At 37.7% G+C, this 53574-nt stretch overlaps 2 protein-coding genes across 2 annotated transcripts; both read right to left on the reverse strand.

The window, feature by feature from the left end:
• Positions 1-1165: 1165 nt before the first annotated feature.
• LOC139745129 (glutamate receptor 2-like) lies at positions 1166-35633 on the reverse strand. Its single transcript, XM_071655549.1, has 18 exons — positions 35549-35633; positions 29152-29331; positions 23564-23818; positions 20909-21087; positions 20295-20348; positions 19414-19578; positions 18032-18220; positions 16574-16678; positions 15648-15764; positions 14764-14967; positions 13875-14090; positions 12012-12196; positions 11325-11523; positions 9729-9979; positions 5127-5238; positions 4519-4707; positions 2860-2985; positions 1166-1255 (listed from the first exon to the last, which is right to left on the reverse strand). The coding sequence occupies exons 1-18, from the start codon at positions 35631-35633 to the stop codon at positions 1166-1168; spliced, it is 2901 nt and encodes a 966-aa protein (XP_071511650.1).
• Positions 35634-39833: 4200 nt separating this feature from the next.
• LOC139745130 (gamma-aminobutyric acid receptor subunit beta-1-like) lies at positions 39834-47077 on the reverse strand. Its single transcript, XM_071655550.1, has 8 exons — positions 47020-47077; positions 46592-46659; positions 44768-44985; positions 43502-43584; positions 42676-42807; positions 41875-42126; positions 40936-41090; positions 39834-40238 (listed from the first exon to the last, which is right to left on the reverse strand). The coding sequence occupies exons 2-8, from the start codon at positions 46631-46633 to the stop codon at positions 39834-39836; spliced, it is 1287 nt and encodes a 428-aa protein (XP_071511651.1). The 5' UTR covers positions 46634-46659; positions 47020-47077.
• Positions 47078-53574: the final 6497 nt, after the last annotated feature.

Below are 53574 nucleotides of genomic sequence, written 5' to 3' on the forward strand. Positions count from 1 at the left end.
TTGGACATGTCATCGTTGTCGGCCGGCAAGTTTTGACTATTAAAATACACATTCAGTGGCTTTGAAATCAATGTCATTCAGTTCAATTCAGCTATCATTAAATCGTCGAGTGGTTCACAGTATTGTGTTGACATTTTAAAATAACTCGTTAAGAAACATGTCAATAAATCATAATGAAATTATGCAGTGCGACCTCTTTACACCAAAGATAGATGATAGTTTTATTGCACAGACTAACTGAAAAACCCTGGCTGATGTTAATACCGTGAATAAATGATATATGAATAAATGAATGAATTTTATGATACCAATCAGATACGAATTATTTGGTGACCTTGCCTCGATCAAAGTGACGGCCACCACTCAACCAGACTTCTTCCTCGAGACCACCTGTAGCCAACCTAATACATTCACATAGGTTGCCGATAATAGGACAGTATTGACGACCCATTTCGTAGTTCCACTTTGTCTATTGTGCGCATGAGCAGAAAAGGGTCTTTTATGATAACTGGCATATTGGTCTTTAAAGTTACTGAGATAAGTAGCCGTGATGTAACGACTGTTCATAAATTCCTTACATATTGAGTTTGCCTATACACATTCACCTGGCAGCAATAGAGTGCTTATCGTCAAAAGCCTAGTTCAGTTGTATTTGACAATAATAATAAAAAACACGCTAACGCATCCAATGCAAAACAATGTAATTCATGCAGCTGCTAAAAATGTTAACTGACGGACTATTCTGGTCACCTCGTCCATGCAAGTTTTTTTTTTTTTTTTTGTAGGAACATGAATCCTATAAATTGTCACGTAAGGCAAGCTAACGCATTCTTATAGCTTCGAAAACCAGTGAAGTGTCCAAGCAACTAAGAAAAAGGGAAAGGTCATCTGGGAAATGTGCACATGAGCTAATAACGAACTGGCTTATTGCACGCACGTGATCGTAATAATCTGATAATCAGACTCAGACATACAATCACAATTTGCTATGGAACTCACGGCAAACATTTGGATCTGAGGTGTACTCATAACATACATACATACATACATACATACATACATATGCATATGTATTTATTTATGTTTTGTTTTGCTTGTTTTCTTTTTTTCCGGAGCAGTCCTGGCTGCACTGCCGGTACGGTATACAGTGCAGTCATGTGGTCATTCACACGTCCGTGTGCGTCACCGCACTTGCCTGACTGCCCGATTTCTTCTTACAGAGGGCGGTATTCACATGCCCCTCGTCAGAGTCGATCTGAGAGTGGGGAGACCACAATGGAAGCAAGCATAGAAGTACATAATGAAAGGAATGAGAATGAGAACAACAACAACAACAACAACAACAACAACAACAACAACAACAACAACAACTGCAATGATGACAATTTTGATAGTAAAATCATAATCATGATAATGATTACAGTAGTTGTTGTATAACAACAGTAGCGATAGATAATGTAAGGCTTGCAAATAGTGGCTACCTTACGATGCATAACTTTACACATTATCAAAATCTTATCCTCTAGACTCAAATGTACAGAATTTTCATTCCACATGAAAATGTCTTTTCAAGTAACGAGAACTAAATCAAAGTAGATACATTGTTTAAATCCATTTTTTTGTTTTAGTTGACTTTGACACCGATGATAACAGTGAAAGTTTCATCACAATGGGACTAACGATAAGAAAATTCGGGAATTTTGACATTTCCATTGTTTTCCTACGTATCGGCCACATCCACAAGTGTAGTCAGATGAGATGATAACGTCATAGTCACAAAGGACTTTCATTTGTTTGCAAATTAATCACTTGCATACTTCACATCAAATGATGCAGATAGTGTAAGAGAGAATGATACAGCAGTGGCGACTTCAAAAGGAAATAAGAGTTACAGTCATAGTAAAGACAAGAATAGCTAATAACAGAATAATTAAAGACGAAAAGGCTGTTTTTAAGTCATTCTACGAAACCATCCAAAAGTTGTGAGTCCTGACGTCATCAACTTGTTCAATTTGCGAATATTATTGCGGGCAATATCGCTGTTTTGCCAAGACATGATAGATTGACAATTTTACTGTCATATTATCTTTGGTCCAATTAAACGCACTTATACACTGTTTTGTTGGTTCGATTTTACTATACTGTTAAATAATAAAAAATGATTTGCGTTAAATTTCATGGTGCATTTTTACAAATAGTGAATTTCCCTCTTAAAAACCAAGCTCAGAGTATTTGCAGATTTTTGTACTGTTTGACGATTGATACAGTGCGCACATGAGCTATGGTTTAAAGGGATGGTAAAGTTTTGATTAAGATGGGATTTAGATTTCCAACTTTTTTGTGAGATAATGAGAAGCCTCTTATGAATACTAAAGAGCATATCAATTCTTGTGAAGAATTATTTTTTTAACCATACGAAGCTCAGCAGTAACGAGCGAAACGTCGTTCACCTCACCTACGATTTTCTTCGCGAGACAAACGATTATCTGTACCCCTATCGTCATAGCATACCAATTGTAAGAGAAATTTAAAGTTTATTTGCTGAAAATTGGTTTTGAAATTGCTGAGATATCTAAAAAACAAAGAGGCCTTAATAAAAGATGGTGCCCACCTTTTATTTAGACCACTTTATGTAACTTTGTTTTTGGATATCTCAGCCATTTCAAATTCCGATTTTCATCAAATAAACTTTGAATGCCTTTTAGAATTGGTATGCTCAATAATATTTCAAAAGTGATTTATAATTATCTCGCAAAAAGTTACAATTTGAATCACCCATCTCAACCAAAACTATACCATCCCTTTAAAGGGGCATGCAAATGGTTTGATGAAGATAGACTACCGGTGCGCCAAGCTTACTGAAGGCAGGAGGGACTTCTGCGTGGTGGCGGGGGTTGACACTTCCTCCGTTGTCTCCGACGCGACGTCTGAGGCGGACTTCCGGCCCGGTGTACTGAGTCGACGAAGGGACGCCATCAGCCTTTCCTAGGCGACACCCCGATTCGATACAAAACAAGAAGATGAGGCGGTCATGGGGGCAGGAAGGGCATGTGAAAGGGCGGCGGGGGGGGGGGGGGGGGGGTGGGCAAGAGGGAAGTGAAATGCATAGAAAAGATGGGATATGGTGAGGTAATGACTTTATTTCTATCCTTTCTTCTTGTTCTTCTCGTCATTGTTGTCCCACGCTGACAAAGCTTTCTCAATGTATTTTCACGGGATTCAACACATTGAAAAAACATAAATATTGTGTTTTATGCTGCTTTTGTATCAAGTGAAAAGGACAGATGATTGTCAGAATGACAATATCCTAACATTCGAGAAATAAGAGGACCTAATATACTGATAAAAGTATAATAATCATATGAATTGACAAACCGTCAGCTGAAGAACTTTTCGTTTCTATGGATATCAACACAGTGTTCATACAGTCTGGTGATAGAGGGCGTTTGTCAAATTTGTATTTATCTGAGGGAAATGATTATGTGATGATTGATTCAATCAGTCTGTGTGACAATCACTGACAGTGACAACCCTATCTTTTTGGAACAAGTAATGTCAGGTTGGGGGATGCTTTTACAAACACAGTTTGATGGTACATATTTTGTTTACATACGATGATAGTAGCTCCTTGCCGTATAATATACGGGGACATATTTTATAATATAATGGGGACATTAAATGAAATATTATGTGTCATATTGTTTTCTTTTTACACTCTGTAACAAACTGCTCTACGAACAAAGAAAACTTGTGCTGTAGAGAGATTTCACTCCAGGGACATATGAGAGATGACAGGTGTTTGCCTAACTGCTAGAATTAGGGCGTAACGTGATTTTTCAAATGATAGTTTTATAAATGTTTGGAAGTCAGTATGAATCGGCGACCTTTATCCCATTGCATGCCTGACTGGTTTACATAGATTTGTCGCAAACTGATGTTTATGACCAATTTATCATTATAATTGTTATTAATATTAGTATCCTCATCATCATTACCAACAATTATTTTAAGTTGTTTTCAGCGCCCTAGAACATAGGAGTCTATTTCTCTTTATGAAAAAGGAATAGAATATTATTTGATAATTATTTCTTTGTTGCTACACAAATAATGCAGAATAGGAAGTGTCAGGATGAAGCTTTATTATTTGTACTTTTTCATCCATATTACAACGAGAATGAATAGGCCCTATCATTTTTTTTTTGCTGTAAAACATCAAAAGGAAGTCAGAAACCAGACCGATTTTCCATTTTTCTTTATATCTTAATGTTTTTACATACTAATTACATTTTTAGTTTGTACATACGGTTTAAGTCAATTCTTATCATTTCTTATATTCATACCTTTCAATGTGAATTTTCAATGTGAAATTCAATGTAATTTTGAATTATTGTGTAGTATTAACAGCAATCCAGCCTGTTGGCTGCTATGTTTTTACTGTGTATGGGGTTTTATTTATCAATAAGCCACTTCAATTCAGTTCAATTCAACAAAAAATGGAAGGAAGATGAAATGGCTTACATGAGCCAGTACGGCCCGCATGTTGCGGCACAATCTCCTGCAGCCGAACGTATGGAGGAACCCACAGGAAAGCGACTTTGAGCGATACATGAGCTCCACTATAGACACCAGTACAGCCACCGCCGTCCCACCGAGGAGGATGTAGAAGACGCCGGCCAGCTTCTCGAGATTTAGCGCCCTCGTGCGTTCCTACATGGTGTGACAAAACCAACGACATAATCATCTTAATCATTTGCATAGCATATACGAATCCAACGATTGTATTAAGTTCATGATTTCTTTTTTTTTCTGCTAGTTCTTTTGATGCCCATTTTATTTCCAGTAGCATTTAAACAGAAGAAAGTATGTATACGTAAGTATATCATGTCTGTCTGTGTCTATGTATTTATGTTCATCTGTGTGTATATATATATATATATATATATATATATATATATGCAGGTAAGTAGATAGATAGAGAGAGTTTGTGAAGCTTTTTGAAGCGAAGTACAAAGACAAGTCTCATCCCTAAAGGAAACTGTATGTCAAAATGTGTTAGGAGTTGTCATCCCGAACGCGATAAAGCCCTGTAGTTATTAAACCTAGACGGCTGGTTTGAGACTACTCACCGTGTCTAGGCTAATAATGGGACACTGGGTCCTGCCTTCCCAGTATTCATCTTCCAGGTCACTTAGAACTTCCTCTTCGCGTAGCTTCAAGATGGCGACAGTAAGCTGTTTTCTGTAGGTGGACAGGTGAGGGCGGTGTAAGAGTGTTACATCGGCAATATTGTTATTCAATACTCTTTGGATAACAGGAAGTCAAATTACTACAGTGTTAGTAATAAAAAATACACATCTTCACAAAAATACTCTTTCTTTGAAATGAACAAGTTATAACTGCATGTAAACACCATCAGACCGTGCTCCTTATAAACATTACTGTGAACGCCCTGAGCATCCTTTTTGAGTTAGTATGTGATTATCATTATCGTTGTTGTTATCATAATTATCATCATTATCATCATCATCTCCATCATCGTCCTCACCTCCTTCATCGTCATCACCGTCATCATTGTTATTAAAGGGCGGTGATTTAGCTAAGTCGGTAGCGTGTCTGCCTCCAGATCCAAAGGACCCGGGTTCAATTCCCGAGTCTAACTCAGGAATGTCGTGTTACAAACATACCATCCCCTCTAGCGAGAGGCCATAACACTCTGTCCCTCGGATAGGACATAAAAAATAACGGAGGTCCCGTGCGTGAGAGAGCCACATCTCATGCACGTAAAAAATCCCGCTTCATTTATTCATTTCAAAGAGCAGGGTGAATAACCCGGTGAAGTGATCCCGCCTTGCATCCACCTGGACCCCATGGAAAACCAGCTTAGTGTAGCTGAATATGGGCTATCCCCAGCAGCCATCTTCTCAGATGGAAAATAACACAAACACACACACACACACACACACACACACACACACACACATATCAACTGTATCTTTTTATTACAACAGCAAGTCACTTATTTGGTACTAAGACTGGGCACAAAGAAGAAAGATTTAACTCGACTAAGTTTGACAGTTTCTGGAGGAAAATGTGTGAACCTGTCATTTCCTTGCAACTGATGTCCTTGTCGATCATAATCGGGATCGGAAAAAAATGCAAAGTTTCAGAATGCCAATTTCATTCCACCTTGTGTAGAGAAGAGGTAACATTGGACCCCCTGAAATTGATTTACATTCCTTCGAGTTTCCACCAAACTAACAAGGTCAACACTTTGCGTACGGGACCCAGATCTGCCATGTATCAACTTTTATACGAATCTACAACTTAAAATGTCGCGGCACATGATGGGTCAGAAATATGACGAGGCAGGTATTCACAAAGAATCACGACTGACACGTTGGCATAGTGACTGACACGTTGCCATAGTTACAAACACCCCATACATATCTCTCATGCATCGTGTGTGTGTGTGTGTGTTTTTTTTTTTTTTGGGGGGGGGTGTTTGTTAGTGTGTGCGTTTGTGTATATTAAGTGTAATCAATTGAATTCGTGTAGGGGATGTACATGTCTGGTTGAGGTGAGGATTTAGCTTTTAACGTTTTGCGAGATATTCAGAAACCACTCTTTCTGGTGAAACAAAGAGATCCTAATAAACGGCGTGGCCTGTCGCCTTTAATTATCGTTAGTTTTCTTTTGGATATCTCAGCCATTTGAAAACCAATTTTCATCAAATAAACGTTGAATCCTTTCTAAAGTTACATGCTCTTTCATATTTCAAAAGAGGTTTTTCATTTTTCAAAATATTGAATCATTTAAAGCAGATTTGGCATCTGAATAGTGGCTTGATGTTTACAGTGAGTTTGATGTGAACACCTCTTATGATAATTTTAATAGAAAAATACAATATTATTATGATAAAAATTGTCCATTGGTAAAGTTTAAAAAGAATAATAAACATAGGAAGAGGCCTTGGATAACAAAATCGATATTACGTTCAATACATACAAGAAATAGGCTTTATAAGATTTATATGAATGATCCTACTGATTCTAATTTGAGAAAATATAAGATATACCGAAATAGATTAACAACTGTGATAAGAGATTCACGAAAAGTATATTATTCTGATAAGTTGAGCCAAGATAAATCAAATATGACGGCCACATGGAAAATTATAAATGATTTGGTTGGGAAGAAAGAACAACAATTACCAAAAACAGACTTTAAATTAAACGATTGTACTATTGATCAGGAAAATGTAACAGATGCATTTAATTCTTTTTTTGTTAATGTTGGTCCTAATCTGGCAAAAACATTTGATGATGTAAATGAAGATTTTTTGAAATTTTTGCCAGACCCTATTTCCTCATCGTTATTTTCAAACCCTACAAATCCCACAGAAATTATTACTATTACGATAAAGTTGAATTCTAGTAAGGCAAGTGGATGTGACAGAATAAGCACATTAGTACTCAAACAAATTATATATCAAATTGCTGATCCACTTACTCACATATTCAACCTTTCCATACTGTCTGGAAAATGTCCCAATTCTTTAAAAATTGCTAAGGTAAACCCAGTCTTTAAGAAAGACGATTCTTGTCAAATTAGTAATTATAGACCAATTTCTATTCTTCCTAGTATTTCCAAAATTCTTGAAAAAATGATATATGATAGGTTTTATAAATTTTTGCATGATCATGCAGTTTTTAATTTACATCAATATGGTTTCCGAAAGAATTATTCTACAGATTTGGCTTTGGTCCAGTTGTATGATCAAATTACAAACGCAAAGGCAAATAGAAAACATGTTATAGGAGTTTTTATGGATTTATCTAAGGCGTTTGATACGTTACAACATGATATTTTACTTTAAAAGTTACAGTTTTATGGTGTTCGCGATGTTGCACTCTCGTGGTTTAGGGATTATTTATCATGTAGACAGCAATATGTTATACATAATGACATGTCGTCAAATTTTTTACCGATAAAATGTGGTGTGCCCCAGGGCTCAATATTAGGTCCCCTTCTCTTTTTGTTATATATCAATGATATTGTTAATTTGTCGTCTATATTATCATTTATATTATATGCCGATGACACGAATATTTTTTTATTCCCACGATAATATAGAAACGTTGGTATCTACACTTAATGCAGAGTTACCAAATGTATCAAACTGGTTTAAGAATAATAAATTATCACTTAATATTGATAAAAACAAATTACATTTATTTTAAGCATATAAAAATTCACACAAATGATCTTGTAAATAATATTAGGATTGATAATGTATTTCATGAACGTAAAAGTTTTATTAAGTTTTTAGGAATTTTTATTGATGAAAACCTAACCTGTAATGATCATATCCGTTATGTTACAACCTGTATTTCTAGAAATATAGGTGTTCTTTCAAAGATGAAAAGTTATCTTCCTGAACATACTCTTTTTATGCTTTGCAATTCTTTAATCCTACCATATATTATGTATTGTAATCTAGTGTGGGCTACAAGTTCAAAAACTAAACTCAACCCTATTTATTTACTACAAAAGAAAGCCATTCGCATCTGTACTGGATCACAATACTTAGCCCACACCAGTTCACTTTTTTATCAGTTAAAAACACTGAATATATTTGACATAAATACATTACATTCTTTGCTTTTTATGTTTAAGTATTTGAACAACTTACTTCCAAACATTTTTCACGATTTTTTAAAACTGAATTATACCGTTCATTCATACCCCACTCGTAATTCGCAAAATTTTCATTTAGTAAATCCCAGATTATTAATTGCACAAAAATCTATAAGACACAATGGACCAAATTTTTGGAATACACTCCCATATTATGTTAAATCATGTAAAACTTTATATTCATTCAAGGCTAGATTGAAAACTACATTACTGTCAGATTACAATCTATGAATATAGCATTTGAATATATATTTTGTTTTGTTTGATCACATTTCTTTTCCTGTAAATTGGATTTAAAACTACAATAAATGTACGCAATGTTTCTGTGTCTATCATTTCATTTCATTCCCATTATCTTCAGCATCACCACTATCACTTTCATCTTCATTATCACATTTTTCTTCATCATTACCCTGTCAACATCATCATACATCATCATCATCATCATCATCATCATATTTCACGTTACTCTTATTCGTATCTATGCACTAGGAATATAAAAGACATAATGTATTTACAGTGTTTTATATTTTGTAGTATTTCTCCATTCCGCAAACAATAATTTTTTGTGTATTATGTAGATAGGTCCCTGGGCTGCCACGTGCTCAAGCTTCTGCTTATAGTGGCAGTCCTTCTTCCGCATAATTTCTCAGATAATTATTTGGAAAATTGGTAATACGATTTATAATTTGTTAATGAAATTAACTTACACATCGATTTTCCTTCTTTGAATCATGTACTTATTATCTGCTTACTGATATTGCATGTGATATTACTGAAAATAATTTTGATTTATGTATGAAATTGTGTTGGAAGAAAAATAAATCAAACAAATCAAACAAATTATCTCACTTAGGAATGTTATAAACCTGAATCCTCACCTCAACCAGTACTGTACAGTCCCTTTTAGTTATGCATACATGCACGTGTGTGCGTAGGTTGTGCTTACAAAATGCAGAGGTATGAGCCTCACCCGTCCCCTTTCCCCGACACGACACAAAACATGTATGCACACAAACAAGGACCATTACTTGAGGTCCACTAGGTGCTTGGACACCCCGATGCCGTAGCTGCTTGTTCCCAGCGGGTCGCCGACCGCCATGGTGTCACACGGCGCTCTGGTGCTCACATACTCGTTCATCTTGGACTCCAGGAGGTAGGCGTATTTCCCGTCGCTCTCGCGGACCCGCCGCACACCATCTTCCGTGTCCTTTGCTAGTGGCGACGGTTCAGTGTTCTTCATGAAATGCCACATCTTTCGGTACAGCGGCACGTTTGAGTTCTGCATGAGATTGAGATAAAAGTGCAGCTTAAAGTGACAAAGGACCCCGTTGTGGTTCTGTTCAGAAATCGAAGGACTCGCAGTATAGTGGTTCGAGTTCACTTACGGTAGCAGATGTGTCGACAGGCAAGGCAATTTTATCCTCAGTGTTTAGTTCTTCGGCGGGGATTTAAGACGTCAGTACCGTATTGGATGGTTATCAAATTATCATTTTCTGCCGACTTTATTCGATTCAATTCAATAAATTGAGCTTTTTATTTTCATCCAACAGGAAAGTAATAAAAATACAGAGTATTCTTTAAAAATCATAATATGTTGTTAACAATTTGTGAGCAATGCAGGTCATAAAGTCTCTATACAATAATATAGAATATTATTGTTATCATTATCATTATTGTTATTATCAGTATTATTGTCATCATTTTTACAATCGAGATTATTACCATCATCAGTAGTAGTAGTAGTAGTAGTAGAAGTACTATTGCCATCTATATGAACGAATGAATATAAGCAATGCATACTTTGCAGTGGTAACAAAAAGGTAAATAAATATTGATGGAAAAGAATAATCTACAGAAACGCAGAGCTTGTAAAAAACAAAATGCCAAACTTATGTTACGGTATATCCAAATTCATCTATGAACAGTAAGAGAATTTTACGACTTCCGTCATCCGATGTACAATGTACAGCTCCATCTATCTATTTCGTAAATGATGAGTAACGGGTATGTAGAGAAATATAATTAATCACAAATACACGTTAGTGGGTGTGGATATAGATAACTGCCCCATTTCTATTTTATGCAGCAAATCAGTGAATTTAACGTCGCTGTACACTGTTTAAACAGTTTTTCTTTTTCACGTATCCCTTCTTTTTTCTTCTCTTCCTTTCTGATTATTTCTGTTCTATTCTTCTTCTACCTGTTTGTCATTTCACCTTCTCATTTATCTCCTCTTTTCCCTTTTTCTTTTCTTCTGCAAATGTCAGCATCTCTTCTTCATCTGTATTCTTTCGTTTTTCCTGCAATCATGTGGATAACTTTCATTCTTTTTTACCACTTCCACTTCTTTTTTTTACATCTCTATCTGCCCACTACTTTGTGTCTACTCTCCCTTCTTGTTTCCTTTTAATTGTTGGTCTGAAAGATTCTCGTCTGCACATGTGCATTCTGGCAAGGATGACATGGGTATGACTTCCGTCAAAATAAAAGCAACAACAACAACAGCAACAACAACAACAACAAAACGCACACAAACAAACATGCACGCACGCACACACACGCACGCACACACATGCACACAAACACACACACACACACACACACACGATGAATATTGTGCTAACCTTGAAGAAATCCATGGTAGAGCCGCTGCCGTGGACGCCATACTGGATCTTGGTTTGGGCGGCCAAGTCTTCGGCGGACTTGATGACTGTTTTCATGCTTTGGGTGGTGAGGAAGGCGGCCAGGTTGGCCGTGTAGGAGGAGATGATGATGAGGGTAAAGAACCACCAGATGGCTCCCATGATGCGACCCGACACTGACCTTTAATAGCAAAACAAAAACAACAGCATCAACAACAGTAGTAGAGTGAGAACAATCTATTCTTAATGTGCTGGCGAGTCTTCGGTTCTATTAGCCAGCTCTGCACACCGTGATCATAGGAACTGGAACGGGAAAAGTGGATGGTGAATGGGATCAAAGTACATGTACTGCTTCATGCCCTGATTTCCTTCATATTTCTAACTTCATATTTCTTCTTCCTCAGAAACATCAAAGCATTCAGTGCACACACTCTGCCCAAAGTATACCTGACACTCAATGGAGTAACCGACACAAACGCTTATACTCTTAGAATCTAAGCAGGTAAATAATGTGCCCCGTACAAAATTAGCAATGTCACAAGCGGTTCATAAACCCCTACTGAAAATACAAGGCCACCAAATCAGAAAGAAATAAATCAAGAAAAATCATAAGATCATTCAGACATAATTCATAGCAAGTCATAAATTCGGACGTCATTAGTAACTTACCGCGGGAGAATGTCGCTTCCTTGCTGCATGAGGGCGCCAAGAGCAAACCAACAGCTGTTGACGATACCAAAGTCGTTCGTCCATTTGGCGCCTCTGCTCGCCCCGGGTATTTGGCTAGTTGTTGGCTTTTCTTCGGCGCCGTTGTCGGTGTCGATCCGCCACTCCGTCGTACTAAACCGACACACCTTGAGAGGAAATTTGAAATTGGCACACTCATAATACTCAGTAATCAGTCTTCAGATTTACTCTGTGCCATTCTTGTTGGATCTGTCACGGCTCTCTGTATAGTATCAACCAACAGCGCAGAACGTGGACCACGTGTGGAAGACATCAGTAATATCTTGCGTGCGAAATAAAGGATGTGTTGTTATCATACCACGCATCTACGCCATATTTACGTCTATCTAGTTTGAAGATACAATGCATTGGTCTTGAAAGCACCTCTTACTTTTTTTTTTTTCAGGAGCACAACTTGCACAAATTGTTTAAACTCACACAAAAACAAACACACCATCACAAATCTCTCTGCCGTGCAGACGTGTTGGTAATTTCCATTACTTTCGTATATATAGTAATCTTTATAAATGGTCATTACTAATAATGTTTACTAGCTTACCAATGAAAACCCTTCTGATACATTAAAAAAACTTCTTGCATTTGAAAGATGGAGTCTAACATTGGAAAAACCAATAGCAACGGCAGCCCGACAAGCTGTGTTATATTGAGGCGATATTATCCACTTGGGTAATTTACCTCAACAATATATCTAGCCACAGTATTCATTCGGTCACGATTTAATTCTGTTTACTGTACAATTTCCCTTCACTGGCTCCCCTGTATCAACGGCTTCGTTTATTACCGCTGAAGTTAATTTGGTAATTGTCTTTAGGGATACACGATGTTGGTCAACCCCCGTCTTTATATAAGCAAAACCACAAACGACAGTCGATTTTGCAATGAGAAAAGAAAATCATTCCTTGAAGTGTTAGAATGCCATGTATATCTCCCTGTTCGACGAGACACCATCAGATTAAATCGGTTGTAAAGTTGTTACTGTTGCACATGATATCATTTCATATCAATGCATTTATTATTTTCATTTTTAACTAACGATATAAGTGTACAAAAATGTCAAAAAATATTCATATTCTACATAATTATATCCAAATATAACATGAACACACAATAAATTCTAAAGCCTAGATGCATGATATTTACTGAATAATGTCGAAAATTTAGGGAAAGCTAAAAAGAAGACCTTGTGATAAGCATAGAGCAGCGTAATAGAGTTGGGAAAGCTCTCCAATTTTGCAGGTGAATATCAAACGGATTTCTCTCACCTTCTGTCTAGATACTTTCTCTCAAAATTTGAAGCCCTCAAATCTCCCTCGATCGCTTTTCCTCCCCCTCTCTCTCCAACCATCTATCTATCTATCCATCTACATATCTCTCTATCTATTTATCTGTCTATCCATCTATTTATTATGTTATTTAACTATCTATCCATCTATCTGTTTATCAATCTACATATCTATCTATCTGTCTATCCATCTATTCATTATGTTATTCAACTATTTATTTATCTATCTGTCTATCTATCTATCTATCTATCTATCTGTCTATCTATCTATCTATCTATCTATCTATTTATCTATCTATTTATCTATTTATTTATTTATCTATCTATCTATCTATCTATTTATCTATTTATCTATCTATCTATCTATTTATCAATCTATCTATCTATCTATCTACCTATCTATCTATCTATCTATCTATTTATCTATCTATCTATCTGTCTATCTATCTATCTATCTATCTACTATCTCTCTACCTATCTATCCATCTATCTATCTCTCCCACCTGGAACATGATGATGCTGACGCCACAGGTAGCCAGAGCAAGACATATCCATATCTCGTAAGATAGCGGATGGAAGAAGGAGAAACTCGACGGCTTCTCTTCCCGAGGCTTCTTCACCATGATGCTGATACCAAAGCTCATGTATGGCTTGGTGAAGGCTACCACGCGCTCCCGGTCCGTATTTATGGTGAGTGGAGCGACCGCGATATCTGCGCTCTTGGGGGAATAACAGAAAAACAAACACACACACAACAAAGGAGAGAAGAATTGGATGTAAAAGGGTATGTGTTTTTGGTTTTCGTGTCTTGATAAAGACCAAGAGTGCTGATTATCATGCGTTTGACTCGGTTCATCAATTAATAATTTTAATCATGACGCAAACGTCAAAATCGACTTCTTGACGTAAGTATGTCTTCCGCTAAGAAAGGGTAACATAATTAAATGAAGTTTGAAATAATGATTGCGCACACCTAGGATAGTTCCCTTCGACGTTTGCACTGTTCTACCAGAGGGCCCTGCAATCATCATTACCCCTTCATAGCTAGGGAAACTTTGGTCATGAGAAGTATTGTAAGTGCTTCTGTTGTACATGGCCGTATGCACCTAGCAGGATTCCAACCGATGCAGAGTTCAGAAACATATCCATTAATATGACACGACTTCTAAATCTGAGTTAGCTGCGGGTCTATGATAAATACGTATAGATTTGCCCTCAAGTGTAATCACGAATTCATTTTAGGGCATACAAATGAATAATGCACCCTGTATGTGTTTGTGTTTGTTTGTTTGTGTGTGTGTGTGTGTGTGTGTGTGTGTGTGTGTGTGTGTGTGTGTTGTGGGGGTTGTCAAGGAAGTAGTCGCAAGGGATGAGGCAAAACTATAGACCTACCCCGTACATGAGTTCGCCGATCATTCCGTTCCATTTGCCGTTCTTCTGGATGGTGCCGTATTGTTTGTCCTTCACCAATTCGATCCGGAACTTAAAAGGAAACTTTGTGACGATATGTTTCAAGAGATCGACGCAGTATCCTTCGTAACGGTCATTTCCCTTCAGCTCATCGGCGTTTTCCTTCAACATCAGAAACGGATCTTCCTGTATTTCAAAATATGTTAGGATGATTCCTTTGATTTAATTTTTGCTTTTCAACAAGTACATTAGTTGAAATGATTAAAAAAAAACAATACAAATCTGAGCATTTTAGGTGAATCAGTACAAATAAATATAGATATTTCACACCATTACAAAGCGTATAATCTAAAAATAAGACAGATTTTGAAAAAAAATCAGAGTTAAGAATCAGAATTAAAACTGATTAAAGTTGAAACAAGGCTGTCATCTTAGTCAATCTTTACTGCTTGATCCTAATGGTGCCCTCCTATGAGTGATTCCATGTGACACGATATTAAGTATCAATAAAAGGTGGTACTTGAGAAATCAATCTTTCGATTTTTGACAACATTTCTTCTCTATTTCTTTTTCAACCAAATCAATTTGTTTTCTTTTTCTAATAGTCAGATTTTCTCACTTTTTCTAGAAAGCTGTTCAAAGATATCATCTCATCGGGTAGACGGCTACGGCTGTCATTGTAACACATGACATTGTACATCCAAGCGTACATACGCGCGAGTGCGTGGAGTATGTGTTTGTGTTTGTGTGTGTGTGTGTGTGTGTGTGTGTGTGTGTGTGTGTGTGCAAAATGAAATGAAAGAGAGAAAAATAAGAGTAAGAGATAGGAGAAGGGAAGAAAAGAGAATTTAAGGAAGATTCATCACCAGAATTGATGTAACGACGAAAGTCCGGTTGGTAAAGTCAGCACTCTTCAGACGACCGTGGGTGCCGCTATCGAAAAAAGATATCTTGGGTGTTTCCTTCTGAGACCAGGTACCAACCTGAAGAGGGCGGAAATAATCAAAGACAAACATACCTACACAGCTTTCTTGATTACAGTATAAGTTGATTATTAAAGGCACACGTACCCGGGTTCCATGAGGGCGCTGTTGGATATTAACATGTTTCGCCGCTTGGTGCATTTGGTATCATACGAACGTCCCAATATTCCCAAAACCGATTTGTAAGGTGATTATGTCTAAAAATGTCACAATGATGCCATTCCCAGTCCGTCTCTTGATTCGGCCGCTGTTCTCTGCTGGTATACAGCTGTACAGGGAGTCGACTTCGACAATTGCACCTCTAGAAAAGAGAGCCCATTAGATTGTCCATCATCACAATATTCGACAGTGCGCTCTTGAAACCTGAGTCATTGTGCCTTTAAGTCATTAATGTGGCATAATTATAGTATAGTATAATATAATATAATATAATATAATATAATATAATATAATATAATACAATATAATATAATATAACATAATATAATATAATATGATATGATATAATATAATATAATATAATATAATATAATATAATATAATATAATATAATATAATATAATATAATATAATATAATATCATATAACATAATGTAATAATACATTGTAATTACCGGTGGTCCGGTGAGCCAGGGACCACCAGGAATGATGTCGGAACACCAAACAAAAATGATCGTGTCGAGCCTTAATGATCTAGGTATACATAAAACATCATATAGTTATATGAATATAATAACTGTGATCATAAACAAACATATTTTCGTTTGATTTTCTATGTTTCATTGTTTCCTTATCTTTTTCATTTTTACCTGCTCGATTCGCCCACCCTGTAGTCCCAGGATCTGAAGTGAGTAATTCGTTCTCGCTCCCTTCTCGTCAAACTGAATCCGGCCACTCAGGATGTTCACCGCGGTCTAACAAAAAATGTGATTTGAAAATAAGATTTAAGAGGAGACATTATGAAATTTAGTTTGCTATCGCTTTACACGTGATCAGCGTGGAAACAAGCTTCTTACATCACGTTCACAGTGACATCGAGTTCATTATCAATCTTGAAATGGCTAAAATATCCAACATTAAGCACTTATGAATACATGGATGTTAGTGTTTGTTTGTGTGTGTGTATGTGTGTGTGTGTGTGTCTGTTTGTTTGCACTTACCCATGGTGTAAAACGAGGACACACATTCGAACTTTACATTTAAACTGAGGACACACAGAGAACCGAGGACGTCCTCGGTACGCATGCAGACCATTCCAAACAGTCTGCTTTTGTATGCTTTTGCATGAAGGGGTACATGTTTGTAGGTCCTCGATTAGCATTATTGTAATAAGTCCTCGGTTGGATGGTAATATACGAATGAGTCCTCGGTTGACAAGAGTCCTACTGACACACAGGTCCTCGGTTATGTGGTAAAATTCTTATGGGATAGAACAGGTCCTCGTTTTCCACCATAGACGCGTATGTGTGTGTGTGCGAATGGGAGAGAAAAAGAGCGAGTGTGAAAGAGAAGGAGAAGAAGAAGGTAGGAGTGACGGAGGGAGAGAGGGAGAGCAGCTGCCAAAAATCCAGACACCACATAGACAACCTTAGAGCTAATCGTTGAGAACGTCAGTAAACATATGTTCTAGCATACACGACGTTACACAAAACACCCCAAGTGTGTGGTAATTCGAATTGCACACGCACAAACACCCACTCACTTTCGCTTGAGTAACAACAACAAATACAATCATGCTCTTCAAGAACATTAGTGTGCATGACTATCGTGTGAGCATGACGTCAAAAAGGCAGAAAGGAGTCAAGAAATATAGAACAAAACGTGTTTTAGCTGAAAGAAAAAAAAAATGGTCCGTGGGCTACAAATCTGTTGCTGAATTTGATAATTTGTTAATATCTGCAAACTGAGCTGTAAAATGATATGAAATGATGACTAAGAAACTGCCAAGGATGAACAGGTGTAATCATGAAGGCATTCGTGGACGATACTACTGTTAACAGAATTCGAAGTGCTTTAGTTTTAACGCTATTTACGTTCTGGGATAATCTAAACTTTTATTTCAAATTATTGATGAAATTCATTTTTCACATCAATGTAGGGTAGTTTGTCAATCAATTGCAACCTTTAGTTGTTTCTTTCAGTTCACGCAATTTCAAATGCACTGGTAGCATGAACAACAAAGCAGCTCAGATTTTCAACCTGGAAAAAAAATGCCTTAAACACTTGTCAATATACGACAAGGAACCAACGTGACCAGGATACCGTACCGACTTGATGTAGGTCAAAAACTTCGGGCCAATGGCAGACGAGTAAAAACGACTCTGGTCACTAGGGAAACACGTCCTCCTCCGGGCCTGAGAACCCTGCTGCTGCCACACCATCTCACCATTCTCGCGCATGCGCCGTGCCGCCTGGATGACCACATTGCAGAGATCGTAGGCAAGTATCGCCTCATACTGTCGAAAGAAAATATTGAATAGGCAACACATATCATTATTTCTATAATTATATTAGATAGACAGATCGATTGATTGATAGATAGATAGATAGATAGATAGATAGATAGATAGCAGAGATCGTAAGCAAGTATCGCCTCACACTGTCTAAAGAAAATAATATTAATAGGCAACATTTGCATAATACTATTAGAAAGATAGATAGATAGATAGATAGATCTATAGATAGATAGATCTATAGATAGATAGATAGATAGATAGATAGATAGATAGATAGATAGATATGATAGATAGATGGCTCGTACTGGGCGACTGTTCGAAACTTCTTAATGATTAAAATTGTTTTATGGACAACGTACGTAGATACCTATGAGCTTCATATCATATAATTATTTTCTTCATCTGTCAACTTCTTCTCTTGTCTTCATTAATTCGTTATTTTATCCCCTTGACCCTCTAGTTTAACTCACTAGCACAAGATGAAACTGCAAACCCTTTTAAGCAAAACAAAGTGCGTTTAATGATGAGGAACACGGCATGTTCAAATATGATTGAATCTAATCATAGTGCGTATAGGCCCTCTGATAGATCCATTTCTCTCCTTTCTTTTTTTTTTGATTTTTGTATTTTTTCCAAGGGGCTCCTTCCCAAAGTTTTGTCTTTTCTAAATGTCCCAAGCACTTAGACTCAACTTATCGAAGAAATGCACTTGTCCATTGGTGTGTATGTGTGTAAAATTCTGTGTTTTTTAGTGTCAGCAAGTTCATGCTGTGTCTGTAGAGTTGTCGATTTGTGCGTACTTGTTATGGTTGTGTGGCCGTGCAGTGGGTATACGGGTGCATTTGTCTTCATCAGTTGAGTGGCATCCGTTGCAATTATTACGAGGCTGATAATATTCAGCAGTTTAGAGTTATTTATAAATCACATTTTCAGTACAGATAGTCTTATTTCAACCATACAGTCGTAAGTTTAAAATGTAATTCGCAGTCATCTTACTTCTTTCGAAGAGTACAATTAACACCTTGTTTGTTGTTTGTTGAATGTACTTATTAAATCACGGGTATTTTTCTGCTTGCTTGTTTGCATATTCCTGTGTTTGGTTATTGCTTCGTCACTTATCAAAAGAAGAAGAACTGCAAGGAGGAGGAAGAGGCGAAGTAGGAAGAAAGAACATAAAGACAGATTCTCCTTACCCCGACTTCTGCCTCGGCCAGGAGGGAGTGGGAATCGCGGAACTTGTTGGACCAATCGCCGAACAGGTCCCGGTAGGCGTCGCTGCTCTTGTTGGTGATGAGCGCAAAGCCGGTGATATTCATGCCGCCAAATGACATATCAGCGGTATCGATGGTATCTAAGTCCTTTATGTTAGGTACAATGACAGGCACAAGAAGAATTTATTGATCTTGGGATGCACACACAAACGCATACGCCTTCGAAATGACGTTCAAGTTTTAAAGTTGAATAATGAAAGCTGAGCCAGGCGGTTTAAATCAGTAGACTTTACATTACCCTCTAATTATAATCTAATGATATCATAATGATGATACTGCGCTCATGTGAAAGTTGCTGAAAATTCTTGAGTCCGACCAGATCGTTTATCACAATTATCATTTTCTTTTTTAATAGAAGACGCATTGATTGAAATCAGACAATTGAGATATTAAATTTGTTTTGTTGAATCATCAAAAAATGATATCCTCTTCGAGGTGTCTCTGATCCCCCACCCCCCAGACAAACACACAAACAAAGAAACATTCATGAAAGCTCCGGAATTTATCATACAAAGTTTGACTTTAATTGATATAAATTTGATAACGAGTGGAAAAAACATGGCTTCCAAGAACTAACAAGAATCTAAAAACAATAATTGTCAACATAACAATCAAATTGTGATTTTTTTTTTAGTCTGTATCGCATTTTAATGTTGTAACAGGACATTGTTCTCCTATTATTAAAAAAACCCGCACTTCTGACTTAATTGCATTTACGTATCTCAACCCAAATGGCATGTTTCTTGTAATCGTGCCCAGATTGATAAAAAATAATACTCGCTTGTAGGTATCAATGTTCTTACCAAGTTGAGAAATATCATGTGATACGATGCGGTGACCATTTCCAGTTCTAGAGCCTTTGGTATCAAAAAACAGAGAAGGGAGTGAATCAAATCAAATTATCGAGTATGACATTTGAAAATAAAGAAAAGAAATGGAAAAGAAATTAATAAAAGAGAGAGAGACGGTGGGAGAGAGAGAACAGTTTGACAAATTTCATCTAAAGAATCCAAGGAGAGATCAGTTTCATGAGATAATCATGCTGTATAGTAGTAACGTTTTACCTTACAAACACAAAAGAAATATATGAAATGGAACAAAATAATTTTAAGTATTATATCAGTAGCGTTAGATTCTCACGAATATGATAGCGAGATGAGTTATATACGCGTAAAGGGATTTGAATGTGGTAAATTCGAAAATATCATGAATATCATTCAGAACGAAATCTATGCCTTACCAAAATTTCGTGATGATGGGTGATATTTACGCTTTCAGTCTTATTCCACTTAATTTCATTTATTCATGATTATGAAATACTGACTTCATAAAGTTGAAAGCTCAGTATTTAAAAGGTTGTAATAATAACCAGCAAAGACAATATTATGATGAGGATATGTCAGGAAAAAAACCCTACCAGTTTCAGAACAGTCCTAGTAATCTGAAGGCCAGCGTCACAGACGAGCCTATGGTAGCCAACCGTCTTCATCTCATTCAAGGTCTCGTTGACGGACTGGACGGTGTCAATGCGTCGGTGGATGATCTTAGCTCCTAGTGGGCGGATCATGTCTCGGAAGGTGGTCAAGCGGAGAAACCCTGGGCAGGATTAGACATTCTCTGTCATAACTCATGATTCATAATAATAATAATAATAATAATAATAACAAGGTCTAATTTACCAAGGGTAGCCTCTTCAGTGTTGCCACTGCTCCACCAGAGGGCCCTGCCATCATTATTACCCTAGCGTTGCCAGGTACCCATTTATACACCTGGGTCGAGAGGGACATTATGGATAAAAACATCTTGTCCAAGGATGTAAGCACTGGGCAGGATTCGAACCCGGGTCCTCGGATCAGGAGTCGGGAGTCTTATCCACTATGCCACAGCGCCCCCACACTATCTACTGACAATTATTTTTCTTATCTTAACATGACAGTACCAGTATGATTGATGCAACGTAAGTAGATAAATCGCATCATGGTAATGGTTAGCCTAGCTTTAGTAATAAGATGCCGTTTCCTATTCACTTTGACCAAGCTGCAACATACACAGTATTCGAATGTTCGTTATATTTCAAAGGTTTAATAGTACGGAAATGGAATGGGGTTCTTTATTCCGAAGGTTCGTTTATCCGAAAATGAAATTAAGGTGCGTTTTAGCAGTGAACGAGCAGTCAGAACTACGAACTTTATTTCGTTTTTCAGCACTAACATTGATTAACACGACTTCGGAATAACAAACTCTATCTCATTTTTGGAATTACGAACTTTCGGACTAACGCACTGTTATCTAGTATTCAATGATATGGATTTAAGGGCATCACTAACAAACATGACATAAAGGAATCAACTGATAAATGGCATATGTCTCCGGTATGATAGGTATCGGTATATCATGTATTATGTGTAAAGTATATTAATATGTGTATAATTAACACATCAATGAAATGAACGTGTATTTTGTGTGTCTGTATGTGTGCGAAATCAACAGCGCGGAGTTGGAAGTGTGATGCATGCATATGAATATATATATATATATATATATATATATATATATATATATATATATTTGCATGTGTGTGTGTATGTATGTATGTGTGTGTGTGTGTGCCCGTGTGCCTGTACTTGCCTCACGAATTTGATTGCTTCGTAATTTGTAGGGGATGTACAGTATTATGGTTCCGTTTTAGCGTCATGCTTTGTTTATTTTTCCCTTTAATTTCATTTTCAATTCAAGTTACTTGCATTACATTATTATGACTTTGTATATATGATTGTAAGATGTATTTTCTTTTTGCATTTACTCTCCTTTATTGATATATTTTTTATTTTGATTATATTTTGATTCGCTTTATTCATTTATAATTTTGAATTGTAATTTTTTTGCACGGAACCATTGTAAAACAGCTCATACAGAATGAACCTTCCCGTGTTGAATCAAATAAATAATTTTATCATTATACAAGTTTATTATGCTTTCACTTAATACACCTATTTGGAGGAGGCGATGTATACATAATCATTACATCCCAACTCTCAACCTTTTTTTTTTTTTGGTATAAAAAAAATATCAAAATCATATTTTTGTGTCCCTGAATTTGATAGTAACTGCAACCTCTTTTTCAAGAGTGTAATTGGGAAGATACAGCTTATTCCGATTAATTTTATGACAGAAATGGGGGAAGTTTTTTTTTTACTGGTTCAATTAGAGTCTTGCAAATTATAGTATGTAAGTGCGATAAACGTAAAAATATAGGGATCATTAAAATTCCATAACTTTCATAAATACTTGAGATCCCTATGAAGCCTCTGCCATTCTGTACGTGTGGATTGACTTTATTCTTCAAAACCACGTGGGACATAGTGATTCATAACGTTTTCATAATCCATTTTGATTGTTTCAGCTACACTAAGCTGGTCTTCCATGGGGTTCACCTGGATGCAAGGCTGGACCTACCGGGTTATGCACCCTGCTCTTTGCAATGAATGAAAAAAGCGGGATCTTTTACGTGCATGAGTTGTGACTCTCTCACATAAAATATGGGACCTTCATTTTATGTCCTATCCGAGGGACAGAATATTTTGCCTGTTACTATAGAGGGGACGGTATGATGACACATACAGGCTGTAGCATTGATCAGTTAGACTCGGGAATCTAACCCCGGTACTTTGGATCTGGAGGCAAACGCGCTATACCGACTGAGCCAAATCACAGCCCTTTTACAACACGAGTTTCCAGAAATCACTATATTGTTGTTGTCGTTGTTGTTGTTGCTACTGTTGTTGTTGTTATTCTTATTTTTGTTGTTGTTGTTATTATTTTTGTTGTTGTTGTTGTTTTTTTTTGTTGTTGTTGTTGCTTTGTGCTTAATGGCATTATTAATTCTTCCCAAGTGTTTCATCCAGGAGGGTAGTCTTGGTACAAGTCTTGGTGAAGTGGTCCCACCTCACATCCAACTGGAACCCATGGAAGACCAGCTATAGTGTAGCCGAACATGGGATATCCAGCCATCTTCTCAGATAGAAAATGAAACAAACAAACAAAACAAGTCGTACAGGGAATAAACACTCACCTTCTTCTCCCTCATAGAGGAAGGCAAGCTCGTCCCACCGGAAGTAGGTGATGTAATCCACAAGCGGCTCCAGGATCTGAGGCTGCAGGGACAGCAGGTAGGACGAAGAGAAGTCTGGATAGAGGTCGTGCGGGGCCAGACCCGTGACGAAATAGGGGATTTGAACCGCTGTGCTGGCGTAGGCGGCATTGTGGATGGTGCTTGGGTGACCGTCGCCTGTGATCAACATCTGGCCGTCCTCGAAGGCCTCACAAACTGATCAAAATTGAGTCAAATTAACGAGATGGGGATAAAGGAGGCGATAGATATTTTTGCTTCAATGCACGCAGAGTATCTTTTCTCTCAGCAGAACCAATCAATTAATATGAATGTCATGAACTACTGTATCAAAATCGAGTCATTTCTCTTATATTGGAAGGAGCATAAACGTATTAGTGTTCTTCGTTGTACTGCAAAAAAAAAATAGTTGGAATGAACGAACCAAATCTGTCAGGCACGTTACATTACACACACACACACACACACACACACACGCACACACACACACACACACACACACACACACACAAGTTTAATCTGCATAGACAGTAACAGTTTTTTGTGTTTGTGTGTATGTGTGTGTGTATATATATATATATGCATGTGTTCATAATCTATACAAAGGACAACTATGACATTTTCTTGTGATGTGGTCAACAGAGGTGACATGAATATGTGATTATTATTTCAGCAGCCTTGATTTCATTCTATTTCCGTTGCGCGATTTGATTTGATTTGATTTGATTTGATTTGATAATGATTTTGCTTTGTTGGCTTCTGTTTTATTATCGTACATGAAGCAGAGTACATACGTTAATCTGAGCGCAAGGAATACAACACTACGAGAAATGATGAAATGAGGTGATAAATTGACATTCACACGGACGGGCTTCGGCGTAGGTGATTGGAGTAGTTCAGACAATTTAATTTTACAAGTCTGACAGGCCCGAGAGAAGATGGGAAGGAAAGATAGGTGAGAGAAATCCTTAATGTGTGATGCTTTTCTTAAAAGAAGGTTATGGTGAAGGGAAACATGTTTTTTTTTTTTTTTAATCGTCCCTGGATTACGTGTTGTCTGTTTACAAATTTGCACACCTTACGTAACTGGATAAAATGAACCGACTGACTTTGGAGGCTGGATCTTTATGTTTGATAGAATTTTTTTCTATAACATAATAATTGGTGTAAACATAATTATGCAATAATTGCACAAAGCAACATAAGTTTCAAAGCGATCTCTGATACGCACAATGACCTCAACTTCTCTTTTGAACAGATGGAGAATTCACAAACGTCCGAATTAATTAGTCTAGTAGACACGTAGCTTTTAGAATAATTCATTGTTGAACACAATAAGTGAAATGTATTGGTCTGTATAGTGAAGTAAGTTGAACTTCTTCATACAACTGAAAAAAAAGAACACGTCAAAAATATATCACTCTGCAATAACAAAATTGTAACACATCGTAGAATCATGCCGTAGACAGTTCATTTATTTATTTATTTATTCATTCATTCATTCATTCATTCATTCATTCATTCATTCATTCATCTTTTTAATCCATTTTCTCAGTTGTGCATCACAAACCCCCGAGGGAAAACGCGTTTTAACTGACTGTTAAAAAGCATTTTCTCAGAATAGTAGATACTTGGCATGACATCGTATACCTAATTAACTTTGCTTACCTAATGTTATGGGTACAGGATATTACCTTTGAAGGTTACCAGTCTGCTTCACAGATGTGAATCTCAAATGTGTCATGAACGTGCGATTAATTCAAGATGGCCGCTCTATGATTACTCGAACTACTCAAGCATACGCCAGTTGAATTAGAGTTGATCACAGCGATCGTAATCAAACATTTACCGCTAACGTAGCCTAGCGTAAAATTTGTTGGCACTGATCATAATTGCTTTGAAATGTTATCATTAAAAAGAACTACCCTATGCATGTACGCAGTCATCGAAAAATACAATTTTCACAAAAATGTTTAAATTATCTTAAAATCGTACACTGGATAATATCCAATCTGTGTACTTGGAAGTTTCCCCTCCAAAATACTCCTGGTGGAGTTTTAATTGGAGGTGCGTAATTGTGTAATTTGAAGAAAAAAAAAAGAATAAGCGCTTTTTCTTTTGCCTACTGATAATTTAGGAGGAGAGTTGTTGTGTTGCCTGAGCGTCCGGAAAAGATAGATGATATTACCCTGTCTGAATGCGTGGGATGGCAGATCTATCAATAATTCATCAAAGTTCCTGTTATTTTCAGAAGGCCGATTCGCATCGCAAATTTCGCGCATACAGCGCTGGGTCTTTTGGCTCCGACATATACTCCTACTCGGATAATATGTCGCGCTCTCTTCTCTGAGCATACTGCAGCGATCTAACAGGAAGGTTCACGTTTGCATCCATAAATGATGCAGAACATGATCATGAATTTTCTACATTTGAAACCCATCTAGTGGACGGCATGCTTGTAACACACGAGTGCACAAATGCTCGTGTGTACATGAAAACAATATACGGTGCCAAGATACCAATGTGAATTGATTTCAGTGTTAGGTGAATTAATCTTCGATTGTTTGTTTTTCTCTTTTTATTATTCCTTGCTAATGTATTGCCCGAAAAAAAAAAATAGCAGCTTGTATAAAATCATGAGTAAACAATGGTCTATAATGATTTTCACGATAATAGCAGCTTGTTATCAGTGACGAGCTGTGGTCATCGTATTGACAAGAGCTTAAAAGTAGCTTTCTGTATTCCATGCCATTTACAACGGAGTGTAATCTTTAATCACTGGCAATGATAAACCTGTATTTATCCAGTCATTGCTATATGATACAAATGTAAAGTATAGGCTCTCTGTAATTAACTCTTCATCCCATATGGCCTTCTCTTGGTTCTAACTAACAAAAGTTCAGTGGCGGATCTACGGGGGGGGGGGGGGTTTAGGGGGTTTAACCCCCCCCCCCCCTTGGGCTGCCAAGTAAAAAATATAATGTGCATAGGAAAACGCCACCATAATGTCCAGACGCATACAATTTAATTTCCAAAGCGAAAGATATAGCTACAAACGGGAGTTTTTGGACTGTAACATGTCAAAATTTTTAAGCTCGCTCGCTTCGCTCGCTCGCATTGAATCGTTATGCCACTCTCCTAACGTTACTGCCAGTAATTGCCAGCAGTTGCGCCCGATGCCCCCCCCCCCCTTAATTTCCAAAGCGAAAGATATAGCTACAAACGGGAGTTTTGGGACTGTAAAATGTCAAAATTCTCATGTCCAGACGCATACAATTTAATTTCCAAAGCGAAAGATATAGCTACAAAAGGGAGTTTTTGGACTGTAACATGTCAACATTTTCAAGCTCGCTCGCTTTGCTCGCTCGCATTGAATCGTTATGCCATTCTCCTAATGTTGCTGCCAGTAATTGCCAGCAGTTGCACCCGATGCGCCGCCCCATTAATTTCCAAAGTGAAAGATATACTGTAGCTACAAACCCCTTTTTGAGACTGTAGAATGTCAAAATTTTCAAGCTTGCTCGCTTCGCTCGCTCGCATTGAATCGTTATGCCATTCTCCTAATGTTGCTGCCAATAATTGCCAGCAGTTGCGCCCGATGCGCTCCCATTTATTTCCAAGACGAAATATATAGCTACCAAACTCCAGTTTTGGAACTGCAGAATATCAAAATTTTCAAGCTCGCTCGCTTCGCTCGCTCGCATTTTATTGTTATGCCATTCACCTTATGTTGCTGACAGTATATAATTTGTCGATCGTTTCACACCGTCATTCCATAATCCATGTAAGGAAAACGTACAATGTTCCTCAATGACTGCGTTGTTGAATGTATCACATTCCGTAATGTATTGTAGTCCCATTATTGCTCACGCACACACGCACAAGCATACAGACCGTCAAAATTACTTTATGGTCCCCCCCATGTTTCGATCCACCGTACGCCACTTTACATACATATATATATATATATATATATATATATATATAATATATATATATATATATAATAGATATGTGTGCGTGTGCGTGTGTGTGTGTGTGTGTATGTGTATATTGTGTAACATATGCATGGTCTAATCTTGAGCCCCCTCCAATGTTTGCCCCCCCCCCCCATCCAAAACTGCTTCCGGCGCGCCTGTTTTAAACTGTTATTTGATCTTATTCTAATAAGACGTAATATCATGGACTGCTTTTTATGTTCTCCATTACGTTAGTAGATGCCAGGAAAACATCACTTACGGGGTTCAAATAGCTAAAAAAAAAAAAAAAAAAAAAAAAAATCGGCGCGACGCCACGCGGCTCCACGCGGCTCACAGACATCGCCTTGTGGACGATGCTCTGCATCGCCATTGGGACATCACAAACCCAGGGACCGCGGAGCCAGGGTCGGCAAAAAAGATAAAAAATAGAGCATGCAAGTATGCTTAAAATCGCAAGCTGGCAACCCTAAAAATGAAAAATCTCCCTACTGTCGCAGGGGGGATACCCCCCTCCCGCACCCTCCCCCCCTCGCTCGCTTCGCTCGCTCGGGCTTGGTCGCTACGCTCCCTCGCAATACCCAGCTCAGCCCCTCAACCCCCCCCCCTTGGAAAAAAGCTAGATCCGCCCCTGAAGTTCATTTATTCATGGCGTAGAAACCCACAAAAAAAAAGCTAAAATAGTCAGCCTGAAAGCTGAAACACTGAGTAGTCAATTCCATCTGACACAGAGACCACATCATTTACAGATAAGAAAAGAAATAAAGGGTTCATCATTGATGCCATGGGAGCTTTCACCCGTCACTCACAATGAAGAAGTAGATAATCTCATTCCATTGCATGTACTAGGTGCTACTTGAAGAGCAACTGGAAAATCAGAGATATATTCCCTAGGCACTGACATTTTCATTCTACGAATGGATCTTTGCTCTGCTTACTGCATCATCATGGAAACGGAGATACCAAAAGTACAATTAACATTGTTCAGAGAAGCTTGCGAAAAAAAACAGCAACAAAGGTCTGCTTGGTCATCCTTTCAGTGGTGCCGACTGAAGTCTGACATCGCAACCATGCTTTTTGCACCCAAACTTGAACCTTCTACAATGCTCACATTACGAGATACGGGTCAAAATGCAGCTTGCTATGGCGGCCATTTTGAAATTCAAAATGGCGACATCCTCATCCTTGGTTGACTTGTATTATACGCTTTATGTATATATTAACAAAGATGTAATAGCATCTACTTCTCATTTTCATATTTATGTACCTTGTCAAATTATGTTCTGCAAGTATTACAAATATCCTGTACATATGCAATGTATATAATTTCTTTGTTTATTTTATGGAAGTGAAAATAAAGTTGAATTGAATTGAATTGAAAACTGACAAAGATTGCAACAACCAAAAAATTAATTTTGGCACAAAAATCTCACGGGATCCAATATTAAAACTTAGCAGATAATGTCATGAATGCAGGAAACGTATTATTATGATCGTTTGCAGAGTATATAATTATAAGACTGGTAGGAGAATAAATCTTGGAGATATACTTACTAGCGCTGGTAAGATGATAGCTGTTGTTGATCTGGACTCGGTCCTCAATACCGAGCAGGAGAAACTGGGCGTTGAGGGCGTCGTCCGTCTCGTTGCTGCGGACGTTGTAACGGAGGATGCCGCGACGAAAGCCCACGACTTTCGGGTCATGTGGCGCCAAGTTCTCGTCGTAGATTCCACCTTCGAAATAATGTATCGACAGCAACAGTATGTTTGTTGTTTTTGTTGGTGTTTTTTGTAAAGGGCAGAGAGAGGACGATTTGAGGGGGAAAAAAGGAAGAAAAGTATGAAGAGCTATAACCCCATCAACTTCCATCTGAGAATTTCGTTATTGAATAGACTTATTATTTGAGACAAACTGTTAGGCTCCATCAGTTAACGGTTTGTCGGAGTTTTGTCATGACAATGATTATTATGATCATAATATAGCTTTTTAGACGTAAAAGGCTATCTATCTACATTATGTCAATATCATAAGTTTGATCCCATGATTTTCAGGACAACACATACCACATAACACTTTATTGATGTTATCGTCGTTGATAACTTGTATACTGCTCTAAATCCGTAAAACCGGTGTCTCTTTTTCGACATTCGTGCGGGTAATTGATCTCGACTAATTCAGAAATACATACAGAATGATGAATTATTTGATTTTAGCAACACTTCCATGAGAACAAGGTAAACTCGCTTCATCTTTCACTTGAGATTTGTCTCATGCCGTGGAGAGAAAAATTGGACTCATTTCTAATCTCTCATGTTACTTGAAGCATCAAATGCACCATTACAACAAAAGGGGGCAGCATTTTGAAATATTTTGTTTACCTGCAGTAGACCAAAAAACTAGAGCAGAATGTTCTTCACACAGTCACATCACGTTTCACAATTCCCAGCACCATTTTGCTTATTTTCGTTTGTGTACATAGAATGCTTTGCTGATTTACAGTCGCAACACTGCCGAGCTGTCATTAGGTTTGCTGTGAGCGAATGTCCAGATTGCACATTGAGGGCTCCTTTCGCATAGAGACAGTGACTACACATCGGCTGATACTGGTCCCAAGACCCCAAAGCTCATTGCAAAATGATGCGTGACTTTAATATTTAGTTTGTTTTCACAACTAACGCTAGCATTTCTCTTAAAACATTGATGGTATATATCAAGGGACGGGATAAGAAGTCGCCACAACCCCACCCCGATTAACAAGTCTCTGTGTGTCTGTGTGTCTGATTGTGATTGTGTGTGTTTGCCTGTAAATCTGTGTGTGTATCTGTTTGTGCTTATGAGTGTGTGCATGTGTGGGAGATAAAGAGGGAGCGAGTGAGAGAGGTTTTCGCTTTTTCGCTTATAGCACCAGAGAAAAACGCATAACCAGCTGATCAATGCTAGGTTAATACACGATCAAGAATACGAAGATTCAATCTTGCGGCATTGTACTTGTTTATGTTACGTTCATTTATTTATTCTGGATGAGTTGTATGGTTCCCGATGACAACGGAAGGGACTCGTTGTTACGCCAAGTAGCAACTGATTAAAAAAAAAATAAAAACACGACCTCCGTCTGAAGGTTAAGTGTCTTTGATGTGCACCGAATCCCCGTGCTCCCTTTAGAGCGCAGAGTTTTCGATAAAGGCGCGACCAGCATGATTAACATCTTCCTTACCCCCAGAGAGTGGTTGAGTGCGACAGATGAACTTTAAGGAGGATTGAAATACATATTTTTGTTACTTTTTTCAATAATCAACAAAGTCTGCCACCACCATATTACACCGTCCAATGGTATTGGTTTTAATGAGTGAGTTTGTTTAGGTAAAATGTTCGCACGGTTTACACTCGGAGATATGGTTCATACCAGGTGTGGAAAAAAATAACAAAGAATCCTTGCTCGACGTGTAAAACGCAGTGAACGTTGAAGTGAGATTATACTCTGTTGCCCCCCCCCCCCCCCCCCCATTCCCTCTCTTTCTCTCTGCGATTATGTGCGCTTTGCGTACGCCATCAAGGGGGGTAATTCTCCTCGCGTAATTACGACTGTCTTGAACTGATACGCACCCCGCTCTGGGCGAGGGTTTACTATATCCCCAAGGATGATCAAGTATTCATGAACTAATCATTGAAAATTCTCTCTTTTCTTCACACCAGCAAAGTAGCCACGCAGAAGGGAGGGTTACTGAGAAGACACAGATGAGGGAGAAGATGGAAGAAGAGGAAGAAGAAGAAGAAGAAGAAGAAGAAGAAGAAGAAGAAGAAGAAGAAGAAGAACAGCAACAACAACAACAACAACACAAACAAGAACAAGAGGAGGAGGAGGAGAAGGAGAAGGAGGGGGAGAAGAAGAGAGGGAGCAAGAGAGAAAAAAAAAATGAGTTGAGAGATAGTTGGAGGCAAAAGTCATCTTTAAGGACACCATAGAAGCTTTGGGACCTGCCTCTATACATTAACACGCTTACAATTGCGGAAGCGAAGACACATGCGGAATAAATCGAATCGGACCATCAGTGGCCATGCTACATTATATTATAGAAGGAAGATGACAAAACGAAGTAGACTGTAAATCCAGAGAAGGATAAACGAATACTACATTGGGCACCTTGGGGCACCTTGCATCATCATTAGACATGGTGAGACGCCCGTGGATAAGCATCTCATGCAACATGTTCAGGATATGACTTGCAACTATTCTCGTGTTACTTTCCTTGTTTCCAAGGTACTTCTTGTATCTTCTTCTTTCCTCACTGTTTTTCTTGATTTATCTGATTCCCTTTGTTTCCTTTTTTTTCCAAATTAGCACTCCTCCTCCTCTTCCTACTCCTTTCTTGTAAAACAAGGCCCGCTGATCTTTTTTTTTACTGAGGGCCAATGGGGATCAAGGGTCAATGTACTATGTACCCCCATCCATTCTGATGTGAAGAATCTCAGGGTGGAACTCTCAAAGAATCACACCTTTGTGTTTTTTGCATTTCTTTTTTATCCAATTTTCCCCATGTTCTAAAAGAGTCAAAAAAGTGAGGGGGGGGGGGGGGGGCTTCAGCACCTGTAAAAGATTACTGACTTCCTTTCTCAAGCAAGCACCTACCACATTGGAAAACAATGCTTTCACTGTATCTAATTTAGGAGTATTAAAAAAAAAAGAACTCATAACTTACCAAAACGAAAACCTCAAAAATTCCCGCATCCCTCAGAAGACCAGAAATGGATCGCTTGCACTTATTACACACACACACACACATAAATTATGCACATAGGCCTATGACACGTGCCTGGACGTAATCAAGATTTGATGATAATTTATATATGATATATATACATGTATATATGTATATATATATATATATATATATATATATATATATACAAAAATGTATATATATGATATATAAATATATATACACAAACATATATTTTTTTATTTATTTATTTATTTATTTATTTATTTATCTATAATTATGGTGTGTGTGTGTGTGTGTGCGTGTGTGTTTAGATACACTCATCTTACATTAAGAATATATTGACAATATCCACATTATGTTTGTGTAAAGAGAGAGAGACTAAACCTCCATCAATAATGCGTGTTTGTGCCTTTTGAACAGACGAGTAGGTGACGACGGCTTCACATTATGCTGTGGAGTTAAAATGCAAGGTACACGCAATGCACTGCATAAGCCATTGTAATATAATCGTTCCCTGTATATAGCCGGCGAGGAGACTCGGTAACTGGTCTCTTGAAGAGAAAGAGAGAGAGAAAAAAATAGACCAGATTCTGGTCAGAATCTTCGCAACATTTAGGAGAATGACTGATTGAGCTCTGAATTTTATGATCCCCAGCATTATATAATTAATAAAGCAACGCGGTGAAAAATAGCATCTGACAAAATGGCGCCGAATATCTTCAGTGGTTGATAGAGTTAAGACAAGCTAGCGCGCAACGAATAAGGTAATATCGCTCATCATAAAATATCTGATGTTAATGTAATATCTATCATACACACATTAGTATTAATTTTTTTAAAGTAACTCATTTGGTTGACTTGAATTATTTTAGTGAGACACTCTTGATGCAAAATCATTCAGAGAAGCATAGGAAAAACTTAATTCGAGTTTATATCAAACGTCAAATTGTTCTATTCCCTGTATATTTAAGAATGATAAGAGCAAACAAACAAACAAAAATGTAAGCGCAATGACACGTTTATAGGCAAGAACCTGTCAATGCACAAGGCATATCCTGTAAACTAAATTGTTTGTATAGTTTATTATACGTCATCATACTCTTATTATGAATTTTCTAGAAAATGATAAAATAATGATTGTACAATGTACACTTCGCATTTTGTAAGTGTCTTTTTAGTGAACGAATGGAATGGAAATAAATCTCAATTGAATTGAAAACTATAAGGAGATCTATTTCTTGATACCGCATTATATAAGTTGCTTGACAATGTGGCTGTTTTTTGTGAGTGGGTACGAGGGCTGGAGGTTGGGGGCCGAGTGTTGGGGGCCGAGGATTGGGGTTGGGCGTGGGATGGGATGGACACTATAACCTCTCTCAGGTCAAATGTGGCGCCATCACTTTAACATTCTTCAACGTCATGTCAAAAGAGAAAGAGAACATGACTTTGTACTGAGAGACATCCCATCTCACAAACATATCGTGCCATTTTGTCCATGGAAAATCTAAACGAGTGAAATGGGGGAGAGGGAAAGAAAAAGAAAGAAAGAAATGGAGGGGGAGATAGAGAGGGGGGGGGTTCAGACCACGACAGAACATAGAGCAGAAGAAAACACTCGACAAGGGCCGTCAATGTTTCGAGTAGATAAAGGGTGGGAGAAAGCAATGTTTGGTGTTTAAAACGCACACTAATAACTCATATAATGTGTATAAGATAGCAATAATTATCAATGTGTATCCTCTTCTACGCTGTTGGAGAGTTTCGATACCCTTATCGATAATCACGTTAGTAGCACGCACAAGTTCCACAGCGCACTTCATCTCTCTTCTCAGAAAGAAGAGCGCAGTTTCATCCAAATGATACATCATCCTAATCCAATCCCAGTTGTCCTCTTTAGATATCAAGGCCAATGTAATCATTATTTGGCATCCTGTAAACGGAGAGCGCAACTTCAAGTATTATAATGCTGTAGTTTGCCAGACCGTTCTCCAGTCTTGCAAAATATTCATGAGTTTTTGTAGCGCAGCGAATATTGAGAATACCAGGGGGAGTAAACATGGTTGGGTAAGGCGGTTGGAGACGGGAAAGTGTACGGGTAGCGTCCGCGCCATCAAGGGTCGTGAATGCTTTATCACTGAGCCGTACGCTGACATGTATTGAAGGCAAATAATTACTCGTAGTCAAAGGTTCTCAGAAGAGCTTGGCGGTACCAAGTTTGTCTGTGAATGGGCGCGAGATGGTATAAACAAGCTGCCTTGTTCTTGTCGTGTGGTCATTACCTCTCACTTCTTGAGACTTTGAAGATCACAGCGATGTCAGTTCGCTTGCTTAATCTATACACACATACACCCCAGCCGTTTATGAACTTAAGAGAATGTAGATAATGATAATAGTAATAAGTTTGATCAAGACGATAATGTACTCTAGAGGGGGTAAATTAAATGATGATTATGTGATTATTAGGAGAGTTTTGTGTTAAAATGATAAATAGAAGACTATTGATAAATGTCATTCGGCTCAACGCTGTTTATAACTAAAAAAAAAAAACATTTAGGAAAAAAGACCCAAGGAAACTTGAGTCATATAGGGTATAATTGACGAAAAACAAGGTTTTAATGTGCTTAGTGATACATCATCAAAACGGGAAACTGTATTATATATATATATATATATATATATATATATATATATATATATATACATATACATATCATCACAGCAACAACAAACCAGCAGGTTAACTTATAAAGCAGCCTTAATTGATTTTGAGAGCAAGGTGTATAGCTGCCTGCAATAATAAACAAAAGTTTTGTGGCACGAAACAGCGCTTTCTTACATAATCGATAACCGTTTTAGGGAACATATTTATCAGTAATTATCTTTGGTATATGTATTATATATATATGTATATATATATATATATATATATACATTATATAGTACATAACTTATACCAATATATATACATATACAATATATATGTATATATATACATATACAATATATATATATATATATATATATATATATATATATATATGTATAATAAAGCGACCCACATGAGGTGAGATCATCAGGAAATTGATTACTCTTTGACGTCAATGCCGTCGCGAATGCATACAATGACAAACAATCTAGTGTAAATTTTAATTATTATGTATGTATCATTCTAACTTATTTCAGATAAGCAATGGCTAGTAAGGACTTTATAAAGTGTGTGTAAACTTACGGACCACTATCTGGTATGCTGCTTTCGTAGCAGGCAACACTGCAAACACCACGACGAGCGCTCCCAAGATATATTGTCGATTCATCGTTGTCTATCTGTCGCACGGGATACAACAACAAGCTAAAGATATCCAAAGCGTGCCGGTCTCCTGGATACCTTTTGCTCAAGCCTTCGATGCAAAGTTCCAGGTGTCGACACGACCTTTCCTCCCTTTCCCCTCGAAAATCCTGCCGGGGGTCTATACTTCACCCCCGTCGAAACATCATCGGCGGAAGAGAGTCTGAGATGTTAACGGGCGTATAACCCATATGCCCCTTCGCGGAGACAGTGGGCTCCTCGCCCTCTACAGATGTCACATCCGAAGGTGCGGGGGTGGGGTCTAGCAGCAATGAGATCATAGATCCTTCATGACTTGCATCATGGTAATGTGTGTCGAAAGAGGAACGTGCGGGCGTACTCTAAAATGGCGCCTTCGCTGCTTTCTCATAGATAATCGCAGTAACAGTCACAATTGATAAAAGTACTCAATATTTCAACAACCTGCTGTCAGAAGTTCTATGCTTCTGAAAAAAAAGCAAAAAACAAACAAACAAACAAACAAACAAACAAACCAACGATCAGTGACACTTTCCTCAGTAAAATTTGCAATAAAATTATATAAAAATATGATCCTGATTTTTGGTTTATCAGTTCCCTAGTTTCAAAATTCCATTTACTTTCTAAAATGCTACCAGCGAAACAGGAATACCAGCTATGATTGTGATTAGCAGTTTATGGACATTTTATTCCAAAGAAAGCCGTAAACACGCAAATATCTACTGAGACAGGACAAACCGCTTAAAACCGCGTGAGGTCCTATTCAACAAGAGGAAAGCGCTGTACGGGGTGAGTGCCGGCGACGGAAAAGGGGAGAAGGATCTTTTACAGTCTATGCAAGTGATCATGCGAATTATTCCAGTCACTTTCTCTCACCTCTCGTTTTCTCCTCCTCTATTTCCCACTCTCCTTCCTTTGTCTTTATTTCATTTTGTTTTGTCTTCCTTTTCTTCTTGTTTTTGGTTTCTCTTTTCCTTGGTTAACTGAAGCGTGAATGATGGGCTCCACTTATACGTAGCCTCCATATATCTCACCCCCGGCGCCTCTCCCGGGGAATCGTCACAAATCACGCTGGGGCCCGCTCGCGCTGGCGGCTCATCAATTATTCAACGCGCAATTTCGCGTCTCTCGCGCAGGGCCGCAGACGGGCATATTGATAAGCATGGCTGACATATTATTCAGGAAGGGGATAAACTGATCGTTCAGCTTGGAGAAAGAAGTTACCGTGCAGGGTTTCTGCATAATGCTCGGTGAGATCCTTATCAAAATGTTGCGATGTATAATGATCGTGAATTGCAGATAGATCAGATCCCTATATACGTTCAGCATTGATACATTTGTAAAGGTGAATGCGTGTTTGACATGGATGAGTGTCGGTTTATTTGAACAATTTTATGTACAGCTACACAAAATTTAATGGAATCAAAGAAATAATGTGGTTTTATCGTCTGGTGATGTTGTTATTAATTACTTTGAGAAGAGCACCATGCAAGCCGCACAAACGCAGACACGACGCTGTATGTGTGCACAGTGCGCGTGTGTATGATGATACGTATACATTTTGTATGCATGCGCATGATTACGTTTGTATGGATAGTAGTATGTGTGTCTGTATGTATGTCTACTATGTATGTAAGTATGTATGTTTGTATGCATTATTTTAATTCTGCATGTACTTTATGATTCATCTTGTACTAAACATATTTCCACTGTACAGCATAATTTGTGAAATGTATGCGTTATATTTTGTTTTAGCTTTTTGTTGGATTGAAGCAAACAATTACTGTGAATAAAAAACAAACAACAAAACTTTTTTTTGACACGTACGCGTACAGTTTAATGTTGTCAGAAGAATTATATTAAACAGCGCCAACTAGTGTCTGATCACGTGGCACGAAATTCTGTACAGTATCAGTGTACTTCATGTGGGTAGATATCTATGTTGACAATATATTTTCGCAAAAAAAAAATATGTTTACTCCTTGGCACAGACACACACCCATACACACACACACACACACACACACACACACACACACACACACACACACACACACACACACACACACTAATAATCAGAACGCCTCGTCTGACTTTCTTTGTGTCAGCAATCTCTAGGACCATCCTCTCTCATGATGAATGCTGAATGTGAAATAGAATGACATTCTTTTTTCAGAGGTTCAAAATGATGCAATAGAGGAAAATGTGATGTCATAATGCCTAATTAAAATAACGAGTAGTTTCAAAACACCTGCGCAGGCATTCGCAGACGAAGGACGCTTACTTTGGGACGTACCGGGGAAACGCAAGGGGTTTTAATAAAGAAAAAGAATGGCGAAATGGATTGCGGCTATTTAAACTGTTACACATTCTTTTTGGCAACATGATGCTATAGCCGCTAATTATTTTCTTTCAGATTCACACAAAACCGAAGGACGAATCGCGTGATAGTACCAATGACGATTAATACAAAATGAATAAAAAGCTTTATTCCTTCAATCTACAACACGACATTGCTTAAAGAAAATAAAGTTCGACAGTGACATTATATTTTCTCAAATTAATCGTGTTACTAATACATTCATCCTCATGTATGCATCTAAGATGCATGACTGTAAAATATTAATTTATTCAATGTAACCCACTATGAAAAAAATACATAAAGATTGATAGATGATATCTTAAAAGCTTAAAGTACAAAATATAAATTTGAAAACAACTTCGATTGTCATGGTAAAACAGGCCGTAAACACATGCATTATGCACCACTCGATAATCATGTTCCTCATCCAATGTGTATCGCAGTGGCCACATTCTTAAACGATATTTCAGTTACATTGAAAATACAACATTAAAAAAGAAACAAATGTAAATTAAAAAAATGTAACGATACCATTTGGTTGTGCTGACTCTTAAAAAGATAATACTTGGCTGCTCTTTCATCAAGGTGAATATAAACTGTATTGGCATAATATTTTTTTTTAAACAAAACTCGTTGTTCATCTCAATAAGATACATATCAAGTCTATCAAATACACACAGATTTTGCTTTCTTTTGTCACACACTTTCGTCTTTCTATCAAAAAACATTTCGACACCTAATTAACACGATCGTCCACTGATGAGTCTTTTGAATTTTGTTGTTTGCTTTCCAAAACTCCACTTACATCATCACCCATTGTTGGTGTTTGTTTTTATTTGGCCGATAATTCAGATTACTACACGTGCATTTCATCTGGGACAATGCAAGTTTTCTATCCGTTTACAGGTTCTTTTGAAATTTCTTTTTGCTCCACTTGCCTTTTCTCCAGTTAAATGTCTCTTTTAGCAGTTGTTGGAAAAGATTAATATCCAAATTGTTTCGTAGAAATCGAAAACTTAAGGCAAATCAAAAGCAGCGGTATTTCCCCTTCATTAGAACACTAATCATTTCGGACAGGTAATCGTAATTATCGTGAGGTAATATAAAAGTACAAAAAAGGTTGGCTGGTATCTAACGCCAGTTGTACCACAACATGTCGTATATCCTTATCTTTGTATTGCACGCGTTTAAGGTACCTCTCGGATGTAGCACAAAACGAACAATGTTAGACTTTGGCTGACGCATGTGTCTCCCTAAACCAGTTGATTATCAGAGGCTCTCCCCCCCCCCCCTTTCTCTCTCTGTCTCCCACTCTCTCTCTCTCTCTCTCTCTTTCTCTCTGTCTGTTCTTCTCTCTCTGTGTGTGTTTCTGACATGCCAGCTTAGCAATCTGTCAAACTGAACTGACATGAAGCAACATTAAGGTCAATATTTTTTCTGCTTAAACTCATGTTCAGCCTGGTATAAAGTCTATAAATGATTTTGATTGTCAAGAACGTTTCTCCTTCCATGCTCTCACTCCAGTTGACACACTCAATTGGGAAATACTTGCTGTCAAATGTGATTAGGAGTGAGTGACTCTTTTTCATGATTTTGATTTTTACTACAGCTGTGGAAATTATGATTATCAAAGTTCTTATAACTATCATCATAATTATCATATAACTGTCATTAATAATTGTATCACACTGATCAATTGAAAAACAACTGATTATCGTTGCCTGAGCATGTTTCAAAATAATGATAAAAGATACGACGATCTGACTATACCATGCATATCATTAACGTGTGTAATGCATGATTCTGTACTATGTGTATATCAAATGACTAGCCGGGTAGGTTTCGTAGTTCTTCTATAGTAATGTTGTCAAAGACGAGATAGTATGGCCAGTAAATGAGATTGATTACAGTGAAAATGAGCGGGAAGGCGATCCGTGATGTCCGGTCGATGGAGTAGGGGTTGAAGCCGAACACGCACAGCTTCTCCCTTATCGACTCCGTGTACGAGCATATCGTCTCCTCCATACAGTCGGGTTCTTCCTTCGAAACCTTTCCCTCAATGATGCCGTAGTCGTCCCTGCTATTACCGGGTCCCGTGGGTCCCACGCCCTTTCCAGCCCGTTGGCTAATCTGCTGAGTACTCGGTGGTCGCAGGTTCTTGTTTGCCGAGCCGTTTCTGGCGGATCGGGAGTTCGACGTTCTTTTGTCTTCCTCGTCTTCGATGTCGATAGCCTGTAATTATATGCAATGATAGAATGATGATAGTAATGATAATGATGATGGTGATGATGACGACAGGAACAATATTACTAGCAATGATACAAATTATAATCATGACAATGTTAATTATCATCATCAGAAACAATAAGATGAGGACACAAATATTAACATATTATACCGATATTGGAACAATGATACCAGTAATAAGTATGATAACACTTATTTGATTGTTGCTTGAAAGGATGGCAACACTACCATTTTCTGCATTGATTTATTTCTTGTTTTTATTCTTTTAGCGAGAGGTGAGGCTCTATACCCGATTTCCCTTTTCACTTACCATTTCCATTAGGCCTACAACATAATGATGATGAGCAAATCGTCACTAGTCAATTACATTGTATATTCCATAATACAGAGGGTAACTTTACGACATTGTCTTATACAGCTGCGTTTCTTGTCGTGTCGTATCTATAAAACGTGATCAAGTGATAGGAAGAGGACAAGAGGTCATTACGTATACTGCTCTACCCCCAACACACACACACACTCACACACACACACACACACACACACACACGCACACACGCACACACGCACACACACGCACACATACCTATCAAAATGGCAGGAACACATATTACCTTACCACACTGGTCATTAACAAAGTTAATGTGATTTTGTCAATCAGCTAAAATCGTCCAGTACTTACGACTTGGTTTTCATGTGCTGCGTCTTCCTTGGACGCAGTGGCCTGTTCTTGGATCTCCTTCATTAGACCTCTGGCTTTCTGGTACCTTGGCTGATCGTAGTAGATAACCAGAACGTACTCCAGCAAGGCAGCAAACACGAACAGGTAACACATACCTAGAGGGAGGAGGGGAGGGGAGAAAGGTCATGTCATGCACTTGGTAAAGATGTAGAATATCTAAGAGGGTGGTAATGACACCTACTATCCTCCTTTCTGAAGATACAATAATGGGAGGAAGTTAGTTACTAATTTTGGCAATATGCACAAGACAGATCTTGTTTTCTTTTTTTTTTCTTCATTTACGGTTAGGAATTAGAGTCTTACGACAAAAAAACAAACGAAATGTAGCACTAAGGAGAGAATAAAAGATTTTCCAAGCACACATTATGAAATAATTGCTCATTGATAACTATAATCGATGATGGTTGACCATTGCCGCATGAATGGAGAGAGAGAGAGAGAGAGATTAGAACGAATTCAAATCATCAGGACTATTCTTACGGTATAGCAAAGGGTGACCACTTTGTCTTGCCTATTTATGACCTTAGTAGAATCTAACCTATTTCTGACAGGAATGCTTCGATACTGGTGTTGTGGGTGAGTATTGCTGACTGCTAATAATGACGTACATAGTGACGAGATCGAGTGACGATTGACATGATATCATGATGATGACGAAAATAATGACGGATTAGAAAAGAAGGAAGAGAAGCTGGGGACATGGGGAGGTAGAAAAAAAGACCCCCCCCCCCAAAAAAAAAACAGTACAAAACAAAACAAAACAAAACAAAACAAAACATAGAAATTAAGAGAAAAACATGGTGTGATTTTACAATAACCTGATGACATACAGGTCTTGACAAATATTCACAAAATCTTCCATAAATGACCACGCCCTACCTAGGAAGAGATCGATGGCTTTTACATAAGAGAGCTTGGGGAGAGAGTTGCCCGCGTTCCCAACCAGGGTGGTCATCGTTAGCACCGTTGTGATGCCGAGAGCCACGCGGGCGGGCACGGCGTTACGGTTAATCCAGAACGACAGCCACGACAGGCACGTGATCATCGACGACGGGATGTACGTCTGGATGACGTAGTAGGTGATGTCGCGACCGAGGAAGAAATCGGCCACAATGATGGAATAATTTCCAACTGATATTTGATGAGAGAGAAATGAAACGGGAAAAATATCGCTTTCAATTAATCTCAGGACTTCAGCGGGATACAAAAAACAAATCTAATGAAATTATTCTTTATCTGTCCTTATGTATGTACATTATATGAATAAATTAATACGTTTATGTATGTGTATAATACATACCCATGTATCAATATACATGTACCTATATTTCATATATATATATATATATATATATATATATACATATATACATATATATGTAAATGAAGAAATAAACAGGTAATGCATTTTTTTTTTGGCCAATAAAGAATGAGTTTATTCGACTCAAATTTTCAGCGGCCTCCGCCTTCTTCAGGAGTCTTGACAATGACTGTATTAAAACAAAGCAAAACAAAAATTTGGGTCAAATAAACTCATTCTTTATTGGCAAAAAAAAATGCATTGCCAGTTTATTTCTACATTTCTTCGTGGAGCCAATACGTGAATTCTCAACATTATATATATATATATATATATATATTTATATATATATACATACAATAAAAAAAAAATCTGCTTACCGTAATATTGGCTTATTTTCGATCTTGTGTCACTTTCCAAAATCTTGAACTGAGGGAGTGAAATATCTGGATCGGTGTAAATTGGTCCACTATCTATCCACCGGAAGTACACGTCTTTGGTACTATAAGCATCTGTAATAGCGAAAAGAAAGTGATTACGAAAACAATGACTAAGATATTATAAGCGTCCATAATAACACCATTCATGTTCTATCTGAGCGCACTAACTGCCTGAATGCACTAACTGGCAATGTAGTAAAGTAGTCAATGTGGTTCGTTGCTATGTTTTTGAGTTTGCACATAATGAAGAGGCACAAAATATTTATATGATGTCTAAAGTGGACTCTATCCTCTGGATCTCGATGTGAGGAATCTGTCGTCATTTGAATGTAGCTCATACACTCTCAATCAACCGGAGGTTGATTGTAAGTTGTAAGCTTTTCACCCCCCTTATTTCCCCTTTCCCAGAGGTACCCACATGATACAAGCCTGGTCTTTTGAGTGGGTACCTCCACTTTTTTTTTTCGCAGAGTGTATAATAATAGAATGTATGTATCTTTTTTGTACAGATTATGTAGATATGAACATGTTGTTAATCCTGTCTGGTTATGTATATATTGTTACTCCCATGTCAAACTCATAATATTGTTTCTTGTACATTCTGTTGGAAAGAAAAAGTGAAAATAAAGTTTGAAAGTTTGAAAGTTTGAGGTTAATTAATTTCGGCATAGTGTTGAACGTACTTTCGTAAGAATGAAAGTGTTGTTCTTTTCTTGTTCTTGTTGTTAAGCCTTGAAAGGGGGGGGGGGGGAAATACCAAACTTACAACTCTCCATTTCCAGCGAACATCTTTGCTTGTCGAAAGGAAAGTGAGACAAGTCCATATTGCAGCTGGCCGTCACCGTCAACCTACGAAGTGGAGAATTCCGACAAAATAACATTTTACGTATTTCAAAGAGCATTCTGTCTAGATACCTCATCGGAGATTAGTATCAACATTTGATTTGTTGCTTATTGCCAAAAGCGTTCTTTGTTCTTGATTTTGTGGCACAAAGTGTTTTTGTTGTTGTCGTCGTCGTTTTTGTTGTTTGTTCACAAAAGAAGAATAAACCCTACCGAAGCATATGCTAAGATAAATGTCTTCTTTCTCTTAATTAAGGTTGCTCTCTTGCTTACTTTCGACATATCATAGTTGTTTTCTTTATTCATTTTGAAAGGATATATTTATGTTGTGAATGTTAAAGGCATAATTTTCCATTTGCAGATGAAACAAAAACCCAGCATTAGTGCTTTAAAATAGTTCTAAAATGTGGGTAAGGGATAGAAACAACCACTGTAAAAATTTAAAGCCCGAAAATTGATGTTAAGTATTGTTAAATATACAAAACGTGAACAATAGTTATAATAAAAATGTTTCCAGACTAAACCATCTACAGTTACGGTTTATTGAGAAAAATGCATATATCTCCTTATATTTTAGGCCTTGTCGCGAAAATTTTATATGATAGGATGTTTTGTGGCACAACAGACCTACACATAAGCATTAAATGTCAAATCTTGAAATTTTTTTAAATCAATGTTCCCAAAGGTAAACTGGACCTTTAACATTAAAATACAATAATGAAATTAATGATCTTCCTTTTTTTTTGTCCTTTTTTTTTCTCATGCATGCGGGGTAACGTCCGGCGGACAATCTAATAGACAAACCCTTGACATAAGTCTTATGACGTCACCTTGGCCGAAATCTTGATGTTAGTGCCATGGTGTGGGTATGATATATGGTACACATTTCCCCGAGTAACATTTCCCGCGTATCAATGGCGAAATGGCCATACTCAGTCCGGAGACTGTTCTTCCGCAGGTCCGTCTGTATCCGGAGATGGTCTTCGACCAACATTTGTTGAGAAGGTACACACTCATGGTTCACCCCTCGTTGTGATTATTTTCCCTGGAATATTCCACTCGTTTCGTTTTCCGGAGAACTTCCGGATAATGTCCGGTTAAGATGTGTTTTAATAGACGGGGAAGTATTACATTATGCCTACAGTATGCAATATTTACTGCTTCGCTGGTCCGTAGGCTAATAGCTTACCTGGTGCTGAAGAGCATGGTGCCGTCCGGGTTGATGCGAAGCAGAGAATTCTTATAGAGGATGGTGTGGTACTTCGCTGATTTTTCGTTGATAAAATAGATGTCAGGCACCCAGAAACTTGCCAAAGTCTCGGCGTTGAGGGCGAGACCGTCTATACCACTATACGTCAATCGGCTGTCCCTCCACTGCTGCCGGAAGTACATGTCCACAGTGTATTCCTACGAATGAGAACCAGTCACGTGCTTGAAATTACAATTACGATAATACCATCTTTGCTAAAGACACCAGTGACTTTAAATATCAAATTATGAAAAGTCAGAGTAATTAATTATTAACAACATTGTGTAAAGTGATATGTAGTAGTACAAAAATTAAACACTGTAGAAAACGATTTATATCAACATTCTCAAAAGACTGCATTCTGTAGAAGAATTAATACTATAATAATTATGCCATGTATACTGCAGCCACTTATCATGATCACCGGTTGGCTTATTTTGTTGCAACGACAAATTTTGGTTTATGCGTATCAAGTGAAGGGATGTATAGTCTTTGTTAACATTGATTGATTGATTGTTTGTTTTTTTGTTTGTCTGTTTGTTTTAACAGGACCTCAGAGGATAATGCAAGTTGGCAGTGTGGACACATAGGCTGTCGTGAATACCTCTCACCAAGGGAGTGGAAGGTTACATGGAATAATTGTAATAATCTTTGAGTTTTGGACACATATTGGATTCCTTCATTTAAATACAAAATCATCGCAAATACTAACCAGATTTTAGACTTAACAACAGCCATGGGAAGCAGATTTTCATCACCTTTTAAGCGTTCGAGAGTATGAGACTCAATCAGTGTAATTTGTATTTTAAAAATCATGCTGTGTATCAAACTTTCGAGCTTCTGGAAAGCAATTGAGAATCTGCGTTGTATCGTATCTATTGGGTTCTTTTTATCATCATTATAACCAATCAAGGTTGAATGACTGGGTGAGTTCTGTGAAATATAGGATTAATTAGGTTTATGAGAAAGGACCAAAGTATTCAGGATGTACGTGAGGAATCAATTTGCCTGTTAAAGGTGCAAGATGCCCAACCAGTGTTTTCCCATTAGTGAAATTAACTCAGTCAAATTAATTCGAAGATGGCATTGGTGCCATGGCAACAGAAGTTAAAATTACACTGGGTACTGGCGAAGCATCCAACCATACAAATCCAGAGCATAATAATTTATATACTGGCAAGGACATGTCACTTGAAGCTTTCAATGATAGCCATGCATGACTAAGTAAAGTGGCCGGTTTGTATAAACCATCAGATTATAATGTTAGACGGACTTCACCGTTGCTTGAAATTGCACGAGACTTGAGAATTTCATAACGTTCTTAGTTTATATCCAATTTTGCTTTAAGTTTTATTGTTTTCTTCATTTTGATTTTACCTTTGACTTTGAAATAAGTTCTGGGTTGTTTTTTTTTGGGGGGGGGGTTGTTGTTTTTTTTTGGAAAATGAATCACGTTCAGAAGACAGGGAGACTGGGGGATATGTTTTCATGTTTACATGACGTGTATACAACGTCAAGAAAACACTGAAATTGAGAAATTGTTGCTTGCATACTATTTAGGAATAGATATATAAACTGTCGTGCCGACATACTGTAGTTTAACGTGAGCCGTATCCCTGGATCTACTTGATACACAGGGAATAGGCACGCTGTCTGTCTGTGGCGTCAAGAACAATAATATTAACATTTTTTTTTCTTCCGGATTCCTTGAAGTTTGTGCTGGCTTTCACCGCTTCGTTGCAACGGTCCGTATGGTCTACTTACCATATTAGCTTCGGTGATAGGTCCCATGCTGTACACGTACATGCTTACATAGACATCTACAGGAGGACCTGCGAGAAATAATGAGTAAAGATACACATGACTGTATTTAGCATCAGTAACTTATGATATGGGTTTCAAAGATTTGACAGGTGGCTGAAGGATGTACGAGCAAATCCATTAGAATCCTTCTTGCTGTGTATTTCCCCATCTACTGCCAAATATACATCGTGGCCTTTATATCTATCATGTTCCCACTCTCTTTCTGTAAGACGGCGCTCATGAACATTGTTAGTATAATTGCATGAGAATTATTTTTTTTTAATACATCGCAACATTTTGTCGAGATGATGATGACTGCTATTCAGTAATCCTCCCCCTTTTTCTCTTCCCATCCCTTTCCCTCTACAGGGCGTTCTGTTCTTATTCACCTCCAAAGTCTGGGCGAATCCTCTTGTCATAGTTGTCCAGAAGCTGGGCGAGAACCCTGGACGTATTCCGCTGCAGCTCTGCAGCACTGCAATAAACGAAGAAAGTAATGACAACGACAATGAAAGAGAAAGAGAAAGAAATGAGAAATGACGGACAATGACGTAAGACACCCACCATGGTAGGATATTAGCTCATGTTACAGAGCCTTTAAATTTACCGTTAAGAATGAGCAAAGCTGGCATGATAATGGTGATGATGAGATGATCGTGATGATAATGATAATGACAATATTAATCATCGCCATCATGATCATATTAACAATAATAATTATAGTTACTAATACTACGGTTAACACTTCCAAATATAGTGGTGGTTTTATTAACTATGATATCCATATATTTGTCTCTGCGTAGAAAATCTAACCATGTCAATGTCATTATAACAACTAGGATATCGACAACGAAAACGAAATAACTAAAATCAGATAACAGCTTGAAAAAAAAATTTTTTAATCGCAATTATTCATAATTCCAGAGCAATTTGGAATGTCGATGTGAAATGGAACATTGAGAATTAAAGAAAGAATTTCACGTATTCTAATTTTCCATCGCAGTGAGAACATTTCACTCAATGCCTCCTTCAAAAGACATTCGGAAGGATATAATCCATAACCAAGATAACGTGATTATGTCAGTAACATTTCAGAAAATGTGTACCTTTAGTTTAAAATACATACAGCCAATTCTCCAATAGACCAAAACAACATGTTAATTTCAAGAAAGTAATGTGTAGGCGTTTGTGTGTATGTGTGTGTGTTTTTGTGTGTCTGTGTCCGTGCGTATGTGTTTAAGCTACTATATAGTAATACCAGGGTCGTGTTTTATACAAACGCGAGTAACTATGACTAGCAAGCCTATGCACAATGTGTGTATGCAATAATTATGTTATTCGTCCTTGGCGAATTCTGTGTGTGCTTCTTTTTTCTGTCGGATCACGTTATAGAATCAACGTTAACAGTAATGATTATCATAATTATGATAATGGATCCCCCATTGATTATTACACGCAAGTTCAAAGTAAATATATGGGTCGATCATTTATGATTTAGAACCCCTGGGTTATAACAAGAGAACAATGAATTTCATTATGCTAATGATACAAATTAATTTTTGTTCATTTCATGTTAATTGCGTTCTTCAATTTGCATATTTGAGCTGCTTAGTAGAAACTGATATTGGTGTTAAATAGTGAGAACATGTGAAACTTTACATTTCAATACCTGCCGTATTTAAGATCAGAATAAAAATGAAACGTCTATCATTATGTTGGTATGGTATAATTATTGTTCATCAGAGCAAATTTGAGCGATATGTTGAATCGCAATGAACCTACAGTACGTGGTAACCTTTGTCAAAGTGTCTCTTAATGAAACTCAAATAACACAACTGAAATCACACGCGTTCTAACACGTAGTCGCTGGTTTTTGTGGCAATCACACGTTTTTGTGTATCATATAGAAACATAAAGTGAGAATGTCTGTGAGTGAGTGTTCCATATACGTTATATGCTATGTCGAATACTGCTCTCAGAGTGTCTTTAAAATCACCATGATGATTGATACAGTATGGCTTGTCAAATGCGTCTATTCAGTGAAGGACAATTCACATACAGGATCAATGGTAGTAACTACAGATGCCTACACTGTATAATGGTGATGATACAGTAGGCCTAAATACGTTTATGACTTTATGAGCTCCTCGTGGTGACTTCATTATGGTATATCTAATATTCTAGTTTGATACTTTTATTGATTTATTGTGTTTGATTTATGTCAGTATTGTCTGGGGCAAATTATTTGATGTATAGGGCCCCATTTTTCTCTCTCTCTCTCTCTTCTTCCTTTAAAACACAACAAATACGTTGTATAGATGGACTACTCGTCAGTGTTATCAGAGCATCGCTCTTTTACAACTTGTTCGTATTGCTACTTATTACAATTATGTTATGAATAACGATAGTGATAAAAATTGTAATGACACAAAGAGTAATTGTGTTAATGACAATAATTATGCATTTCATTACTATCTGTGACCTTTAAACTTGAACATTATTTCATGAATGGCTCTACTATGGCTTGTTGAAGTGACAGAGAAGCAATTACTGCAATGTTTTGAACAAACTGGAAGAGAAAATATGGGCACCAGGCACTACGGACACATGCGGGGATTTCTACACGTCGAAGCGTAAATTGAAATAATTTCATAGAGATGATTGTAATTCCTAGTTGTGGTTCTTAACTTGAAAGAGCAAAATAGAACCAGATGATATGATATGAAATAGAATGTTTAACGAGAGAATAAACCTGCTGCCCCACACACAGACAGTGGTCTTTCATATAAGGGCGCGCAAGCGAGTAACTCGTCATTCATACTTACATGGAATCTTCGTCATTCCCCGACACCAGCCCGGTACCAATCATCAAGAGTAGTACAACCACCGACAGGAAACCGTATAACCGCTCCATTCTCCACCCCTAGCTTTACCAACTGGGGTTACCTTGGGACCCCTCACTCTCTTAAAATAATGAAAACGGGCTGTTCGAGACCCTGATGTGTAGATGCAAGAGCGGTAGGTCCGTGAAAGAGGTAAAGAGTGTCTCGGAGAAGTTATTATACAACGCATATTATAGCTATCTCCCTGTGTGTCCCATAGCTTTCACTAGTTTGTTGATTCCCACCCACAGTACAAAAGGTCTTTACACACAGACACACGTCGGCTACCACAACGACATTAATAGTATCTCGACTAATCAATATCCCGCTCAGTTCTTTTTATACGTATCTCAGAACTCGTCTCAGACGGAGGGATAATCTCGTCCACAATACTGGATAAGAGATTCAGTGGTCTACCGTTATAGAGAGAGTGGTTCAGGGGATTTACATTTCATTGTGACATTTCGTTGGATAGCACATTCTTGTGTGATATGTTTTGACATTCATTCTTTTCATGATCAACAAAAGAAGTTTTCTTAATATAGCCAAACAAACTGCTAAGAAACAGGAATAGATAGATAATAGAAATATAAAGAGAGAAAGAGAAACAGACAGACAAACAGACAGACAGAGAGGTAGACAGAAGTGTTGCTGGGCTAAACCTTCAAATAAACAAGAAATACTTCCTTGGCACGAATGATACATAAACTTACATTCCTTTGCGTATCTTTACAACTTTTTACCATTTTCCACTCACCTCTTTCCATGCGCTTTGTTTTGAGAAAACAACACAATGAAATTTTAATGGTTGTAGGCTCCCCCCCCCCCACACACACACACACAGACACATGCACACACAACTAAACGAAATAACACTGGAGTATTTTGCATGTATAAAGTGTTTTGCATGACACAGTCTCGGACTCGAACGAATTGTACGACGTCACACCACCATGCACCTTTGAATGGAATTCGCGGCCAGCGATCCAGCGATCGATCGAAGTTACCTGGGTATATCTCAATATGGAACGGATCGATCGATGAAAGGGCAGCCGATCGATTGGAAATCGTTGTCCCGCTGTATGGAAATTTGTTCTAACAAGTTCGTTCTCAACCCGTTTTCAGGAAGACAGAGAGAGAAAAAAAAAGGGGGATGTAGAACAAAAGCCTCTTCCCTCATTCACACCAATGATGTCACTGCTTTTAGGTTTTAAAAGGTAATCTGAAAATCCATAAATGAGAGGTGTCGTATCTAAGCTGGGAATGTGTTGTTCGACCATTCAACTCCTATTTGCCCGCAGGCCACAGCATTCTACCATTGATACTGAAGGACTGAGAGACAGAATAAACCTCAATGGTAATAGCCTTGTAAAAGGCACTTCACAGATTTCGAGTCGTCTTTCACCTGCAAAAGATGACGCACGTGTTGCACGTATTCAATGTATGCACTGAAATGCATTTGTGTATTAAAGTGGTGTTGTTATTCCGTGCTAACGTAGAAATACCCTATACCTCCTAGTAAATACTCTTCATCACTATAAATACAGTTTCAGTGGCGGATCCAGGGGGGAGCGCACCGGGTGCGCTTCCTTTCCCCCTTATTTTTGTTAAAACAAAACAGATAAAAAGAAAAAAAATTGTTAAGGTGCGTGCGCCCCCCTTCAATTTTGGAAAGGCGCCCCCTCTTTACGGAATTCTTGGATCCGCCCTTGAGCTTGCATATATCAGATGTTAGTATATCAGCCAAGACTCGGGCAGACTTTGTGAAATATGATTGTACGTATGCAATTTGAATCAAAAGGGGAAAAATCGTAAAATGCCGTTATCGGGGCATCTAACCCGTTGAGGACGGACTAATTTTGCCACAACGCGCATTTCCTATTGACACCAGCTCGAGTATACTGGGGACTCGTCCTCAACGGGATGTGATACCGAACAAGTTTTGCCCTTTTTTACGTTGTGTTTCACAGAATCATAAATGTCAGGGGGTGAAAAAAAAGGCAGAGAACCAAAAACAAAACAAAATGTGGCATGGAAAAGAAGCTCCAGCTTGAATGCGAAGGAAACCACATTAATGAGATGTAACATCATTAATCTCGACTCTAGCTTCTCCTACCTTCTATTTCTTCATCCTCCTTCTCACCCAGTGCCTCCCCATCACCATTCTCCTCCAGTGCCTCCCCATCACCATTCTCACCCATTGCCTTCCCCATCACCATTCTCCTCCTCGTCCCCCTTCTCTCAATAATTCTCCCCTTCCCTGTTACCCATTCTTCATCTTCCTTCTCCATCTTGCACCTGATCCAATATTCTCTTCCTCTTCCCTCCAATTCTCCTCCTGATGATACTCTTCATCATCTCCTCCACCCCATCATCATCCTCCTCCTCTCCTTCACTCCTTCATCCTCTCTCCGTCTTCCAACATCCAACTCATTCTTTCCTGATCGTCTTCTCTCTCTCTCTCCTTTAGATCGTGTTACTATAAAAATCCTCCACCCATCTTGTTTCTCCTCCACGCCTTTCTTTAATTTTGTTGTTGCATTTTTCTTGTCTCCCTCTTGTTTCTTCTTGTATTTCTACCTGTTCCTCAATCTCTTCCTTTGAAAATTCTCTTCCGCCTTCTTTGCTTCCTACTTTTTCTTTTAATTTTTCCCTTAATTTTAAAATTGTTTCTCCCCCTCCTACGTCTCCACACCAGCTTTCGCTCTTCGTGACATTTTAACATAGAGACATCTCCGCCAACAAGATCGAACTGCAATTCTTGGACTAATATCCATCTCTTTTTGTATAACTTTTAGTTGTACATTCAAAAGTTAATCACACGTTTGCCTCAGTGAGAGTAACATTCTTCCAAGGCAACTAGACACGTTATACTAATCTCTCTTGTTCTGTTTGAGCCTTATTTTCATTATTTGGGTATTACTGATTGATGGTACAGTCGTCTTCTACTGGCCAGATGCTAATCTATTTTTTTCTTTGTTTTTTGTAGTTGTTTTTTTAGATATACCATGGCGCTTGAACTCAGTTGCAGCAGAGGTTCTGAAATCATTCACCCGTACTACGATAATCAAAGCATCATCAAAATGACCAAATTGAAAAAAAAAATGGAATTCAGTCTAGCGTGGTTATAATGCTATGTTTAATGCCAATTATTTTCTTTTTTTTTTACACGCTCATTCCTTCACATGTGGAAAATAATCATACACGATTTGAAAGCTTTAGAAATCACACTTACAGATTACAATCGATATAGTATGTAAAGCATAATTGCAGATGTACATTATTTCTGTACAGTGAATGTTTAATTATCCAAGACCAGACAGCTCTTCGGAAATCGTCTTTTAGTCGCTTAGTCACTTTTTGAGGCTCATTTTTTAAACAATAGCTTCAGATTCAGTGGACTGATAGAATTCCGTGTCCTAGTTCTGTCATATGTAAAATTTTGCTCATTTTCACTCTTAAGGATCTGTACCAGGACAAAGATCTTATGATTTACCAGTTTGAGATTTGTTCTTTCTCATTAGGGATTTAGTCGCGAATTTCTTAACTTCTCTTTATATCTTACAATACATAACGGATCAAATTTCCATTGATCGTGATGATACAATTATTATCATCAACACCATTGATATCTGTCTAATTACTTACTTGTCACTATTTATTGCTGTTATGTCAACATTTGTTCTAAACATAATGAATGGAAAAGCGATCAAAATGAAATACCGATAATAGTGATTCCTATCGTCATTATTAACATGCTAATTTTTTTACTGTTGCTATTATGACAACAAGGAAAATTTGATTTCGCCAAGCAGAAGTGAGATTAGTCAAAAGTAACGGTTTAACGGTGACATTTGAAGGACAACTGACAAGTCATAATAATTATGTGCACGCATATAATCATATTATACTCGCTTATTTCAAATACCACATTTAAATATGTCTGAAAAAAAAACATGAAAGTAAGAACGTTATTCTATGAACATGACAATCCTAACACATTTCACGTAATAAATGATACAGGTATCATGTAATGAAAAAAAAAGCTCGAACATAAACTCA

Source organism: Diadema antillarum, unplaced genomic scaffold, assembly GCF_040938485.1.
Source record: "Diadema antillarum isolate AM-2024a unplaced genomic scaffold, OU_Dant_1.0 seq00001234_RagTag, whole genome shotgun sequence".
In the NCBI taxonomy this organism is placed as follows: Eukaryota; Metazoa; Echinodermata; class Echinoidea; order Diadematoida; family Diadematidae; genus Diadema; species Diadema antillarum.

What these genes read in the sequence shown, in the direction of transcription:
- LOC139745129 (XM_071655549.1), bottom strand. Translation starts at nt 35,633, where the DNA reads ATGAATCGACAATATATCTTGGGAGCGCTCGTCGTGGTGTTTGCAGTG. An exon ending in TGGCCGAGGCAGAAGTCGGG is followed by an intron (nt 18,221 to 19,413) that starts GTAAGGAGAATC and finishes TTCTTTCGACAG; the next exon opens with TATGAGGCGATACTTGCCTA. An exon ending in CCATTATTAGCCTAGACACG is followed by an intron (nt 4,708 to 5,126) that starts GTGAGTAGTCTC and finishes CACACCATGTAG; the next exon opens with GAACGCACGAGGGCGCTAAA.
- LOC139745130 (XM_071655550.1), bottom strand. Translation starts at nt 46,633, where the DNA reads ATGTACGTGTACAGCATGGGACCTATCACCGAAGCTAATATG. An exon ending in ACCATGCTCTTCAGCACCAG is followed by an intron (nt 43,585 to 44,767) that starts GTAAGCTATTAG and finishes TCCACTTCGTAG; the next exon opens with GTTGACGGTGACGGCCAGCT. An exon ending in TTCGCTGGAAATGGAGAGTT is followed by an intron (nt 42,808 to 43,501) that starts GTAAGTTTGGTA and finishes TCGCTATTACAG; the next exon opens with ATGCTTATAGTACCAAAGAC.